Source organism: Magnolia sinica, chromosome 7, assembly GCF_029962835.1.
Source record: "Magnolia sinica isolate HGM2019 chromosome 7, MsV1, whole genome shotgun sequence".
Lineage (NCBI taxonomy): Eukaryota > Viridiplantae > Streptophyta > Magnoliopsida > Magnoliales > Magnoliaceae > Magnolia > Magnolia sinica.
The window spans coordinates 4,001,193-4,052,196 of NC_080579.1; the positions used below are offsets into that span (position 1 = coordinate 4,001,193).

Below are 51,004 nucleotides of genomic sequence, written 5' to 3' on the forward strand. Positions count from 1 at the left end.
TGACTTAATATAAATAATAAACTTACTATTTATAGACGATCGTGATGTCTACTAATGAGCAAGGTTTTCGACTAAAAATAGTAAGTGTCCTATTTGGCTTCACCAAACCGTTCTCCTAATTATTCTAAGCTCTTTTCACGTTGAGCGCAACTCCTAAAGCCCAACGGATGAAGAGTTATAATCAAACTAAAACTTACTATTTATAGTAAAAACAGAATTAAAATAGGGAAACGACTATCGATATGGCGGTATTTTGCAAATCTGGCTTACTACGCCGGGTTGGTTAGCTAAAATAGCTCGTTCTACCCCAAAATCATATATTTTACGTCCGATAACTCATTCCGGATTGCGAGATACGCCTAATTTAAGGTTCGACGGTCGGGATCATTTCTGTCATCGACTGGGCCTTTTCTGATCCATCTTGGCCATGTAACTGTCTGCGACCCTCTCTACATCACATCTCCTGTGAGCCGTTGAGTACCTGCAATTTAAATGAGAAAAAGGAGACACTGGGCATCGGTTGTAGCCGGGGACTCTTTGATGCTTGAGTTAGGCTTATGGACTCACAGTAAGAGTAGTAGAATCGAGATAGTTGTGTGTACCTTTCCCTTGAAGAAGGTGATGTATTTATAGGTGCTCTTGGGCGACTTCTGTATTCGAGAGTAATCTATAAGATACATTGGAAGGGCCTGTATTGGAGTTAGATTATATTCTCAAGTATTTCTCTAATTATATTTCTATTGGCGTGATCTTCGGCTAGGGTCTCGTTGGGCAGTCCCACTCTCATACGGCATGAGATTCTCTCCAAATGTTGTTATTTCGAGCTTGAAGTCGTCATCTAAAGTCGAGGTCAACATCCAACCTTAAAGTCGTCATTCAAGGTCGAGGTCCGTACTTGTGGTCGAGATATGTAAGTCTGTTGATGAGTTTTATTTCCAAATCAGTTTAACTTTTTCAGTTCAATCGTTAAGTCTTCTTCCTCAGCTCATCTTCTCTAGTCTTTTGGTAATTCAGAGAGTTTGTTCTGATTGCCTTCTTGCCACGTGTCCCATACATCATGTCATATCGATTTTACTTATAATAGTTGTTCCCTACTTTCGAGCTCTATGTTCATAAGCTTGTGAAGTAAGTAGATTTGAACTAATGTATGGGTTGGACTTGGGCAGGATGTATTGGGTTCAGTCTCAGGCTTGGGCTAAACAAATACCAACCTGATAAAACTTGGGTCGAGCTTAGGTTGAGATACCCAACCCGAACCCAATCGATATATAAGTTACTTATAAATTGTAATTGAATGCGGATCACCTATGATGAAGACAAAAGACATTCCAATGGTATTAGTCCACGCCATTTCCAATGACTCAAGTTAACAAGATACGCTAGATTTCTCTCTCCCAAATAGATTGTGTGGTACACAATATGACCTTTAAAGGAATAGTTGTTCTATATTTTAGCTTGTTTGTTTAGAAAAAAAATAAAGCTCTTTGCTATAAATAACTATATATATAATTAATAAAATTATAGGTACCAAAAAAAAAAAAAAGTCGCATATTGAAAGTATAATAGACTAACATAATAACAAAATTTTTAGCATGTATCAACCTTACCAACCCAACCGGGCCCACCTAAGCTAGGCTTGGGTTGAGAATTCCTAACCCGAGGATGGGTTAGTGATGTTTTATTTAAACCAACATGATTTAAATGATTTTTAAACTCGCAAGTATACGAATCAGATGTAGATACGGTACGTATTACGAGATCGTTCCCACGAGGACTGGTCGTCACAATTCAAATCTATGATTCTCCTTAACTAATCCAACAAATAATGGAATGAATTACTAAGCACAATTTTATGAAAAACAATTAATTAAGAACAGGGAAGAAAATTCAATCAGAGAGAGAGCACTAGGGCTTTCGAATCCACCCCTAATTATCCTAACCCTTGTTTTGTCTGTTGATTCACCTTGATCTAGATTGATACCACTTATAAAGAGAAAGTACAATCTGTGTCCTTAATCGGGCATACAAACTGTCTAATTCCTTTAAGCAATGCCATGAATGACATATCCCATATCCTTGGTCGGGCACATGGAATGTACATTCATTAAAGCACCATGTTTCTTCCTCTATAGGAAACTTGTTCTTGATCAGACACAAGCACCTATAATAAGCATCCAAACAATATCCATATATATACTTTAATCAAGTTCATAGATGGAGAAGTATAGAATTTAAACCCATAAAGCCCACTTAGAGAAAGAGACAAATTAATTAATATTCAAAGTAAATCAACCAATACAAGAGCTAATCAAATTAGGGGCTTCATCTCAGCCCTAGCTGAGAGATTAGTGACCCATAAAATCCATTAAATAGATGAAATAAAATTCATAAAAACAAGGAACATCAAACCGATCGATCTCTCTCTTCTTTCTCCTTCTCTTTCTTCTCTCCCTGGCTCTGAGTCTGGAATTCCCTCGCTCTGCTGGCCTTTCTCACGTCCAAAACTCCCCTTTTATAGCTGCTGGATGGCTGGGATCGGTGGAGAGACGTGCTGGAATGACGGTGGAAACGCTGTCGCAGCAACAGCCGCGTGCGGATCCCTTTTCGCAGCCAAGTTTCAGACGCATAAAAGCCCATCTTTCCTTGCTCGGTTTTCAAATAAATACCGTCCCTTAGGACTTTGCCGAACCATCTACATGATGGACGGCTTGGATCTTTCATCTGAACTGTAGAGGTGGGCCATAACTGTTGCAAAAATCGGACAGCGTCCGGGCGCTAAAACAGGGTACGCGGAGTCCGTCCGCTGTGATGCTCGGTGGCCCCCACATAGGCATTTTCGGGAAAATCCATCCCGTACATTGGATTCAGGACGAGATTTCGACCGCATATGGGTCGTTTTGAATTTGCGTGGACGCGTCCCAAAGAAGGAATCATGTTGTTTTCATTCTGGACGTCATGGGGCAGCCCGCTTGTGACCTCTGTAGCTCACACGTGTGCACGTATGGGCATAAATGGAAAACATGGTTTTGTAGATATTGAACCCTTCTGCACGATGAACGGTTTAGATTAACCGTACGTGCTACCGGTGGGGCCCACAACGGTCCGTAAAAAATGGATTTTCGTCCGTTACGCGCGCTGAAATGGAAATCTCCGTTTTTGAAATAAGAAAGTTGGGTCAGCGCTGCTGACCGACTTTAGTCCGTTCGGTGCTCAAGCAGTGCACATGTGCACTGTGTACACACGTTATAGATATAGGTCCACTGTGATGATTTCGAGAAATCCGCACCGTCCATCCTTTTTCTCATATTATTTCCACCGTCAGGACCAAAATTGATGTATATCCAGATATCCAGCGGGCCCACTTAATGAATTAAGGGGCTGATCTGGCCGTTAGATCACTTCCCGAGATCGTCAATGGCTGAAATTTAATATGTACGGTTAATTTATGGTCCTCATCACGTGTATGAAGTTTCGAGTTGATCGGATGGCGGGAAACATGTGATCTTGCATTCTGGACCCTTTTCGAGCCCCTTTGCCTTGCTTTCCTCAATCTCAGGCGTGTAAAATCTTCACTATTGGTTTTCTGGAGTCCATCCCGTGCTCTGGTAATTTTGGAGCGCCAAATCCATGTTCTTAACATCATCTTTCAGTACACACTCCTGATTTCATCCTGTAATAAAAACACGATTAAAATATGGCATTAAACCTTATCATATACGTAAAATCAGGCAATTACTGGGGTCTGAGATGCAACATTCGACACTCATCAGTTAGGTTAGGGTTGAGGTATAGGACCCTTAATTTACTTTCAGCCCTAATCCAACTTATTCATTAAAGTTACATAGACCTGGATGAAGAGAAAACACAAATGGAACCTTAATTTACTTTCAGCCTTAATCCAACCTATTCATAAAGTTACATAGACCTGGATGAAGAGAAAACACAAATATAAACTCCATTCAAAACTTCTGCGGCCCCACGAAGGTTTTTAACGGTAAGAGTTTAATCCCTATTGTGTAGTCCACATCCCAAGAAGTTTGGGCTTATATCATGTGAAAAAAAATGGACAGAAGGTGTGGTTAAGACCCATACATCACAGTGGCCACTCGAAGCTCTTGTCTGATCCCGGAGACCGGCGGAGGTAGGAGGCAATCGGCGTTCGCCCCGTACCTTTAAGTGCCACTTGCTGCTACTGGAGCCAGTTATGTGGCTGCGACTCTAATCATAGGGCCTACTTCGATCCATGCATTATATATCCAAGCTGTCCATTGCATATTTCTAAGCCTCACGGAGCTCTCTCACACATCAAACTCCTCCCTTCTTACCATCCATACATACCTAAAGCATAAAGAAAGGAAAAAAAGAAGAAAAGAAGCATGGCTTATCCGCTGGTCTCGAACGTAGCAGAGAAGTTGAATAACCTCATCCAAGATGAGGTAGCTTTGTTGGTGGGTGTCACCGACGAGATCAAAAAGCTTTCCCGTACGTTCACTTTAATCCAAGCTGTGCTTAAAGATGCTGAAACTCGGCGATCGAAGGACGAAGCAGTGAAGATCTGGTTGCAGAATGTCAAAGATGTGGCCTATGATATGGATGACATATTAGATGAAAGGATGACAGAAGCTTTCAGATCACAAGTACCCGATGAAGGCGATGAGTCCTGTTTCAGCGAGATGAAAGTAAGAAACTTCCTCTCGCCTATTACTTGCTTCAAACATGTCACGTTACGCCACAAAATTGGGAGTAGGATAAAGGAAGTGAGGGGTAGATTACATGATATCGCTGAAGAGAAGAATCAATTGGGTCTTAGAGCAGATAGTGGGGAGGGTGAGAGAGTGGTTAGTGAATTGATCAGGCGGGGTGAGAACAGAGACCGAGAGACAAGCTCCCTAGTCAACCCACTGTCAGTGATAGGCAGAGAAGGTGAAAAAAATGAAGTCATAGGCTTGCTGCTGCAGGAGGTAACTGAGGTACCCTTTGTCATTTCTATCGTTGGAATGGGGGGTTTGGGCAAGACCACTCTTGCTCAGCTCATCTACAACGATGAGAAAGTAAAGGGGCATTTTGACATGAAAATGATACGATAGATTAGAGATATCACGGTGCGGGCCGCCAACAAAACTGACCGTTCGTAGCTAGAGGCGGGCGGGATAGGACGAAATCCGCGTAGCGAATGGATACCACTTCAGTCATATCATAGAGGCATCTTTGATCCGTAACCTGATCACATTGACTGGTTGTTCTCGCGTGGGATTACACGGTCGCATGTTCATGATAGTCAGAACTATGATATTTGGATATTCCAATCGTTCAATCTGAACCGATCATTACATCCAGAACATAGTTTTTAAGGGTTACGGTTAAAATTAACAGTGAGAGGATGATTTAAGCATTCCTTAAGTTTTCTTTCTCTTACATAGCTGCTTGTTTTCTAAGCAGCTGATAGAATGGGTAGGATTGCCTGATAAAAGAAGTTCTTTAAAACAATAAGCGATCTATGAGGGTATCTAACAAAAGGATGGCTCAGATTGTTGATTGAACTTATTTCTGTACAAACAATCTCAACCGCCCATTTTTTAAGGGAATAGTTGGACGCCTTGATTTTCCGATTTTAGCTTGGTAACCGAAAGCATGCCTTTAAGAGCTAACAGATCAAGCTGATCGATTGAATTATGCAAGTGGCTCAACCGTTGGTTCTAACATGGGCCATGGTTTGCTACTCTGATGGTTGGTCTGTGGAGCAGATTAGGTGTTACACGGGTGACATATTAGTGGATGTTGTATATCTACTCTGTTCATTCATTTTTCCAGCCCATTTTATGACTCTCCGAAAGTTAAAGGACATCCAAATCTCAGATGGACCACACCACAACCAACAATGATGATTGAACGGTCACCATTAAAAAAATCCCAGTAATCAGATTCAATATGTTTATTTGTCATCCAACCCGTTGATTAGGTTAATCAGAACTGGATGAAGAGAAAATACAAATATTAGATTGATCCAAAACTTTCATAGCCTACAAAAAGCTTTTAATTATCGTTCACCACTTTTTCCAGTGGTGTGGTCCACCTGAGAATTGTATTTTCTTAAATTTTGGGATATCCTTAAATGAGCTGGAAAAAAAGGATGGACAGTGTGGATATGAAATATATTCATCAAGGTGGGCCCCATATGGTAAGGGTAACACTCACTAATCTATTAACCGGTAACAGCTATTAACCATTTGGTCCATTCCTATGCTACTTTCATTGGGACCTGGCCTTTCTTCCTCTATTATTGTTCTTTTCTACGTTAGCAGCTTTCACTGCTTTCCTATTTCTCTCTCTCTCTCTCTCTCTCTCTCCATTTCCTATTTCTATACTTCTTTGAATCAATCTACTGCCTTCTTCCTATCAATACCAAAACAGAAAACATGGTTGATTTATTTGTTGATCCGTTGGTCTTGCTTGTAATAGAGAAATTGGGCAAAATTCTGCAAGATGAGGCGGTTTTGGTGGTGGGTGTCGCCGACGATATCAAAAAGCTTTCCCGTACCTTCACCTTGATCAAAGCTGTTCTTAAAGATGCTGAAACTCGGCGAGTGAAGGATGAAGCAGTAAAGATCTGGTTGCAGAATCTCAAAGATGTGGCCTATGATGTGGATGACATATTAGATGAAAGGATGACAGAAGCTCTCAGATCACAAGCACCCGATGAAGGTGATGAGTCCTGTTTCAGCAAGATGAAAGTAAGAAACTTCCTCTCGCCTATTGCTTGCTTCAAACATGTCCTGTTACGCCACAAATTTGGGAGTAGGATAAAGGAGGTGAGGTGTAGATTACGTGATATTGCCGAAGAGAAGAATCAATTGGGTCTTAGAGCAGATAGTGGGGAGGGTGAGAGAGTGGTTAGTGAATTGATCAGGCGGGGTGAGAACAGAGAGCGAGAGACAAGCTCCCTAGTCAACCCACTGTCAGTGATAGGCAGAGAAGGTGAAAAAAATGAAGTCATAGGCTTGCTGCTGCAGGAGGTAACTGAGGTGCCCTTTGTCATTTCTATCGTTGGAATGGGGGGTTTGGGCAAGACCACTCTTGCTCAGCTCATCTACAACGATGAGAAAGTGAAGGGGCATTTTGACATGAAAATGTGGGTTTGTGTTTCTGAAGATTTCGATGTTAAACGAATTACAAAATCAATCATAAAATCTGCAGATGGGTCTAATTGTGATCATCTAGACCTGGACCCTTTGCAACATCTCCTCCGTGGTATGTTGCAGGCAAAGAAATTCTTGCTGGTGCTTGACGACGTTTGGAGCAAAGACAGCCAGAAGTGGGAGAAGCTGAGACTTCCCTTCCAAGCTGGTGCAGCCGGAAGTCGAATCATTGTAACCACCCGTATGGAAGATGTTGCAGGCATCATGGGAAGCACTGATCACATGAACAAACTGGCAGTCTTATCCGATGAGGATTGCTGGTTATTGTTCACAAGTAAAGCACTGGAGCATCGGAGTGAAGAAGAGTGTTCTGAGCTGGAAGAGATTGGATGGCAAATCGTAAAGAAATGTGGAGGGGTGCCTCTCGCTGCAAAGACAATAGGGAGTGTCATGCAGTCGAGGAGGACTAGAAGCCAGTGGGAGCTTGTCTTGCGAAGTGAGATGTGGAACTCAGATGATGTCTTTGAAGGCATTTTACCAGCTTTGTTACTAAGCTACTATGATTTGCCTCCAGCTCTGAAGCAGTGCTTTGTATATTGCTCCGTCTTTCCGAAAGATTGGGTGATAGGGAAGGATATGATTGTCAATTTATGGGTGGCACAAGGTTTCATCTGCTCCGTTAGTGGAAGTGGTGACATGGAGGAAATCGGTGAACTGTATTTCGATGATTTGCTAAGGCGCTCACTGCTCCAAAATGCAGAAATCGATAGTAATGGCAGCATAGTCTGTTGCAAGATGCATGATTTAGTTCATGATCTAGCGCAATATGTTGCAGGAAGGGATTGTTCAGTGGTGGAGATTAGCAAGGAAGCCTCGTTAAACCTAAATAATGTCCGGCATTCTTTTATAGTTGACAATGACGAAGCTGGTGATGAAGCTCATAAATTGGCTTCCATTTCGGCCACCTTGCATAAGGCCCACAAGTTGCGGACGTTGCTACTACAACACTCAAGAATCTCCAAGGTGCCAGACAAGTTATTTCATCATTCGAGACGCCTTAGAGCATTGGACTTGAGTCGCACTGACATCAAGAAATTGCCTGAGACAGTAGGACAGTTGAAACACTTGAGATATCTTGATTTATCTCACACAGGCATAGAGGAGTTGCCAGAGGAATTGAGTAATTGCATCAATTTACAGACCTTGATACTCAATTATTGTCAGAAGCTAAGAAAACTGCCTAGAGGGATGAGGAAAATGATTAGCCTGAGACATCTAGAATTTAAAGGTTCAGATAATACGAGGTACTTACCAGAGGGTATAGGGAGACTAACTGAGCTTCGGACGCTAACAGAGTTCATTGTGGGGGGTGACGACCAAGGATATAAATGTGGAGAACTGAAACACCTCAATCATCTTCAAGGTTGTCTTCCAATTACCGGCTTGCAAAATGTCAGGAGCAGGGACGAAGCTAGCGAGGCAGCACTGCATGAGAAGCCGCACCTTCATGCTCTATCCTTGGTGTATGATGACGAAGATGGTGAACTGTTGGATGATGAGGTGAAGAGGATGGAGGATGTGCTCGAAAGCCTTCAGCCTCACACAAACTTGAAAGAGTTGGAAATATGGTATTACAAAGGTTCCAAGCTTCCCCAGTGGACAGGGAATCCAATGTTCTCCAATCTAGTGAAGATTGAACTCCTGCATTGTCTCAATTGTAAACAACTTCCAGGTCTTGGGAGACTACAATCCCTTAAATTTCTTTTTATTAAGGGAATGGTAGAGGTGAAAAAAGTGGGTGGTGAGTTTAGTGGGGATGATCAAAATGATGGAAATGGTGGTGGTGGTGGTGGTGGTGTCTCATTCCCCAAGCTGGACACCCTCTGTTTCCAGGAAATGCCAAATTGGGAGGAGTGGGAATTGAGAGGTGGAGATGGAGAGGTTATGCCATCACTCCTCCAATTAACAATAAAAGACTGCCCAAAGCTGAAGGCGTTGCACTGTAACCTTCTACCTCTGCTCCGGATGTTGAATTTAGAAAGTATTAAGATGTTATCAGGAGGACTCTTACCTGTGCTCCCCAACCTAAACTGTTTGACGATTGATGGGATTCATGAGCTGACGTCACTACCTGGTGATTGGTTGGGACAACTCAAAGCCCTCCAAACTCTGCGTATCTATGATTCTCCACAGTTGGAGTCTCTACCAGAGGAGTTGGGACAACTCAATGCCCTCCAAACTCTGGAGATCTCCCATTGTCCACAGTTGAAGTCTCTACCAGATGAGTTGGGACAACTCAAAGCCCTCCAAACTCTGTCTATCCATAATTGTCCAGTGTTGAGGTCTCCACCGGAGTTGCAACACCTCACAATGCTTCAAGAATTACATATCATCAACTGTCCAATCTTAAAAGAGCGTTGGCGAGATGGAGGAGAAGATCGTCACAAGATTGCCCACATCCCATATATCTTCATTTATTCATTTGAATGATCCACTCCAATACGAGGAGGCGGAGAGGAAATCAACAACAGCTTTTCATTTGGTTTTGTTTCAAGGAATTGTATACTTTTTATTTATTTATTTTCTTTTTCCTTTTTCAATAGATTTACTTTTAATACATGTCAATCTATAATCTATCTAGGAAGATCAGTTTGCTGGGTTGCTGCATTGTTTTGCTAATAAACACAAGTTGTTTGTTTTGGAGGTCAGGTTCTTTGCCCACCTCCATCTCATGTAATTTTTTCTTTTTAACTTCACACACACACACACAAAACAAAAACAAAGACATAAATAAAGATCATGTGACCAAAATTATATAGTTGCCTTTTCTTAAAGGTCAGTTATATAAGAGCATGAGATGGGCCACATATATATTGGATGCTCATTTTCTCTCAACTGTTCATTTATTCTGACGTGTCAAAGCTGGTTCAAAAAATCTTTCCACCATCATGTTAAACACTTAAATTTAGTAAAGAGTCCTGGCCCATTTGATGATCTGGCCTGAAATTCATGATTGAGCCTGGCTCAGCGGCAGGCTCTCAGGCCTTTATTGAAGCATTAACAATCCGAATGAGGTAGACTGGTGTTGATGAAGAGTGCTCCAACAAAAATCTTTTGGATTCAAAGATTATAGCTGTTCATTTTCTTGCCTTTCCATGGTTGATTTTCTTTTTTCTTTTTTCTTTTTTTTAAAAGAAAAAAATTTCCAAACATCCTTTGTTCAATATGCATAGATGCAAATATACGGTGTGCATATATAAATGGATCAACCTAATATTTATTTATTCACTTCACAAAGATCTATGTGACCTTATTAACAGGTTGGATTGAAAATAAACATCAATGTGGGCCCTAAGAAGTTTTCAACGGTGAGAGTTCAGTTCCACTGCTTCATGAGGTGTGGTCCACTTGAGCCCTTGATCTGCCTCTTTTTCGGACTCATGCCCTAAAATGATGTCTCAAAATAGATAGAAAGCATGGATAAAACATATAGATTACAGTGGTCTCCACAGAGGCCCTGACATGACAGTCCCTGTTTGGCCAGGTCCTGGTGGGGGTAGCACCCAATTCGCGCCCGGAACCTTTACACCAACACATTCAGAGTACTGATCCATGGCCCCACATGGGTAGTTCGGTCACATTCTTCTATTTTATTTACTCATCTAATGAAGTTTTTTTTTTCTTTTCTTTTCTTTTTTTTACAGGGATTTAAACAAAATGCAAGGTCAGTTCAACCAATGAAAGGCAGACATGTTTTCTACTATACGCCACAAGTATGGTGTATTAGCTTCGGCTTTTGATGAATATAAGTGCTGAAAATGTTCATGGGCCTTAATATGGGTCTGGGTCTGATTATCTGTATTGTTGTTAAACTACCTAGTATTTGTATTCATTTTGTCTTTATTCCCTTTTGTGAATATGTATGTTACTTGGATATAGTCATGTTTAAATGACTCAGTCGACTCAGCCCAACTCGTCTGGTCTGAGTCAAGTTGTGACTCATCTGAGTAACTCGTTGTATTAACTCGACTCATTCATGTCTTAAAACCATTTCATAATAGCAAAAGAAATGTTAGGGTTAAGAGTTCAAATTGGCTGGGCTAGAGAGACCCAGCTCCGTCCGAGTCCAGTCTATTTTGGGCTGGGTTTGGATGTGAACCCATAGATTGGATGTATGCCCGATACCTAAACGGGCCTCGATGGGAGTCCAACCAGCCTAAGTGGTTTTCTCAGCGAGAACCGATGATCTGAAGTGCCACTTGTGTGGGACATCCATGCCATCAAAACCATCAACGTAATTCAAAATGAAGGGGAATGATATGTGACTAGATTGCATTATTTGTATTGCAATTCAAGGCACGTCCAAACACACCCTAATATTACAAGTACACGTTTTAGATTAGTAAAAAAGAAAAAAGAAAGTGGAGAGAAACACGTAGGGTCTCCAGTTCCACGGTAACAAATCCAAAGCACACGGAAACCACATCTAACTTCATACAACGAAGTAAGGGAAAAAAGGGGAGAGATTCCTATGCAATGAGGAAGGGCAAAACGGTCAACATGAAAGCTTCATAGTTGAACGTTGCTGAGCCCGAGTACGCCGTGTCCCTTTCCTTGAACTTCTCTGTCAGCCCCTGCACTCAAATAACCACAGCTTTTAGATCCATGTATGGGGGAATGTTCATATCCCCACCTCCATGTGGAGGTTAGCAACATCCCTAAGGTTTTTAAATGACACATGAGACAGCCAATTGTCGATTTGGGCCGTCCATTCACTCGCATAAGGACAACCATGGTGCAAAAATCATGCCAATCGGATGATCCTGAACATTCATATAAAGCATGGAAAATGGACAATCAAGATTGAGCAAAGAATAGGTCCAATCATCTTCACTTTGTATTGCCTATGATTCCAAAGTAGCACGTTGGTCTGATAATTCCAAACATGCAATCTAGGGCTCATAAAAAACAGAAGGTTGTAACATATTGGCCTCATTCAAAGGGTTGGGGGATCAATCTGATCAGCATGAACCTTGCACCATAGGTTGCTCCAAATACTACTATTTAATGCACCGTTTGGATTGGTGATTGGATGTCCTGGTGAGAATCGATAGTCAGTCAGTGCATACATTTATCTTCCGGTAATCAGAGATGTCTGGCATGAATCTCACAACCATTTCAAAAACGCGACATTTCAGAGGCCCACTTTCAAATGTGTGGTAAGATTCCTACTAGCAACTACTGGGTGGGAGATCTAGACCACACTAATGCACACAATCATTTCACAAAAGGGGGTGGGGTGTGGAGAAGAGGAAGTTAAGAACCAGACTCACCTTAACAGTTAGGCAGCACCTGAATAAGAGCCACCAAATAAAAGGAGTCAATGAAAATTATTTAAAAAGAAAAAAAAAAAAATACTATACACAGTTTCTACGGATGGTAGTAGAATTCTATCCAAAAGTAATATTTTATCCTATGAAAATAGAAAATTTGATGAATGAATCTAAAAAACCAGGTGTAAGTAATTGTTTTCCAATGCCCAACGGAATGCTCAAGCAGTGAAATTAAGTGCAGAGAGAGAAGGTTCATACTCAATGAAATTATCATATTCGATTGCCTTATTTTTGCCCCCACTCTTATCGAATTTGGTGACAAGTAAATCCAAGATGACTGGAGAAACTGAAAATCCAAGGCTCAGAAGAGCTTCTCGTAGCTCTGAGGCATCAATCTTCCCGCTCCTATCCCTATCAAACCTCTCGAAGATCCCCTGAAATCATGTTCCACAAATGCACATTTAAAATAAATAAATCAACAGCGCCGTTCGCCTGAGCATAAACAAACAGGTTCATGATTTATGAGTCTTTACCCGCCAGTTCTGAAGGCTGTAAAACACAGAGCTGAATTCCTTCGGTCCTGTTGTGAATAGAAAAGAGAAGAAGGTTAGAAGATTTCAAAAGAGAATTTGTTTTTCGCCAAGAAATCAAATCTGCATAACTGATAGTGCTTTATAATAAACCACAGCAGATGCAAGGCCCCTTTAGCATGGTTTTTGACTAGGCAACTTGTCCCGACGTGTTCGGGGTGGAGCAGACTAGACCAAATCAGGGGTAAATCGGCCTGCCTTGCCCAAGTTGGGGCTGAATTGGGGTGGCGACTTGTGGTACCAACTCGTACCAGTGCCAACTCAGTCGAGGACAAGTCGGCAATCAGATAGCCCCTAAAACTAATGAAAGGACAAGAGGAAATTACATGGTCCTCAGCCCCATGTATGTATAGCTTCCTCAAGCCTTGAGGTCATATGTTCGGAGCCCTGCAATGGATCAGATGGATCCTCAAAGAGAATAGAAGATCCAAGGATCCAATATCTGGATTAACCCATGGTACCACCCAGAACCTGTTAGAAATCATTGTTGAAGTTAAAATAGCAAGATAGTGTCTAGCATACCGAAGTTATTATTTTAGTTCGTTTCCATATTTGAGTAGAATTAGGTTTGGAAGATTTCTTCTTTTTCCCCTATATATATATGGGATATCTCATAAGGTACTTCCATGTCTAGCATCTCCCTCCCTCCCTCTCGCTCAATATCCCGTAAGACGCATACATGTCTTGCATCTCTCTCTCTCTCTCTCTCTCTCTCTCTCTCTCTCTCTCTCTCTCAGAGAGAGAGAGAGAGAGAATAAAATAAAATACAAGGTGCATCACATAAAGTTCTTTAAACAGAGAGTAAAGAGACTCATCCACCCAATAAAGCAAAATAAAAGCAGATTCCCTAGAAAATTTTAGCATTTTGAATAATATGATGTGCAACTAGAACACGCAGGACGAGTGGCATGTACATGCATGTAGGTACATCCAGACCTTCCAAATATTGAGTCCAAATGTAAGATGGTCATCATCATCATCATCATCATGTCAGCCTTATCCCAACCAATAGGGGTCCGACTGTAAGATGGCCCTGCCCCAAAAACAAAAGACCCTTCCAATAAGTCTAAGAAATCATGCTCACTGACTAATCCTGAACTGTCTGATCAGTCAGTCATCAGATGAACAGTTGAAGAATTCGCCAACAGTTGAAACTCAACAGAAAAACATTTAGGTTAACCCAACAGTTGAATTTTCATCCAACGTGGATGCATGACTTGATTGAAATGAATGGTGCAAGTATGCATGAGAAAATTCTACTTGCCAAAGCATCCTACTAAGTCCACTTGACTCTATTGCCTTCTTATGAAATATGGGGTATTTGTACATTCTCAGATCTTATGCTCAACTCAGACCTTAACCAGTGCAGGCAGGACTCATTGGACCAACAAAAGAGTTAAATAAATAAATAAATAAAAGAAGAAGATGCTACTCTTGACTTGAAGGGACAGATATTCTGCTCTTGGTTGTGAGTAGGCCTCAACACATGGTGCTAGCTAAGGGACACACTCTTCTTTAAGGGTGGCAAGCCTGATGCACCTGACACGTCTTTTGTACCAGTCATGGACCTATTAGTTTGGCCCATGCGCCAGGATTAGGTCCGGCATGCATGGCCTGATCAATTTCTAGGCCAGGCTAAAGTCATCTTACCCCAGTCCAGTCCAACCTGACTTCACATGTACATATTCTTATATCATTACAAATATGCCAATCTAATCCTTGATTGGGCAACACATGCATCCTGAATGTAAACCGTTCATTTCATTCCTCTAGGTGTTTATTTCTTTTAGCATGTATGGTGCACTTGATAAACAGATAGATTAGGAACCTTTATTTTTGAAAGGCAGATAGATTAGGAACATTCAAGTGAGAAATGGGGATTTTATCATTTTTCGGGCACATTGGGTCAAGTCAGGCCTGGGCCTGGCCAATTTTTTCGGGTTTGGAGCTTGGATCAGTTGTACAAGGCACATGCCAGGCTTGGGTTGGGCTCAGGCCTTGGACATTAAGTGTCAGGCCAGGCTTGGGCCGAGCTTGGTCCGGCCCAAATCTGACCCATTGCCACCCCTAACATCTTCAGCCAATCCCTAAAACCTCAAAGGTCATTTTAGTTCCACCAAAATACATCCAATATTTCTAAAAGTAGAGCAAAAATTTATGACACACAGATGGTCTGTAAACTTTAATTTTAAAAGAGAGTAAGTTCCGTTCAACATTTTCAACATTTCACAGATGAAAGTTTATAAAATAATATTTTATAGTAGGCAAGTCAAGATAAGTTCCATCTCTAATACCATATTAAAAATTGTACAAGACTTTACCAGATGTGGCCGACAGAAATATGAAGGAGACCTTGAGAGGGGACATATATGGGGACCACACTTGGGGATCATGCCAAAACAGCTGATGTGCACGAGCTTTGACATATGAGGTCCATGACATGCTTGTGAGACCCCTCCTCTATCTCAATTCCAACCACTGTCCAAATTACCACCCATAAACTATTACCTACTAAAATGAAGAGTAAGAAAATGTTCTCATGTTTGCTAACTAAATCATCCCTAGTGAGTCCCTAGCGAGAGTCAACAATTGAGGACCAGCAATCAGGCAGGGATGAGTCATGAAGCATGCTTTAACCTGCTATGATGTCTAGCCCCATGACTAATTCTCCATCATGACGTCATGATTTGGACTTCAAGTCAACAGTGGATCATAGCCCATCACATTATATAGCTGAATCATATGACAGTGCCCCGGTTCGAGTCGAATAATTATGATAATAATGACACTGTACTGCAACTGCGTCGCTCAAACTTGGCTAAAGACAAAGGAACATAAACAGTTAGGACTGTCCAACCAGGTGGTCGCTCTAGATGCACCATCAGGATACCTTTGCTTGAGGGACTGTACAATTTGTGCCCTCAATGAAACTAAGGGCATCCTGCTATCTATCGTTCCAACCGGATCCTACACTCAGGCACTGGCCCATACAAATCAGGTCCCTGGTCTGATGATTTGGACTATTTCTAAGAGGCCAGTAGAATGTGAGTTTTTTTATTTATTTATTATTATTATAAGGGAAAAGCTTTGGGCACCTTGGGGCATTCTCGTGATAATGTAGTTTTATAACCAGAACATGTTAGACAAAGTTTAGAAAAGTAATGTCTTTTTATATATTATATCAAAGTGGGAAGCAATTTGATCAGCCGTGACCTAGAAAAAATAAAAACGCAGCTTTAATTGAAGACTTGACAAAGAGAGAGGAGTGCTATTTGCAGCCATGCATCTGCACTCTCACCCAACAAGCACCCCGCAACTGCAAACAGGCACAGTCATGCCAGATCCAGAACATTCATCTGGCAGGCAGCGCAATATCCTAGCCAGAAAAATGGCAGGCCAGCTCACTAGTGCCACATGTAGCAGTTGACCAGGTGGATTTATAGGGCGAAGGAACATTCGCTGCAGTGCCCACCTGATGAAAGACCCATATCATGCACACACACACAATCAGTGTTTGCAGCGTGCTTGTCTTGGCATGTATTTTTATGCATTGCTGCAACTAACATTTCTATCTATTGTTGCCATGGTTTCCACCATACCTTCCCCATATAAAATCTATATAGAAAATGATTTTCTTTTCTGAAAGGCTACCCTTCCAGTATAAATCTATATAGCAAATGATGCAGTGTCTAGCTATCAAAATCATCACAGTGCAAAGTCCCCACCGTAGCCTGGGCAGTTATGCAACATGGGCTCCACTATGATTCAACCTGCTCTGATTTTTAGACTAGAAATAGTTCGGAGTCGGATTCCGTAGTGATTCCTCCAGTACTGAGGTCAGTACTGGTCGGGCTGCAAAAGGTCCTTGGGCCCCATCATTATGTATTTGTTTTATCCACGCTGTCCATCCATTTTTCCAGCTCATTTTAGGTCATGAACAAAAAATTGAGGCAGATAAAAATCTCAAGTGGACCACACCACAGGAAAAATTGATGATTGAACGCCCACCATTAAAAGCTTCTTGGGGGCGACACAAGTTCTGTATCAAGCTGATATTTATGTTTTCCCTTCATCCAGGTCTATGTGACCTAATCAACAGGTTGGATGGCAAATAAACATTACAGTGGGCACTAGGAAAATTTTAACGGTGGGGCTCAATCACCACTGTTTCTTGTGTGGTCCACCTGATATTTGGAACTGGGCCATTTTGGGATCATGCCCTAAAATGGGCTGGGCGAACAGCATGGATAAAACACATACGTTATGGTGGGGCCCACAGAGCTGTTTCCAGCACTGACCTCCGTACTGAAGGTATAATCCCAGTCCAACTAGGTCTACATCTGCTCAATTATATGCAGTTCTTGCATGGGTGTTTTAGTCAATGCACGACTATAGTCAATTAAATCAGATCCGTGAATTCTAGCCAACTAGCCCCGCTTGCATTAAAACGTTAAAAAGAAAAAGAAACAAAGAAGGAAAAAAGATAGCCCGTGTACACGTCAGCTGATGAACGGTATGGTCTGATGATACCAGCTTCGAGCCCACTAATTATTAAAGAACTTAATTAATTAAGCTCAACTAAAGCAATACTCACATTTAATATATTAAATTGGGAAATGATTGTGATCATGTTCACAGTGGGGATGATTCATCAGGTGGTGATCAGTTCCAAAACTAAGGTGGGCTGCACCATATGGAATAGGGATGCCAATGGCAGAAAAATTCCAAATTGATTGTGGGGCCCACCATGGTGTGTTTATGGCAATCCAACCCATCCATAAAGTGCACCCACCATGAAGAAGGAACACCCTAAAAATCAGCCCGATCCAAAACCATATAGGTGGTCCACACCACGTGATTTTGGAGGTTGGATTTTAAATTGTTCCCGTCATGTGGCCCATCTGAGTTCTGGATAGGGCCGTACAGCTTGGGCCACTGGCCAAAATGACCCGTTACAACCGAATTTTTAAGCATGGCTTCAAAAGCATTTTGGGAATGTGCAATGAAAGTGAGATAGATACTCCCTAGCATGATTATGAATCAGCAATAAAATGACCAGAGTATCCAGCAGAAATCAAGGGTCAAAGAGGGTCTGCAAGGGTAGTTGCGTCATTTTTAAATGTTGCCGCGTGGTACTTAGAAGTTGGAATCAAAAAAGCAGCCCCGTCCCTACACCAACACCGCGTTTTGCTAACGTACGCGCCTATCGTATAGAATCATGAAACACGCTCCAATCATGAGTGGACGCGTGGATGAAACCTACGATTCTAAGTTTACCATACAATGACAATCCCGACCATCGAAATCATGGGCCCATCAACATCGGATTTTTGTCATTGACCTGACCGTCAATTTGATAGCCACCTATTTTGACGGTAACGATCATCTGATAACTGCCACTGTCGACTGATGCTCCCTCCGCCGTGGGCCCACCATTGGAAGGGCTTAAACTGAGGTGCACCCGTGCATGTTTGCCACGTGGCACTGGATGAGTCACCACAACTTAAAAATCGCGATTGACAATCACCTCATTCGCGGGGATAGATGCAATTGGTAAACGAACCGTACCCACCCGGCACACAATAGATCCCAAAAGGATGATCACACTATCGTGCGCACATTGGCTTCCTCGACCTGGATTCCTAACTCCGCCACCAAAAACGCCTTTCGGCCCCGATTATCGGAGGAAAATAAAACAATATTTGAAAAACCAAAAAATCCAAAGAAAGGGGCTCTCACCGATCTTCCGAAGGTTGCTGTTGGTGAAGAGATACATGAGCAGATGAACGGTCCTGATGCTGAAGCTCTGATTGTAAGAAGAGAGGGCCCTCTGCAGCTCCTTGTCATCGATGAATCCGCTCCCGTCCTGATCCGCCATCTGGAAGCAGGCTATGACGTTCGGGTCGGTCCCGGGAGGGAACGACGACGGAAGCAGCGCGGCGAACGGGCTGCCGTAGGAAGATGGCGCAGGATAAGCCGAGGGAGGAGACATGCCGCCTTGGTTGTACTTGTGGGGCTTGCCTTCCTTTGGGGGCTTCACGCCCGGGGCGTAGGGTGGGGCGTATGGCGCTGATGGCGCACCGTATGGTGGTGGGCCCGCGGCGTAGGGTTGCCCGGCAGGGGCGTAGGGGTTCGAGCCGTAAGGGGGTTGCGACCCCGGCGCACCGTAGCCGTAGCCATAACCTGCCATCGTCTGAGAGAGAGAGAGAGAGAGAGAGAGAGAGAGAGAGAGAGAGAGAGCAAGATGGGTATGAGGTTTGAGAAAGAGAGAGAGAGAGAGATGGGTATGAAGTGGGTATGAGGTTTCAAAGGAGAGAGAGAGGGAGAGATGGGTACGAGGTTTGAAAGGTTTGAACGGAAGACGGCAGGATGTTATAGAAGTGTGGATTTAGAAATGCACGTGAAGACGGAAGATATTACGGAAATGCCACTCGATGTCGTCGAGGAGAAGAAGTGAGATACGCGTATGAAATTAGAAATTGTTAAATCGATTCGCGCGATTCTAAGTGAAGAGGTTAGTTGCAGCACACATGACAACTTCAGCGCTTGCAAGAGATCCCGGACGTACAACTAGGGTTGAAAGTCGGGTGAGTTGAGTCGGGTTGATGCTCAACCCTAGCACAACCCAAAGTTCTTGTACCTCAACCCAACCCAACCTAAGGTTGGGAATTCTCAACCCAAGCAGGTTCAGTCGGGTTGGTTGGGTTGATCGGGTGGATACATTATAACGCCCTGAAAATTGGGGATCATTTATATACTCGACTCCCAAGTTCCCGAGTATCACTTAAAATTAATTTTTACTGTTTTGTATTTAATCCGGTTCACTGAGCAACATGGAATTACTGTATACATGAATCACAATTCACGACTAGTCTACTGGAAAGGAAATGACTAAATATATATAATGTCTAAAAATATCGATGAGATGCACAAGGTGTCGCCCACCAAAAATACAAAGGAATAATACATCCAAAAGAATAGTGTGCTGAATCCACTACTCAGCGACTCAAGTCCCCCTACGAAATCTACGACGAACCGCCCATCAACTGGAAATAGGACAACTCGTCCTCCTCATCCAGGCTCGCGCCGAAAGGCTCCTCGTACTCAATGTTACCTGCAATTACTGAAGAGTCTGGTTAGTGTTTTAAAACACTGTCCCAGAATGGGAGTAAGTGATCAACTCAGTGGGTGCTATTAATCTTAAGTTACAACAGGCATCAATTATATTATGAATTTAATGAAAGGCGAACATCCATAAATCCTTAATTAATCTTATTAATGCATATGCATGATAAATGATATGATGCATGATCTTATCACAACACTTCCTCAAGTGACTCCGTCTAACGATCGCACATAACCAGTACTCCCTCATTGCGACCTCAACGGCCGACTCGCTAAAACCTATCTAATGCAATGCATGAATAATGTTAACCGGGGTATTTAGTTAATTCTGTTCATCCAACAGATTGGAAAAACTGGTACACCCCACGATATCAATGTCGTTAACTAGTTGCGAAGCTAAGGCCCCTCAAAGCGCGAGGCCAAGACCCCGTCCTTGATCACATCGGGTTCCCCATCTCCGATTTCAAGCACATGGGGAGTGCTCGGAAAGGGATCGCTCGTGGTCACTACAGGGAAGCTCGTCACCCCAGCGTAGGCCAACAGCTCGGACACAGTGTCCCATTCCACCATGCCCGACTCTCAAGACGGTAGATCAGTTTCAAATGGTTATCAATGGGCTTCAGTGGGCGAAGGGTGCTCCAAGTTCCATTCAGGCGTGAGCAGACATGGTTAACAATCATAGTTGGTCAGTAATTGAGCTAGACCGTGCAAGTCCAGGCGAGTACGTGACGGATGATATCGGGTACAAGCGACCCACGTAGTCTAACAACTGTCGTCCATTCGCATCCGCCTAAACTTGCTGGTTTAGCCGCAGTATGGTCCTACCAGCGAGACCACCTTCTCTCACCTCAGTTTCTTGACCAACTCAAGGGTTTGATGATATTCAATAATGCTTCAACAATCTAGAATTTATCAACTAACACAAGTGACATCATGCACTCATACATCAAACACAAATTTCAAATTTCTCTACAATTGCGACTACTAACAATAACATGAATTAAACGTGTATGTGTAGTGTGTGGGGTTTACGAAGAGACCAAGCATTATATATATATATATATATATATATATATATATATATATATCATAGGACAAAAATACAACAAGGGTTAATGGAACATACATACTATAAAGAATCGTGGCGCAAAAATCGAGCAAGAAAAGAACAAGCAAGTCACCAAATTCATGCCGAATCATGTTGAGGAACATTAAACATGTCATAATTATTTCATGTTGATTGGGAGGATCTAAAAGGTAAGGTCTTCCTAGGTTTTCACTAGATTATCCAAATACTTCACCCAAGCAACCATAATCATTAGATTCATAATAAAATTGGTGCTACGCTACCTAGGAATAATAGTCCATATCTATGGATCGTTGAGTTCTTGAGAAACGACCTAAGAGTGCTCGGATTTGGGGTCGATTAGCCGGAATTTCTAAGGCAAAGCATTTGCATGTTAGAACTTCATGCAAATCCCTTCTCAACACAAAGAGTTTCTAGAAAAGATAAGGGATTACCTACCCAATCGAAGGAGAGGGGTTCTTCCGGTTGTGAGTGAGGGATTCGTTGAAGAAGAGATGAAGATTTGCATGAATCGAACTCCTTTGGGCCCCACTTGAGCTATAGTCCACCTTCACTCTTTCTTCCTCTCTCTCTTCTCCTTTCTCCTCTTTTTCTTCTCCCCTCTCTTTCCTTTCTCTAGGGCAAATTCGTATGGGGAGAGGGGTGCCCAAAAGAAGCCCCTTTTATAATGTCAGATTTGGTGCAAGTAGCCCCAAGTGTTGGGTTTTTACTATATTAGCCCTATGAGAGGATTTTTCTAGCCTCTAGGGCCTACTATGAGGTGTACATATTGATATACAGCATAATATAGTTAGCCCTAACGATGATCTACGTATGGATATGATCAGCTCGCCATTTGGTTGCGTCAATCAACAGATATGTTTAGAAGTCTTTTCAACGATCACCGATGGTCGATCGGGGCCGCGGCTATACGGATATGAGAAGGAAAATATCCTTACTCCATGTGTGAAGTTTGGTCGTAAACCGACGGTCCGAAATCCTCAACTTTGCATAAGAGTGGACGACTGAATTCAATTAAGTTTCAGCCTCTTCCTTTTGGGTATTTGCACTTCTCATGCACTCGTCCTTTGGCTCAAGTTAAGCGGTTCTAGATAGTACCCAGGTCTGACTCCTGCGATGGACATCAAGCCCAGTAAGACGGACGTTATCCTACAGTTTTGGAACTAGTGGCCTACCAATGAGCGGTTTAGAGCTTATTTGGGAAATCGGGGTATTTTTGGAATGAATTAGGTATTGAGATTTCTCGTGGGTAATAATTAGGGTTATGATTAACTATATTCATAGTGTGACATATTTATAAGTAGTGAAAGTGGAGATTTGGTCATGTTTACTCTAAACCGTCGGTTTTATGCTAAAAGAGTAACGATGTTGATTTGGTCTATTAGTCAATATCCGAGCCTTATCTGACTCGGCTTCGATTAGGTCTTTAATTTAGTTATGATTGTCTTGATTAGTTAGTGATGGGTCGGTTAGATTTTGGCCCTACGTGAGTAAATCATGTGGCTAAACTTGATGTTCAAGTGATCGGGCAGATTCGTTGGCTTCCTACGGTTGATTAATCGGACTTGTGCGGTTCTTCTCTGATATCACTCGTGTATAAACAGCATTGAGTACCAATAGTCAGTAAGTGATAATATAAGTTAATTATATTAAAAAAATTAAGAATTTTTGAAAATCTAAAACAATGAAAATTCAGGATGTTACATACATGCTAATATTTTAATGATTGCATTAGTTTATTATATTTCAATACATGTCTAATTTTTTATATTTATAATTTTATTAATTATATATGTAGTTATTTATCGTAAAGAACTTTGTTTATTGTAAACAAACAAGATAAAATATAGGACAACTACACATTTAAAAGTTGTATTGTGTAGCACACAATCTATTTAGGAGAGAAAAACCATGCATTTCTTGTTAGTCTGAGTCATTGAAAATAATGTGGACCAATAAGACCCAACAACACTGGAATTTCTTATGTCTTCAACACAAACGATCCATACTCAATTATAATTTATAAGTAACTTATATATTGGTCAAGTTGGGTCTGGCAACACAAGACCTCAACCTGATCCTGACACAAGTTTTATTGACGTGGTGTTTGTATAGCCAAGCCGGCCATCGGACTCAATATATCCTACCAAAGCTCAACCCAATGTCGAGTCAATTACGGATCGGTTGGTTTCAACCCACCCAACTTTCAGCCCAACGTACAATAAGTGAGGCCTGTGTGAACATTCGCTATCAATTCATGCTGCCTCCTTTATCAGATAGGTCAGGTCTTTGTGTTGAAGGTAGGGTGGTGGTAATTTCTTCTAATGAACGCCGCTTCTGTGGATTCCTGAAAGTAGGGCCCACCTTGATATATGAAACTTACATCCACTCCGTCCATCCGTTTTGAAAGATCATTTTATGGCATGATGCAGAAAATGAAGTAGGTTGAAATCTCAAGTGAACCAAACTAGAGGAAAAATTGGTTATTGAATACCCACAATTAAAAACTTCTTATAGGCCACTGGAATGTTTATTTTCCATCCAACCTATTGATAGGTCACAAAGAACTGGATGAAGGGACCACATAATTATCAGCTTGATCCAAAACTTTTGTGGCCAACGAAAAGTTTTAATGATCAGTCGCCACCGTTTTCTGTTGTATGATCCACATGAGATTTGGATCTGCTTCATTTTTTACATCATACCCTAAAATGAGCTTTTAAAACGGATGGGCGGCTTAGATGTAAACCACATACATCAAGATGAGCCCCACAGTCAGTGATCCACCGACTTAAGTGGATCCGGGGATCCACCGAAGCCGCGCCCCTTTCCGACGGAAACGGATTGGCTACTCCCCCTGACACCAGCCCCGGAGCTGGTGGTCGGTGCTCTGTGGGCCCATCATGATGTATGTGTTTCATCCATTCCGTCTATCTATTTTTCTATATCAATTTATGGTAATACACAAAAAATGAGGTATATCCCAATCTCAAGTGGACCACATTACAAGAAACAGTGTTGAATAAACTTCGACCGTTAAAAATTTTTTGGGGGCCATAAAAGTATTGGATCAAGTTGATATTTTTTTTCTCCCTTCATCTGGGTCTTTATGACCTAATAAACGGATTGGATTTCAAATAAACAGTACATCAGGCCTTAGGAGGATTTAAATGATGGATATCCAATCACTATTTTTTTCCTGTGGTGTGATCCATTTGAGATTTATATCCCTCTCATTTTATGGATAAAAACATAAAATGATATTTTAAAATGGATGAACGGAATGGATGAAACACATACATCATGGTGGGGCCCACAGAGCACCGACCACCAGCTCCGGGGCTGGTGTCAGGGGGAGTAGCCAATCCGTTTCCCTTTCCGACCATCTTTTGCAATAGCGTGGTCCACTTGCATTCGCATATTACTAACGGTGATTCTTACGTGAGATCTTTCACACGTGTCCCATGTCTTTCAACGTTCCTTTTCAATCTCTGATTCCCGATTCCGTGAATGGACTCCTCATCTCTGCTCCGGTGAAGAGGTATCTGATTCCGCCAGAGTAATATAAGTTCATACGCATGCACTTAATAAACGTACACGTGGCATATATGTAACTCAAAATAGACCGTCCAAATGGGACGCCGACCCTAAAATGATATCTCAAAATGGATGGACGGTGTTAATACAGCACATACGTAATAGTTGGCCCACATAACTTGGTGACATCACTTCATTAGCGGAATCGCTATCAACCTGTCATTATCTAATCCGCGTCCTTTTTACGCATGAGAATAATTTACAGAGGAAAAACACAAAACAGATTGATTGAAAACTCCTTGATCCCCATTATGGCCTGTTATGCCGGCTGGATTAGATGGGCTTGGGTGGGATGGAATTGCATCTGCTCCTGTGCCAATTCAACTCGAGTGGAAAAGCTAGAAAGTAGGTTAGATGGAATCGCAATGGTCTCGTGCCAATTTCAGTCAATGTTAGTAAGTTGTGTAGGTCCCACCATGATGTGTGGGCTATAGCCACACCGTCCACTCATTTTTTGAGATCATTTTAGAGCATCGGCCAAAAAATCAGGTAGATTTAAAGCTCAAGTGGACCCCACCATAGAAAGCAACAGAGATTAAATACTTACTGTTGAAAACTTCTTTAGGGCCACATAAGTTTTGGATCTACCTCATTTTTAGGCCCCTGCAATAAAATGAGTTTACAAAACAAATAAACGGTTTAAATATAACATATATATGTTATTATCAATATTTTAAAATGATGGTGGGAATATCCTTTCAATGTACCACCGTATTACAAACAAAGCAGGAATTAAGCTTAGAGAAAATGACCACGGTAGACAAAACCTTTTACGCTGCGGTTTTTATGAAGGAATACAAACTTAAGTTATCAACTTAGACTAGCACGTGCGGACAGCAAAGTTGAGGAGGAAACTACCCCTTCTATTCGCTGCTGCGTCTTTTCCTCTCCCTCCCATCCCTGGCTCCATTTTCGAAAAAAGAAGGACGAAAAGTCCTGCACTACATCTGCTGCTTGGATCGCATCACGCTCTAGCTGGATCCTAGGGCTCTGGCTTAGACGAAAATACCCTGCTGGCTCGTTTTTCTGAAAATGGTCCTTCCACTAGAGAAAGCACGCACTACCAGTATATTGTAGTACATTTATCTAAACAGTGTAAATTTTTTGTGGGCCATTGAACTGCTGGATGAAGCTCGAATCTTGGTTTTCAGTTCATCCATGCAAAAATCATCCTATGAACACGATGAATTACAAGTAAAACATTATTGTGGGGGCATAACAAGGTTTCTACGGATAAACTACTGTTTCCTGTGGTGTGGTCCACTTTATATTTCAATATGCGACCATTTTGAGCTAAAACCTTTACTTTAGATGGAAAAATGGATGAACGTCGTAGATAGTCCACATACATTCAAGGTGGGCCCAACTCAATTTTTGTAATTTTTAAAAGTTTTTTATTATTATTTTTTTTTTCTTTTTATTGGGTTAGCTTGTTAGTACACACCCATGTCAATACACACACTCCATGTTAGCCACCCTCGCTAGGGATGGATACCAAGACCTCAAGTGTTGACACGAGGTATCTCCACTTAGTCTGCCAATTGAGCTATGGATCTGGGTGTGCCTAACTCAGTTAACACAGCACTATAAGCGCATGAGCAAACTATAAATCCAAATTGCAAGAGGTTTTAGTCCATTTAAGTTACTTCTCGGTTCACGATTGATGAAATTCCTCGAGCAATTCATAAATTTGACGGAGATATCATAAAAATATGATGGGGAACTTCCACGGATTCATATAATGTAACAGAAAATTTTATGAACCGCTCGGTCAATTTCATTAATTGTTTTTCCTCTCCCTTTCCACTGCTGCTTCACTGCCGTTGCTTTCACCCCCTTTCCTCACCCGTTAGAAAGACCAAAAAAACCCTTTTTGTGGGCCCCCCTTATCAACATTTCGTCTTTTTCCGAAAATGGTCGGTCCAGTGAAGAAAGCACGCACCACAGGTATATTTTAAACTCAGTTGGGCACACATTGAATGTATGTAGTATAGGAAACGGATTGGCTACTCCCCCTGACACCAGCCCCGTGGGTGGTGGTCGGTGCTCTGTGGGCCCCACCATGATGTACGTGGCTGGTAGTCGGTGCTCTGTGGGTCGCACCATGATGTATGTGTTTCATCCATTTTTAAAGTTCATTCCAGGGCTTTATCCTAAAAATAAGAGGGATATAAATCTTAGATGTACCACAATACAGGAAAACAATAGTGATTAGGTATCCATCATTTAAATCCTCCTGAGGCCCACTGTACTGTTTATCTGAAATCCAATCTGTTTATTACGTCATAAAGACCCAGATGAAGGGTAAAAACAAAGATCATCTTGATCCAATACTTTTATAGCCACCAAAAAGTTTTTAATGGTCGATGTTCATTAAACACTGTTTCCTGTAATGTGGTCCAATCGAGATCAGGATATACCTCATTTTTTATATAATATCGTAAAATGATATATAAAAATAGATGGATGGCATGGTTGAAACACATACATCATGATGGGGCCCATAGAGCGCCGAATGGCTGGTGGCAGGGGGAGTAGCCAATCCGTTTCATGTAGTATATCCACGTCATCCATCCGTTTTTCTATCTAATTTAAGGGGTTAAGCCCCAAATTGAAGCATATGAAAATATCAAGTGGATCATACCATGGGAAACAATGGGCATAATGATTTTCTAGTTTGCCCCGCTGATTTTCTAGTTTGTCCCACTCAATTTCATATTTGCTGGAAGTGCATGAGTGGATGTATAACATACTTTATAATTTTGGTGGATGATGAAATGAAATTTATACTTTGTCCCACTGTATTTCCAGTTTGGCCCACTCAATTTTCAGTTCCCTCGCTCAATTTCTACCTTCCCTCGCTCAATTCCTAGGTTACCTCGCTGAATTCCTACGTTGCCTCGCTCAATTCCTAGGTTGCCTCGCTCAATTTTTAGGTTCCCTCGCTCAATTTGTAGCTTCCCTCGCTCAAATCCTAGGTTGCCTCGCTGAATTTCTAGGTTTTCTCGCTAAATTTCTACGTTACCTTGCTCAATTCCTAGGTTCTCTCGCTCAATTCCTACGTTGCCTCGCTCAATTTCTAGCCTCCCTCGCTCAATTTCTACCTTCCCTCGCTCAATTCCTAGGTTACCTCGCTCAATTCCTAGGTTGCCTCGCTCAATTTCTAAGTTCCCTCGCTCAATTTCTAGCTTTTCTCGCTCAAATCCTAGCTTCCCTCGCTCAATTTCTACCTTCCCTTGCTCAATTCCTAGGTTACCTCGCTGAATTCCTACGTTGCGTCGCTCAATTTCTAGCTTTCCTCGCTCAAATCCTAGGTTGCCTTGCTCAATTTCTAGATTCTCTCGCTCTATTTCTACCTTCCCTCGCTCAATTTCTAGGTTACCTCGCTGAATTCTTACGTTGCCTCGCTCAATTCTTAGGTTGCCTCGTGTTGAGGGTCAAATATTGCATATTAGACCCCAGTTATTACCTGATCTTACGAACCTAATACCGTTTAATGCTCTATTTTAATCGTATTTGTGCAGCAAGGTGAATTTATGAGCTTGGACTGAAAAAGGGTGCTAAATGCATGGATTTAACACTCCAGAATCACCAAAGTAAGGGACGAACCTCAGGGGACCGAGATCGATGGATATACACGCCAGAGATCCGAGAAAACTGAGAAACTGAAGCTCAAGTGACTTGAAAGACATCCAGAATGCAAGATCATAGGGTTCTCACCATCCGTTTGGTTCGAAACTTCATACAGGAACTGAAGACCATATATTAACAGTACATGTAGAAATTCATCTGTTCGATCCTTGTGGAAGCAGCCAATGGACAAATCAGCCCTTAAATTAATGATTTGGGACCCATCTGAGATCTGGATATACTTCAATTTTGGTCTCAACCCTTTAAATTAGATGGGGAAGAAGATGGACGGAGCAGATATCATATATACATCACAAGTGGACTCCACTGGCAGTGCCAGTGCACAGTGCACTCGATGTGCATTGGATCGAGACAACGGGTTAGCCGGCGCTGACCCGATCCGTTTCTTGCGTACGTAGTGTCCGCAAGGTGCGGACGCTGATATGCATTGTGGGCCCCACCCATTATCCGGTTCGATGATCTGAACCATTCACTTCTCTCAGGAGGTGCGTATTACCCTCGCCTAGGTATCTTTTCGCCACCATGTAAGCTAGTGCAAGATCCTAGCCATTAAACGCAGGATGGACGGTGGAGTAGACAAGCTCGTGGGCCATATCGATTTCACTCTAAAAATACTGCTTCCTAGATGGTTTTTCATTCTGAAACCAATGGACGGAGTGGATTTTCTATTAGATTCAATAAGTGGGCCAACACACAAAACAGAGTCGACATGCCTGACTCTATTTCGCAACAGGGACTTGCGGTCGATCCAGGTGGGCCACGATCATTAATCGGATGTCTAATCCAGACTGTCCATCTTTAAGATCATCCAAAATCGTCCAAAGGGGCGTTGTTTTGACTTCTTTTGGTGAACGCCAGGAAGACCAAAGCGAGCGACAATCTCGGACTCTCACGTGTAGTGGCGCACGTTCTGCAAAAAGAATGCGTAACTCCTTACGTAGCAACCGACTCTTCCACGGCCTCATACACAACCGACCCTCTTAGCTATAAGAAGGTGAAGAGAGAGAACGTGAGGGCATCATTCAATTCGCAACCGGGACGTGAAGCAGGGAGAGAGAGTAGTTTCTATTTTCTGTTATTTGAGATGTTTTAGCCTCATCATGTTCATGAGTGGCTAAACCTCTTAGCTAGGGCTAAGAGGTGAAGCTTGTAGCATTATGGGAGAACTTTTTTCTTGTGCCTTTTGTTTAGACTGAACTGATGTTGATTTTAGTTTAATTAAGGGAATGATTTTAGTTTTTAATGGTCTGTTGTGACTAAAATTACAATGGGTCTGTGATAACTTTAAGCATGTTCCTTTCCTTTTTAAGTTTATGATGTCAGGAAGCCCTGTTGTTCACCATCATCTCCTGGGCATGGTCGGATGACGGTACCCTTCCTAACCTTCATACAACTTATGATTGGTTGTTAGATAGTTTAATTTTGTTGTTTACCTTGTCTCCTGGGCATGGTTTGGTGATGGAATCCATTCTAATTTATATACCTTTCATCTCTTGAAAACTTGATCAAAAGAAGTTCAATTTTGATTTCCATGGTTACACCCTTCACTGGAGGAAGATGGGACTCTAAGTTCAGTTGAATTCTTGAAATAAGCATAAGATCTCCCTGATCTCTACAAGTGGATCCTCTGAATCCCTATTTTCCTTTTCCTAGATTCCTTAAGTTTTAAATTAATATTTCACCATTATTCCTTCAATTCTTTTCAATTTAGATTAAATCTTAATCTAGTTCTAGTCCTATTTTAGTTTCAGATTACGTAGAGGTTCCAGTCCCTTGGGATTCGACCTCGGTCTCACCGAGTTTATTACTCAACCATATACTTGGGGAGTGAACACCTCGCTCAATTTCTAGGTTCCCTCGCTCAATTTCTAGCTTTCCTCGCTCAAATCCTAGGTTGGCTCGCTCAATTTCTAGCTTCCCTCGCTCAATTCCTAGGTTACCTCGCTGAATTCCTACGTTGCCTCACTCAATTTCTACGTTGCCTTGCTCAATTTCTAAGTTCCTGCGCTCAATTTCTAGCTTTTCTTGCTCAAATCTTAGGTGCGGCACCATGAATTAACGTACTACTCCTAGGTGCGGTCCATTACCCTTAAGTTGTCAATTATTAAACTTATGTCGCAATTAGTGATTTTGTAGTGAAATTTAAAATTTGCATGCTAAACATTGAGTAATTCTTAGGTGTAATACCCTTCATGAATTGTGAATTTTGCTTAGAATAGTTGTTCCTTGATTGTATGCTAGAATATACTGTTTGCTGAAATTTTCATGCTCATACGCACCACATTCTCCCATTGATACTTATGCGTAATTATCTAGTTGTTGTAAATTATGTGATGATTAAAAAAATGCACTTGCATGCCTTTTGTTTGCCCATATTAGATAGAATATCCTAAGGTACTGATGAATTTGGTTGCTTATTCTTGAGTAGAATTGTTTGTGACATGTTATAGAGTTTTAGTCTAACGGCAATTGGGTTGGCCAGCAAAATCAGAAAGATTCCAAAAGGCAACTCTACTGGATCGGCAGCCCTGGGCCAATCTGACTGATTCAGGCCAAAGATGGACAACCGACAGTAGTTGGATTACACGGGATCTTACACCCAGTGCCGGTTGCGCCGTACTTCACCTGAGTCAGCCGAATTAGTCCACCAATTGACCAACTATGTATGTTCACCATATATGGTCACGCTTGCCTGAATCTGAAGCGCCATATACCTTTAAGAGGCCTACTATTAACGCTAGTGATACGATCCCCAAGTCTCGGGAGCTGGACATGGTGGTATGGGACACTGTGTCCGTGTTGTCAACATACGCTGGGGTGACGAGCCTCCCCATTGTGACCAACGAGCACAGGAGGTGATAGGTCCTTATTCGAATGACCCCCATCAAATTACCCGACCAATGGTTTCGTCCCAGAGCACTGCTCGAATGACCTGGGAATGAATGAAATTAGGTGACGAGCCATTTTTCTTGTGGTGATTTGGTTATTTGACAAGCCCACACCTCGGAACTGAATGATCATACTCAGTGTTTGGGTGACGACCCATACCGAGTTGATCCTCATACCTTTGGGTATCATGCCTTACCTTTGGAAGTATTAATTTGTGAGATAAATGGGTGATACCTAAATTTAGATCATGGATAGCAGGCTCAGAACCACTACGGCCGCCTTAGGCCAAGTGATCTGGATAAGGCCATTGATTAATGGAAGTATTTCAGCTTCTCCAATCTTGTTGGATGAACGGGCTCAATTAAATACTTAGTTAACATGAATATTTATAGCATTGCATTAGCATAGGTTGGTGACTCGGCAGTCGAGGTCGCATTAAGGGAGCGTTGGTCATATGCGAACGTATAGTTGGTGTCGCTTAAGGGAGTATTGGATGGTGAGGGCATGTATCATATTATAATACCATGCATGTGCATTAATAAGAATATCTAGGAATCGTGTGCTTAGTTGCTTCTCATTATTCGCGCCTGTGGAATTGATAACTTATGTAACTTGATGTTAATGGAACCACTAAGTTGATCACTCACTCCCACTCTGAGGTGGTACTGTTTTAAAATACCAACCAGACTCTATCATAGATGCAGATATCCTAGAGTTTGATACATTGGGGGAGGCATTCATGGACTCAAAGTAGGAGTCCTTGTATATCTAGTTGCTTAGTGGGCCGATGTAGGACGCCCTTGGGTCGTCAATGAGATCTTAGAGTTAACACATTTGTAAATTTTGGTCGGTATATTTTGCTCAGCGGTAGTCTCGTACTCTTGATGGACATGTTTTACTGATAGTTGATTTACTTTAATTAAATTCACATTTATTCTCGGGTACATCGTATAGTCTATTTTAATTCTATGAACTGCTCAAATGTTAAGTAAAACGAATTATAAAATCTCACTTCTACAAAGCGTAAGGGGCACATGGGATATCGGGAGTCAAGTATCGACTCGGCCCCCAAAATCGGAGGCATTACATAAATACCCTTGTTAAATGCACAAGTGAGATTATGACATGATACATGCTCTTACAATCTAACACTCTCTCACAAGCGAATTTAACGCCTATTTTGCAAATGCCAATACTCCTTCATCATAAGAATATAATGCCAAATCGCCACAACCTAAGCTAATGCAATGCGGTGGATGTGTATGCTTAGTTGAGTTGTTATTAACTCATACTCGTCCGTGTGTATTGGGGAAGTTAGAGTACATCCTTAGTGGCTAATTACCTCTGTCTCTTGATCTGTTTGGGTTTGTTACTCTCAATCAAACACCTATGATAGGTAAGTTATCGATAACATTACTCAACGGTCACTATGGGGAGGCTCGTCACTCCAGTATAGGTTGACAACACGAACACGGTGTCTCATACCACCATACTCGGCTCATGAGTCTTGTGGATCGTATCGCTAATGGTTATCAATGGACTCATTCAATTGGCATGTGATATTTTACATTCAATTGGTCGTGGTCATTCATGATAAACATACATAATCGATTTACCATTAGACAAATTTAATTGACGTGAGAGAATCTCGGCGCAACTGACATTGGGTGCAAGCATCCCGCGTAGTCCAATTATTGTCAGTTGTCCGTATTCGACCCGGGTCAATTGAATAAGCTTAGGGTGGCCGACCTAACTCGGGTCACCCCTTAGTTTAGCGATTTGTGGACTAACTCAACATCTTAAGCATTTCTAAATATCAATTAAAGACTAATTATTCGTCAGATAATCACAATGAAATTTAATATGTACTTTTAATCTAGTAAATTATTCATTCGGACATTTCATCGAACATATAAGCATTAATAAAAATTAATTAGCATGATATGTGATTTAAAATTGAAATATAGACATGTTATCATGCATCAACTCATTCACAATAAAAAATCATTAACTAAAACCCTCGAGAATCGATAAATGATAACATATGAATAATGGTCTACACCTTAGAGTTTTTCACGAGACCTAATTGCGCTTAGGGTTAGGGCTTTGGGGGGAAATCATCAATTCCTAATGTAAAGTAAGAAAACACCATTAATAGCAAGTAAACTAGGTATATGTTATGAAATTAAAGGATTGAATGCAAATCTTACCTCCAGTCATAAGTGGTGGTGGATTTGGCGAAGGATTCGCTAAGTCCAAGGGTTTTATCGATGAGATACTAATCCCCAAGCACCATGATGATTCTCACTCTCTCACATTCACTCGCTTCCTCTTTCTCTCTTCTTCTCTTTCTTTCTTCTTTTCTCTTATTAAAGCAATTCTTATGGATCAAAGGGGCTGCTTAAAGTTAGGTTTTTATAGTACCAGAAGTGGTGTAAGTGGCCTAAGGGCCAAGGTTTTGGTGTATTGATCCTATGAGAGGGTGTTTTCCAACTATTAGGGGTACATTAGATGGTATATGGGTCCATATATTCCATGAGATAGATGACCCTAATGATAATTTACGTATGGATACGATTGGCCTGTCATTTGAATGCACCAATCGACGAGCATGATTATAAGTTAGTTCGAAGGTTACTAATGATTGATCAATGCAGATGTTATAGGGATGTGTCATGGTATTAATTTAGATTGGTGTTCTAAATTTGGTCATGATTTAACAATCTAAAATTCACAATTTTAGCAAAAGATTGGATATACACAACTAACTTAAGTTCCTGATTAATTTCATAAATATTTACACATCTTATACACTAACCTTGTGAGTCTAAATTAGTGAAATTTCTTGTGTATGATGATTAGGATTTGAATTAGCTAAGTTCATAGTGTGATATTCACAAATAGCTGAAGTGACGATTTGATCCTAATCATCCTAAACGGTTGGTTATTAAATTAAAAGAGTAACTATGTTAGTTTAGTTTGTTAATTAAAATCTGACCTCTAGTTGTTTCGGCTTTAAGGAGGTCTTTATTTAATTACGGTTGTCTTGATTAGTCAGTGATAGGTCGGCTAGATTGGAGGTCCTAGATGAATATAAATCACAAGGCTAGACTCGACGTTTAAATGATCTGACGGATTCATTAGCTTCTTACGATTAATTAATTTAATTTGTGCGATTCTTTATTGATAAGTCCGTATATAGGCTAACATTGAGTGTTAAGGATCAGTAAGTGATAGCATAAGCTAATTATAGTGAAAAAATTTCTAGAAAATTTTAATACATAATATCGAAAATATGTGACATTACATATGGTCCACCTGAGATTTATATTTACTTCATTTTCAGGCTCATGTAACTAAATTATGTGTCAAAATGGATGAAAGACATGGATGTAGAATACATACATTAAGGCGAGCCCCATAGCAAGGGTCGTCTTGGGTGATAAAGCAGATTATGTGGTGTGCCACACACAACTGTAGTGGTGTGTTGAGGTCACCAAGTTACGGGGGATCCAGCATAATAATATATATATGCGTGTGTGCATGTGTGTATTATATCCACACTGTTCATCCATTTTGTCAAATTATTTCAGGGCATGGTTCAAAAAGAGGCAAATCAAAAGCTCGTGTGGACCATACCATAAAAAGTAGAGGGGATATTGATGACAACTGTTGAAACCTTCCTAGAGCCCACCATGATGTTTATTTGTCATCCAATGTATTAATAAGGTCATACGGACTTGGACAAAGGGAAAACATAAATATTAGCTTGGTCCTCGGCAAGTTTTCAATGGTGGGCATCATTGTTCCCACTGCTTTCTATTTTGTGGTACACTTGAGCTTTGGATCTGCCTCAATTTTGGGATCATGTCTTAAAATGATATAGCAAAATGGATAGGTGTGGATATAATACATACATCATGATGGGCCTCACAAAACTTGGTGACATCAACATGCCACTTTGCTTCCCTTAGCTGAGGTCGGCCGCACCTAATCTCAAGAGAGTTGCCTGTCCCTAGCCATAAGGAAATGGTAACGATGAAATTCCTAATGTCTGGTGTCTACGGGTCATTTAAATTTTGTATCAGTCTAATATTTATGTTTTCAGTTCACCCACTTAAGAGGAAGTAAGTGGGATGGAATTGCATTAAAGCTCGGTGCAAGTTCCACCAAATGCTTGGAGACCACATGAAGGAATGCGATTGGATGGAATGGAATTACATTTGGTTGCATGCAAAATTTCTGTTGGATTTTGAAGTCCACTACCTTGATGCATGTGTTTTATCCATCCACTACCTTCATGCATGTGTTTTATCCATGTAGTCCATTCATATGTCCTTGACACCTAACATTTGAATTGTATGCATGTATAAGTGACCGATATCAACTGTAAATATGGTTCATTAATTACAATTCCACGGTTCACCTAACAAGATTTTTGCTTAATTCAGTGTTTTTGCCCGATGAAGAATATAATCCGATGTATAAGATGGTCAAAATACCATGGTATTTTCAGACATGCAACCATTGTATAATAATGGTGTTGATCTCATCTAATGCAACTTCATACCATTTAATCCCACTGGCCAAACAGGCCCTAAACATCATAGAATGGTGGGCATTTTCATCTAACTGTTTCCTGTAGAATGGTTCACGTAAGTTTTGAGAATCTGCCTTACTTTTGGGATAATGTCATAACACGTGGGAAAGGAGCTAATGGACCGCATGGATTTCTCACCGACATCTCGCCCACGTAGTTTTTCGACCACAGTTATTTTCTATGGGCATCCGATCTATTTAAAATTGGAATACATGACATGTAAACGTTTGAAAAGCGCACGTGCAAAGACCTGGTCAGATGGATAACCTTTTCGGGCTGGAAGGAATACAGTGTGCGTTTTACATAGAATAGAGCCGGACCTGTTGGACTCGTGATGCAATACATGTGATTCCGTGACTGAGGAATCCTGCTACCTATATATACATGTGATGCTTGAATCATTGGGTTTGGACATGGATTATAGTATACCCTGCTCATTTCGATATGCCGGAGCACAGTTTATGTCAGGCCAGATTTCAAGTAGAGGTGGATTGCCTGACCCGACTAGTGAGGCCCACCATGATATTCATGCTTTTTATCCACGCCTACTATCAGCTCATGTCAGGGCATGAGCTGCTCAAATGGACCAGACTGCAGGAAACAGTCCCCCACCAGGGATTCGATGGCCGGTCCTTACTTATGACTTATGCCTTAGTGTAGACTCATAGGAGTTTCAACATGCTGTCTATGTCTGGTGTTTGAGTACCTATTGTGGTGAAATCTTAGGGTTTGAGTGCGTGGGTGTATGGAAGAAAAATGAACCGGCTGGATGGCAAAAAACCATCAGGGTGAGCCTTAGCGTTGTACATTGAGTCGAACCAAGTTGAGGTGGCCTCAGCTCGACTCAGCTTGAAATCGGCTCGGTCCTCAAGCCTGATTGGCCAGCTCGGCTCGGTCAGCAGCTCGGGCTGAGATCAAGCCGAGTTGGCCATTGAGGTATTTCCACAAACATCTGAACTGCAAGTTCAAAATCCCACTGTTTTTCATACACCTTGCCACCTTGCCAAACCTTCCTTGCCACCAGAAACCGACTGTTTTACCTACCTTGTCAAACCTATCAAATTCCAACTAAATATCTCTTCCTACTCAATTGCTTCTGACCATCTCAACCGAGCCAACTACATATAAATACACCAAAAAAGAAAGGAAACGAAGGTGGGCCCGACGAGGAAGATGGGTCTGATGCACCTTCAAGTACGAAATCGGTCAAAATAAATGGCTTGGAAGTCTTGGGTCCCTTAGCCAATACGAGGAAATGAGCTGACGAAAGACGACCTGACTTTTAATCCTTTGGGTGTGGGAAAATGGGAGAAGTGCTGTAGATTTTCAAATATCATCGGCTGTTTTCCTTTTATTATAGTGAAGGAGGTTGGGAGTTTTGAAGTATTCAATTCCAATCGTCCTTCTTTGCAATGCAGGTCCCCTGCATTACATAACTTCTTTTGCCAAACCTTGCCACCTTGCCACCTTGCCACCAGCCAAACCTTCGTTGCCACCAGCCAGCCAAACCTTCCTTGCCACCTTGCCACCAGCCAAACCTTCTTTGCCACCTACCACAATTCGTTGAGTCATTTTATCAAACAGTTGGTGAGCAACATCAATGACAAAGTAACCGAGTCACCAAACTAGCTTGATCCGAGCTGGATTTGACCTGGATTTGATCCAAGTCGAGTCAAGCTAGGGCCTGCTCGAACTCATTTTCGAGCTTAAAAAATCAGCTTGACTCGGCACTCAGCTTCGAACCGAGTTGTATCGAGCTTTTTCAAGTCGAGTTGAGTGAGCTAACCGCGCTAGCTCGGTTCGTGTACACCCCTAGTGAGCCTTTGAGATTTACCTGAGCCTAACCAAGTCGAGCTATGGGCTCGGCTCGGCTCGGTCCTCAAGCTTGACCGGCCAGCTCGGCTTGATTCAGTCAGCAGTCTAGGCCAGTTCGAGCCGAGTTTGAGCCTGTGTGGCATTTTCTCAAACGCATGAAGTGAACATTCAATTTCTCAGAGTTTGCAAAAGAGTAGCATTGACATGTAAGTAGACAACATTAAAATCAAGATCCAAGGTTAATTTTATTATGTAATGTTTGTTTTGTTTTGTTTTGTTTTTTTTTTTTTTTAAATAAAAATTTGTAGTGATTTGTTTCATATCCGTACCTTCCTCGCCACCGGCCAATCCCATAGAGAATGTCTCCACCCGAAACAATACTTGGTTGAGTCATTTCATTGAACACTTGTTGAGCAACATCAATATCGAAATATTCAAGTCACCGAACTAGTTCGATCCGAGTTGAGGTTCAATCCTAGTTGATTCGAGCTCGGCCAAGCTTGAACTCGGCTTGAAATTTTTTCGAGCTCCAAAAATCAGTTCGACTCGGCTCAAACTCAGTTTCAAACTAAGTCAAATCAAGCTTTTTTGAGTCGAGTCGAGCGAGTTAACCAAGCTAACTCGGTTTGTGTACAACTCTAGTGAGCCCTAGCTAGAGCTAGGCAAAACAGATCCAATCCGGTGGATCCGACCCAATCGGACCCGATCCGACCTAATCCTAACTGAATCGACGGTCTAGATCGGTGCGAATCGAGTTAGATATTTTAGATCCGAATGATTTTCGGATCGAGATCGAGTCGTCGTTAATCCGGACCGATCCGGTCCGAAACCCAATCCGAATGGATTCGATCTGATCAGATCCGACCTGATCCGGAGCCTTAGGAGGATTTTAATAAAGGATATCCAATCATTATTGTTTTCCTGTGGTGTGGTCCACCTGAGATTTTTATCCCTCTAATATTTTGTATCAAGCCTTTAAATGATATGTAAAAATGAATGAACGACATCGATGAAATACATACATCATGGTGGGGCCCACAAATCACCGATACTACTACTACTTTCCGTCAGAGGCGTCATACCACACCACTAACACCAGCTACCGCCCTAGCCTAGGCTAGCTGTATCTGGCTAGGTATGTGGCGTGCAAAGACGAGACTGATGCTCCTCGAGCTTCAAGTTGTACGAAAGGTTCAAAGGAGATCAAAGTTATATGGGCCCCACAATGATGTATTTATTATATCTACACCGTTCATATATTTTTAGAGATCATTGGAGAGCATTATGCAAAAAATGAATAATATCCAAAGATCATCTGGACCACACAACAAATAGCAGCAGAGAATGATTTTCACCGTTAAACATTTTGTGTGGTCCACTTGATAGTTAGATCTGTCTTATTTTTCATCTCAAGCCTTATGATGAGCTCGCCAAAAGGATGGACAGTTTGGATATAACACATACCCCATGATCAGACCCACATAACTTCTTACCATCCTTACAGGTTCATTGGACAGTGCACACGTAACATATGTCCGGTAAAAGTATATATACAATGATGGAGAGTTCTTTCAGAGCCACGTGGGGCCCACTTTGATGTATATGTTTTATCTAAGCCGTTCATCCATTTTGACATATCATTTTAGGCTTTGGGCACAAAAAGGTGGTATATTAAAGGTTGAAGTAAACCACACCACATGAAATAGTTGGATTAAATTCATACGATCCGAATCCTAGCTACTGAACCCGATCCGACTTGGTTTCACTGACTGAGTCGGACTCGGTTCGGATCAGGTCAACCATCCATCGGATCGGTTCGAGTCAGGAGACTCGGACTCGGTCCCGGATCGGATCGAGTTCGGGTCAAGCCACTGAGACTTCGGATCGGGTTGAGTTGGACCCAATCTGATCCAATCCGGACCGATGCCCAACTCTAGCCCTAGCCAGGTTTCATTTGTGAGCATCATTGTCCCCACCATATCTTGTGGTGTGGTCCACTTGATCTTTAGATCTGCCTAGCTTTGGGACTAGAGGGCAAAACGGAGATAAAACACAAACATTCTAATGGGCCCACTAGAGTTGGGTTCCCATGGAGTGAATCTGCGGGCCCATCCAAGCCGTTGACACCCTTACCAAAGATCAAAATATTTGCTTATACCAAAATGCCTTACTTTACCGAAGCTTAAATGAAGGTGGCAATGGGCCACACCTCACCTGACTTTGGGCCCTTAGGCCTACTAGCTTGGTTCATGGAAATCTTAGCCTGGCATGCATGACTCAAATATTTTTGTGTCGCTTGGGCTCACTTCATTTTGACCAATCTGCCTCTGACAAACCCCATGTAGACTTACAGTGTATCTAACTTCTAATCCTCAGAAAGCATTTGCTTGGTGACCTAATCACCGAAAGTATATCTACTGACAGGATGCAATGTGATTTGAATGGGCCATGTATTATTAGCAAAGATGGATTCAGTCAATAACAACACATGACTCAATCAAATCCTGCCACATTAAGTCACCAGAAATATATTTAATTATTCAGTCACCAGCAACCCACATTAAGTCACCAGAAATATATTTAATTATTCAGTCACCAGCAACTGCTTTTCTAATCCTCCATTATACAACTCATCAATCTTTAATTTAGATGGTTGGTGTCACTCTGAAATGTTATTTTTTCGTGCATATGTGGCCCACTTGACCAACGAATAATAACATTCAAGTGTTGACACAAGGAAGGACGTGAGGTCAGGCACCTTCTTCCTTAGGGGGGATAACTGTTCTGGATCTACAAAACTTCTCTTGACTCCTCATAGAGAAACCTCGAATCTATGACAAAAAGAAAATAAAAATAATTCAAATATTTGAAATAGTTTTATTCATGAGATTACAACTCTTTAAATAAGGCTACAACCCAGCCCAAGGAGAAGTTTCAGAATTAAACTACAACTAAAACTCCTAAAAAACACAACGTACTGTCGGTAAACTTACTATTTATAGATGGTCGTGATTCCTACAAGTGCTCATGGTTTTCGTCCAAAATTAGTAAGTGTCCTATTTGGCCAAACCGTGATGTTCGCCTAACTATTCTAAGCACTTTTCATGTTGGGCACAGCTCCTAAAGCCTAACGCCTAACAGATGAAGAGTTATACTCAAATTAAAATTTATTATAAATAGTAAAAAATAAAATTAAAATAGAAATTTGGCCGTCGATTTGATGGTATTTCACAAATTTAGCATGGGCAACCCGGCATAGCAGGGTTGGGTGGCTAAAGTAGCTCATCCTACCTCAAAATCATATATGTATGTCCGATCGCTCATTCCGGTTCGTGAGATACATTTGTTTTAAGTTTTGACGGTCAGGATCACTTCTATCGTTGACCGGGCCTTTTCTGATCCATCTTGACCATGAAAGTGTCCGCGACCCGCTCTACCTCAAGTGTGAAATATTAACATTTAAGTACAAAATTGGCATTTTATCAAATTTAAGGCCAGACTAGATCAGGTTAGTCCAATCTCAACCATTTTATTTAGACTCGAGATTGGACCTGCCATTGCCACCCCTTACAGAAAAAGGCCATGCATTGTGGGCCCACTGAGCTTGTGTGACATCGAAACTTGTCCCAAAGAGCAACCACCACGATGACTAGAGAACCCAATAAAGGGACAGATCCAATCATCTGGTGGCCCACCCATGGAGAACAATGCACACAACCCAAATGTCTGCTACTATGTGTATGGATACCTGGCATGTGCTAGATCAAATTAAACCGTACGTTCCTCATCTCCAAATAAGAATATGATCCGATGATCCTGACCCCTCGTTGATGGATGCGTGTTCGTTCAAGCCGGTTTGGATCATTAACTATCTTTCATTTGAGCATCCATCAATATCTACTAATCAGCCATACAGGAATTCAAATGAGTGCAATACTTAGAAAAAATAATAATTTAAAGTGGGGTCCACAATTTCAACGATTGAATTTTAGTACCGTATGTGCCACTTGTACAAATTCTTATCGTCCGGGTATGATTCCACTCTGCAGGAATATCAAAGTTATTCTCATTTTACGGTTGCAATGATTGATCTTTAGCCAATCGATGTGATACCCGGTCACTTTTAACGGTCCAAATTAACCTGCAGCTGTTTTATTGGTAAATGCATCAAATGTCTGTTCATATGTGAGATCATAGGGCTGTGCACGAACCGAGTTAGCCCGGTTAGCTTGCTCGACTCGACTCGAAAAAGCTCGGTTCAGTCTAGCTTGAAAAAATTTCGAACCGAGTTTGAGCATACCTGAGCTCGACTCGACTCTTATCGAACCCCAACTCGAATCAAACTTGGATCGAACCAGTTCGGTGACTCAATTACTTTAATATTGATGTTGCTCACCAAGAGTTTGATGAAATGACTCAACGAAGTGTCGACTGGTGGCAAGGTATGTATATGAAACAAATACCATTTTTTTTCTTGATTTTGATGTTGCCTACGAGGTGTTTGATGAAATACTTGTGAATAGCTGCTGCTGTTTTACATACAGTAAGAAATTGAAAATGCACTCCACTAAGTGTTTGTGAAAATGCCGCACAGGCTCGATTTTGGCTCGAACTAGCCCAAGTTGTTGACCAAACTGAGTCGAGCTGGCCAGTCAAGCTTGAGGACCAAGTTGAGCTGAGTTCGAGCCGGGGTCAGCTAGTGGCTGAGCCAAGTTGAGTTGTACCAAACTTGACTCGGTTCAACTCGTGTACACTTCTAGATATTGGTTTCCAAAGTTTTAGTGCATATTCACTAAGGCTGAAAGTCGGACGGGCTGGGTCGGGTTGGTTCTCAACCTTAGCCCAACCTAAGGTTCCTATACCTCAACCCTAACCCAATCCAACCCAACCTCAGGTTAGGAATTCTCAACCCAAGCCCAACCCAAGCAGGATTGATCGAGTGGATACTGGCTAATATTTTCATTATTACATTAGTCTATTATATTTCTATGCAATCTTATTTTTTATACATATGATTATATATGTAGTTATTTATCATAAAGAACTTCATTTTTTTTTAAACAAACAAGCTAAAACATAGGACAACTACTTTAAAAGTGATGATGTGTACCATGCAATCTATTTGGGAGAGATCTGGCATATCTTGTTAGCTTGAGTCATCCAAAATGACATGGACCAATGAGACTTGATAGCACTAGAATTTCTTGTACCTTCAACACAAAGGATCCACACTCTATTATAATTTATAAGTAACTTATATATAAATTGCGTTTGGGTTGGGTTGGGTCGGGCAACCTGATACCTCAACTCAATCCCGACCCAAGTTTTATCGGGTTGGTGTTTGTATAGCCCGAGCCTGAGACCAAACCCAATACATCCTACCCAAGCCCAACCCAATCTCGGGTTGGTAGGGTTGAACCCGCCCTACTTTCAGCCCTCATATTCACCTACTCGAAAAAATCAGACTGGTAAGATAATCGAGTAGGCCACTCGGGTACAACATAAATGAAAGGCTGAGAGGAGCTTATATATTAACGGTCCACACTCAACCTGAATGTGTCCCAGCAGATGGTCGCACTGACATTGTTTCCTAAGATGGGTAATCCAGGCATTTGATCCTATGCTTGATAAGGCGCTTCAATCTTTCACACGGTTACATGTACATTATCAATGAGAAGTTGATCACATACCACTGCAAGCTAAGGATGCGGATTGCCCACCGAGACAGTGCTATGTGGGCCCCATCATGATCTTTGTTTTTATCCATGTCATCTATTTTTCCCTGTAATTTTAGGTTTTAGGTCATGCTTATCCATGCTGTCTATTTTTAAATACCGTTTATAAGGCATGATTCCAAAAAGTGAAAAACATCTAAATCTCAAGTGAACCACGTCACAAGAAAACATTGGTGAAACATCACTATGGTGTAGTCGTGGTGAGATTTGGATTTACCTCATTTTTTAGCTCATGCTTGAAGTAATTTTGAAAAAAATTGGATAGATGACGTAGATAAAACATATACATTAAAGTGGGGATGGGGATTAGAGAGCATAGTCCAGTAGCTGCTTTCTACTTACAGTGTTAGTAGGCAATCTGTGCCCACAATAAAATCCTGATGGCCCTAGGAAGGTTTCAACGGCCCCACATCATTGTACCCACTGTTTTCTGCAGTTGGGTACACTTGAACTTTGGAACTACCTCAATCTTTGGGTGATGCCCTGAAATGATCTATCCAAATGGATGGATGGTGTGGATACAACGCATACGTCAAGATCGTCCCAAAGAACGTGGTGACGTCACTTCAGTTGCGAGACCGCTACTGTCGGGTTCAATAGCTAATCGGCGTACCGAAGCCGCGCCTTCTTCGTAAAAATAACACGTAGCCCGCGTACAGGTTGTAATGGAATGCCATTTTCGATATTCTCGCTATACAACGGGGGTATTATCGTCCTTCCATATTTTCAAAGCCATGTCTTCCATGGCGGTTTCGGCGCCTACAATCACCGTGCAAGGCATGTGGCGCGTTGTATGTCGGGCCAGATTAAGCGTTGACAAATGTTATTGCACTCACACGAATGAACTTCCAAATGAACTCGCGTCACACGTGTAAATTTTAGGTACTTTTCAAATATCTGATCCGATAGGAAGACGATTCTCACTGTTCTTAGTCTACATTTCTAAGATCAGAAAAACTAGATAATGATATTGGCTGCACGCTATTTTTAAAAGAAATTTCAACCGTTCATTTGTTTTGTACATAGGTGACCGAATTTTTATCAGATTTCCTTCTTTTTTGTGATAATAAATAATATTCGTTGAGATATTTAATAGGATGATACGATCTTTTAAATGTTTGATTTTTTTCACGAGTGATGCGACGGCACTTTCAAAATGACTCTAGCGATTGTAGTTGAATTTTTATGTTTATTTTTTAAATTTTTTTTATTTAACGAGTCTTAGACGACTTTTGGTGATTGTTCGAAGTCAAACGGTTGAATCTGGGGTCATGGTCGATGATCCGAACCGTTTATAAGATGGGCCTCGTTATTGATAAAGGATATGTAGTAATGCATCTTCCGATTTCGACAAAATAGCACTTGATTATTCAACTTTCCTTTGTTTCACATGCACCCTATGCTTGACCGTGGATGTGTAAGTCACTTATTCTAAAGTCAATGATTTTTCATTCTTTAAGATTTTCAGGAGAGATACCTTAATTTTTGTATTTCGTTCGATCAACAGATTGGATCAGTGAATATCACCCTAGATCCAATAGAATATCACCCTAGATGCAATGGCTTTTATGGGTCGCATGCATTCTAACAAAACAATCATGTAGAGCCGGTCATTGATAGTTTCATGGCCAGGATGGATTAGAAAAGGCATGATCGTAAGCAGAGGTGATTGGAACAATCAGAACTTCGAATAGACGTATCTCGTAAATCGAAATCAGCTATCAGACATATCGAATATGATTTTGGGATAGAATGAGCTAGTTTAGCCACCCAACCCTGCTATGCCTAGTTGTGCATGCTAAATTTGTGAAATACCATTAGATCAATGGTCAAATTGCTATTTTAATTTCATTTTTACCATTTATAATAAGTTTTAGTTTAATTAAGTAAAACTCTTCACCTATTGTGGTTTGTCAAATAGGACACTCATTGGTTTTGGCTGCTTAGAATAATTACGAGAACATCGTGGTTCAGTCAAATAAGATACTCACTAGCTTTGGCCGAAAACAATGCGATTTTAAGTTGGGAATTTTTAGAGTTTTAGTTGTAGTTTAATTCCAAACTTTCTTCCATGACTTAGTTATAGCCTTATTTTTCTATCTACCTACCTTGCTTCTTTCCCGTGGATGTAAGAAATCTTTGTGAAGAGCTCAGAGGAGCTCCATGAATTTGAGTAGTTATCCTCGAGAAGATGGTGATCGACTTCATCACGTTGCATCAAATAATAATACTATATACCTCGTGCAAGGATACGTCTGATATCCTAGAGCCTTCGGTTTACACACGTTAGCCCATGGAACTGGTGATCAATACCATTTATCTGATGCCACCTACCATGGATGGAGCACTTACAGGGCCAATGTGGGGTCCAACCTTAGGTCAGTGGCCTAAAATTAGAAATCAATGTGTTCACATTCAACGGGTAAAATAGAAAAAGTTGAAAATAGGGTACTACTACAATCGAACACATTCAACGGGTAAAATAGAAATAGTTGAAAATAGGGGACTGCTACAATCTTCTAGTACGAAGCTTTTATTACACCGATGATGGTTGGCACCATCAGATAAACGTTCCTGATTCACTTGAGATACAGGCCCCACCTTTCCCAACACATGCTCGTCAGAATCTGTGGACAATTTCGGCTGCATTTCTACGAGGTGTGTGTGCATTTCCATTTCTTACGAGTATGGCCCAGAGTTCGATAACCCTAACCATTACTGAGTCCCACCACGATGCAAAGCATACCAGAAGTCTCCCACTGACGTGGATTGCGTCCTAACCCCGCCTGTCTCCAGCTAGGAAGGGGCTGGAGCTTTGAGTGGCCACTGTGATGTAAGGATCCTATCCACAATGTCCATCCATTTTTTCATATCATTTTAGGGCATTATCTGAAAAATGAAGTAGATCCGAGGTTCAAGTGGACTACACGATGGGGATTAAACTCTTACCATTGAAAACTTCTTGGGGCCACAGAAGTAGTTTTGGAGCTGATATCTTTATTTTCTGTCCATCCAGGTCTATGTAACTTTATGAATAGGTTGGATGGGAAAAAACATAACAGTAGGCTCTGGAAAAGTTTCAACGGTTAGGATCATTACCAACGCTGCTCCCTGTGGTGTGGTCACTCGAGCCTTTGATATGCCTCATTTTTTTTTTTAATTATAACTTAAAATGATAAAAAAAAAATTATATTAATAAAAATAAAAAATCATTGATGGACAGCATGCATAAGACTCATACGTCACATTGGCCACTCTAATCTCCTACCCGTCTCCGGTGGGAGCGGATTGGATACTGAACACTTCAGTTGCCTTTTGGCTATTCCTGTAACGAATGCCTGTTTACTGCAGTTCCGTTAGCCTCCGTTTTTGCCATGAACATGTAAACTCCTTTTTCAAATTATTTTTTTTTTGTTTCTTCACTCTCTCAGTTTTCTTACCACCCGCCTTGCATCCTGATCGTCATCCACTCGCGGAATATCTCATTTCCTCTATTTTTTTTTATCAAGCCCTCAACGACACCCACCTCTGCCTCTGTCTAAATCAGGTTCGCATAATAAGTGAGAGGGGACCTATTTAAGTCTACATTTCAAAGGATTTGAGCCAATAGCTCAGTAGTAGACAGGGTGCTACAAGGTTTGAGCCTAGTTTTAGTTATTTATTTATTTATTTTTTTTAGTAGACAGGGTGCTGCAAGGTTTGAGCCCGGCTTTTTTTTTTTTTTTTGGAAAGGTAATACTACCAGGAATTGAACCTGCAACTCAGGTTCGAGCCCAACTTGCCTAAAAAAATGTAAATGAGAATCACATATGAGTTCATTATCTTGTATGAGATGGTTCCTATTACGTCTGAAGTATCATTTATCTCTTTGAGCATAATTGCATAGTAAGCTGAATTCACCTTTTTTGCTTCAACAACAGAAGGGTGTCTCTCCTGAAAAATAAAGCAACAAACTAAAGTCCAAAAGAACCAGTTCATTAAGGCTGTATTTGGATGATTGAATTGCAATAACTACTTCAATAAAGTGGAAATGATCAGATTGGAGTTACCCTCCTTATCTTGATATTGAGGGCCTAGATTCCAAATTGCAATTAGATTTAATTTCAAGTAGGACTTGATGCTAGCAAATGTCCATACCATTTAGTCATTTCCTCTTTATTGAACTTGAAGTTTGCAATTCAATTCAGTTTCACATCCAAAAGCAGCTGAAGAAAACTATTTAGGGAATATTCTATCATCAATTTCTAGTTAAACTTCTATCACTTCCGGCATATTTTTCCACTTTTGAAATCCCCTTTGATCAATCTCAATCTGATCCTCGTTCTTGTAGATCTTCTTAAAGCTTTCCCTACAAAGCAAACATAAAATGTGAAGAAAGCCTAATTTCTATATGAAATGAATTTTAGTAATTTTCATCAAACTCTCATCGTACTCTAGAATGCCAAATAAACATAAAATGTGAAGAAAGCCTAATTTCTTAACAAATAAGAAACATACTTTCATGCACCTGTAACATGACCTGCTTAATTGACTAGATTTAGTCATGTCAAGATCGCAAACATTTGCCCCACCACAAATTCAAAAATTCTGCTTATCTATATGTATGCTTCAAATATGCAATTACTTAGATTAAAAGTGCCAATCCACCATCACCTCTTAGATAAACTGTAATCACGAACATGCACCCCAAAAACCAAGTCCGTTTTCTGCCGGTTTATACAAAGCCAAGTCTTCAATTTCTCACTGCCACATTCTCCTTCCATGGGAATGTGCCATGAACCTTTCTCTTACTCTTGGATGACCGTGGAATATGAGGGCGGCATCTGAAGTTTCAAATCACCGTAAACCGGACTTGATAACGCTCTTTCCACTTAAGAAAAAAGTTATTGCCTAAGAGTTCGAAATCTTAGGACTTTATACTAAGCTTAGAATAAGTGGGTCATGGCTTTCATGATGTAAGCACAACCTTGCATTTTGTTGACCATGTCCCTCAATCCTCATCACTGGGGTTGTTGTTTGTTGTCCTATTCGTTTCTTGTATAAAATATCAGTACTAACATCTTCTATGTAAAAAATAAAAAAAATAAAAAAAAACCCGCACTAGTCCTTGGGCCAAGTTTAGGGGCTAAATCCTAGATGTATGGCCCATTACCGGCCTTAGTACACCGATCAGCATGCCTGTCACTTCACTCCATGGTCAAGACATTTTGTTTTTCTTTTATTTATTCATCCAAAAACCTACACAACAATGATATCTTTCATTTGCATTAGCCTTGTAACTATGGATATTCATCTCTTGAAATTTAACCAACTGAAGGCTCAATAAATCTAAAAAAATATGATTTTCATTTCTTTGGGTTAGCATTTGAATGATTCTGACTTTACTCTATTTTGTGATTTTTACTTTTATAGGTAGTGAAATGGATGATAATGCTTTTAAAAGTCAATCATTTTTTCAACCAAAAGGCTACTGAAGTGTTCAGTATCCAATCCGCTCCCATTTCCAGCAAGAAAATAGAAAATCTCTATTTACGGGTGGCAGATTGGCTGGTGTAGCACACATCAGCAATATAGCTGGTGTGTTGACATCAACAAGTTCTGTGGGTCTCATCACGAGGTTTGTGTTGTATCCAAACCATCCATCCATTTGGTGAGTTCGTTGTAAGGCTTGAGCCGAAAAATAAGACATATCTAGAGATCAAATGGGCCACACTATGAAAAGCAGTGGGGGTACCATTGAAACCCTTTTGAGGTCACAAGTTTTGAATCAATATGATATTTGTTTTTCCTCTTCATCCAGGTCTTTTTGACCTTATGAACAAATTGGATGGAAAATAAACATTATGGTGAGCGCTACGAAGATTTTAACAATGAAAATCATTATCCCACCGCTATTTGTGTTGTGGTCTAGTTGAGCTTTGGATATGATACATATTTTTGGCTCATGCTCTAAAAAGATATCAACAAATGGATTAACAATGTTGATATAATAAATACATCATTTTGGGGCCATGTAACTTTGATCTCCTTTAAACGGTTCATACAACTGGAGCACGAGGAGCATCAGCTCGTCTTCGCACACACGTGCCTACACCAGCTATATTGCTAGTGTGTGGTACACCAGCCAATCGGCTTCCCCACTTAGATGATCCCAACAACTAGTAATAGGGTCCTTACTCTTGCTCCAATGGTAGACTCCACGGAGTTTCAACACCTAGTCAATGGTTCCAGTACCCACGGTGTTAGTTTGTAGGGTTGTGTGTGCGTGTTTGTAGTAAGAACTTTTTGAGTTTGAATCCTTTGCTTGTTATAACAAGAGTTTTCTATTTGTTGTAATGTGGTTGGACCACATCATCACATACTGCATTTAGTGCAGTAGTGCTCACAACAAGGTGACCACAGTTCTTATGACTGTTTGTGACAAGCATAGGATCCCTATTCAAACTTTTTCAGTTGAATGTGAAAGAGTGTAGGGTGGCAATAGGTCAAGTAGATTTATGAGTCAACTATAGCCTAGTCAAAAAGCAGGTCTGAGCTAAGCAAAATGAGCAGTGGAATGGAATTGGATCATAAAATGTAGCACATTTAAGTAATGAGTTCAGCTACGGTTGAAACCTTCCCAGCCCTACCGGTTTATATAACTTAAGTCCATTCGGCTAAATGACTCAACCAAAACCCTAAAATAAATTAAAAGGTAATATGTATAAATACATGCATATAATGTAAGTATCCATTAATTGGGCACAACCAAGTATGCCTTTAGCACCATATTCCAATATTAAATATGATTGGCAGTGTTGGGTGAGTCGAGGTTGGGTTGGGCTTGGTCTTAATGAATTTTAAGTGGGTGGATTGGCCAACAAAGTAATGAGTTGTAGATTAGGTTTATATTGGAATTTTTGGTCCATTAAGTAAATGATCCATTTAAGTAAATGGGCGGGATAAGGTTTCAGGCTTGGGTTTGAACCCTACTCAATCTTGTTGGATTTTTGGAAATGCGATGGAATATAAAATGATTTGGAAAGTCCATATTTGAAGATTACCCCAATAAATTCCATTTTAATGCATATCATATTTTAAAAAACCCAAAAAGATGTAAAATCAATTAGATGCCTAAATGTAGAAACAGCTTGACTTTGCCATTGTCTATCTTCAAATATAGCAAGTCCCTCTCCAATCCATCTCAGATGCAGGAGAAGTGGCAAGGGCTAAGGTCTAACCTAAGCCGTCGTCCACGGGGTGGACCTACGTATCCCTCTGGGACGCGTGTGAGAGGTAGCTAAGGCTCATATTCTCTCTCTAGCCGTGTAAATGATGCCAAAAGTGGACTTGGGCATCTACCTTCTCTCTTATAGAGTGCTTTCTCCCTATAAAGGTGAGATTTATTTTTAAGGAGGAAGTTAGGCTTTCAGGAGGTGCATTAATAGTATTCCAATATGGTACAAA

The 51,004-nt window shown here is 41.1% G+C and overlaps 3 protein-coding genes across 3 annotated transcripts; 2 read left to right on the top strand and 1 right to left on the bottom strand.

The window, feature by feature from the left end:
- Window positions 1-4,376: 4,376 nt before the first annotated feature.
- Window positions 4,377-5,087, top strand: LOC131251896 (putative disease resistance protein RGA3). The gene has a single exon (XM_058252891.1). The coding sequence runs from the start codon at window positions 4,377-4,379 to the stop codon at window positions 5,085-5,087; it is 711 nt and encodes a 236-aa protein (XP_058108874.1).
- A 1,273-nt stretch (window positions 5,088-6,360) lies between these two features.
- On the top strand, window positions 6,361-9,829 carry LOC131250879 (putative disease resistance protein RGA3). Its single transcript, XM_058251257.1, has 2 exons — window positions 6,361-6,887; window positions 6,918-9,829. Exons 1-2 carry the CDS (start codon window positions 6,417-6,419, stop codon window positions 9,624-9,626), a joined length of 3,180 nt encoding a protein of 1,059 aa, XP_058107240.1. The 5' UTR covers window positions 6,361-6,416; the 3' UTR covers window positions 9,627-9,829.
- A 1,629-nt stretch (window positions 9,830-11,458) lies between these two features.
- On the bottom strand, window positions 11,459-19,308 carry LOC131250880 (calcium-binding protein CBP-like). The gene is made up of 5 exons (XM_058251258.1): window positions 18,799-19,308; window positions 13,003-13,049; window positions 12,728-12,903; window positions 12,470-12,488; window positions 11,459-11,770 (listed from the first exon to the last, which is right to left on the bottom strand). Exons 1-5 carry the CDS (start codon window positions 19,247-19,249, stop codon window positions 11,666-11,668), a joined length of 798 nt encoding a protein of 265 aa, XP_058107241.1. The 5' UTR covers window positions 19,250-19,308; the 3' UTR covers window positions 11,459-11,665.
- Between the last annotated feature and the right edge of the window lie 31,696 nt (window positions 19,309-51,004).

Coding starts and splice junctions, on each gene's coding strand:
- LOC131251896 (XM_058252891.1), top strand. CDS start 4,377: ATGGCTTATCCGCTGGTCTCGAACGTAGCAGAGAAGTTGAATAACCTC.
- LOC131250879 (XM_058251257.1), top strand. CDS start 6,417: ATGGTTGATTTATTTGTTGATCCGTTGGTCTTGCTTGTAATAGAGAAA. Junction 6,888..6,917: donor ATAGTGGGGAGGGTGAGAGA/GTGGTTAGTGAA, acceptor AGGCGGGGTGAG/AACAGAGAGCGAGAGACAAG.
- LOC131250880 (XM_058251258.1), bottom strand. CDS start 19,249: ATGGCAGGTTATGGCTACGGCTACGGTGCGCCGGGGTCGCAACCCCCT. Junction 13,050..18,798: donor CAGCAACCTTCGGAAGATCG/GTGAGAGCCCCT, acceptor TATTCACAACAG/GACCGAAGGAATTCAGCTCT. Junction 12,904..13,002: donor ACAGCCTTCAGAACTGGCGG/GTAAAGACTCAT, acceptor ACATGATTTCAG/GGGATCTTCGAGAGGTTTGA.